We start from the raw sequence: 50,873 nt of genomic DNA on the forward strand, positions 1-50,873 counted from the left end.
AGCCTTGGCGAGCTAAATACATAGCGTTTATTCCCAATACAGGATATTTACCATCCCCAAACACACAAGCGTGATAACCTCTTTATCATATAATATCATTCTTTAATTCTGTGCTTGAAAATCGCTTTCCCTCTCTCACAAACATTGCAAGTTTTCCTGGAATGCGCGCATTAATATTTATTACGTCACAGGGTAAGTGATGTGTCAGTCGGACAGTGACATAAGCCAATATAGTTCAAACTAAAATCGGTTTCTTATACAGTGGCGAAGCAACATATACGCAAAACAACAATTGTTTTTAATTGCCTTTCGCGGCAATCCATCGGTCTGTCCGCTAGAGTAACTGCCCTTTGTCAAAGGGAAGCTACTCTAACCCTAGTCTATGAGACGTCACGGCCACGTTCTGACTTTGTTGACGGCCTGTCCTTCCATTACGTTAAGAAGTGCAATCAGATGTACACACGGCGACAAAACGAAACAAGGTAATAATTCAAACATATTTCGGCCAAATCCAACTATTTTAATTTGTGGAAAAGGTGTCAAGCCGCAGAGGTCTACAAGCACAGTTATGGCTGCTGATTCCGCTTGGCTAGGCCTAGTGCCCTCGCAAAATTGTTTCGAAATTTATATCTCCAAAGTTGCCAAAACTTATAAAATGCCTTAGCTACGTCACAGTTAGACACTGATTTTCAGTATATTAGACTGTTCTTTTGATAATGATAACAATTATCCCTGTAGTTTATCCAGATTACCGGTGGTTAATTCTGACTCGATTGCCGAATGACGAGGGCGACGCCATGTTTGTTTATAAACACTGGAAGTAGTCCCTACTTGACCTTTGATATTTGCTTCTCTATCTGCATATGACCCCAACGGATATCGTTTTTATCCGTTGGCTTTATCCTGCTGAGAAACCTACCCATTATATGATAAATGTTGATGCGGGATATTTCAATATTTCCAGTTTGCCGAAAATGTTCAGGGGTGTATTATTTGAAAACATCGCTAGAGAAACAACGTAGACGCATGGTCCTGTGCCGTCATAGACGTTCCCCTGGGTGACGTTGATTATGAAGTTCATCCATGTTACTTGTGCATGTCTTCACAATTAACATCCCCCGGTACTGCAGGTGGCAGGTGCTGAATCTGGTTGTGTGGACAGACACTTAAACCACTCGTTGTACACCTGACAAAGCCCACAGTCCTATAACAACAGTTACTGGCATGCTGCGTGAAAGTATTCGAGAGTTAGGTACTGAAGGACATATTATGCAAACGATGAAACACGTCCGTAGTTCTCCTGACATGTAAGACCGCAGCGGAGGGATGAAAGGGCGTAATCACCGATGTTTTATTCTGGGGATCTCCCTCAAAATATTTATCACCTTTGAAAACAGAGATGTATCTGGTACTCATAACTTGAATGCTAAAATTTCAAACATTCATCATAATATAATAATTATGTGCTTCAATGCAATGAATGATACAAATACATATACATTACGCTCCTTGGTATCTTAGGAATGGCGTTTACACATATCATTGTTAGATTGGGCATTGACATGGAAGAAACCAATTATATCCAAGCGGGTTAAACAACAGGTAATAAAGGAGGGACTGCAGATGCTATACTTATTGATTTTACAAAAACATTTTACACTATTCCCAGAAAAAAGTTGTCTATTTTAGATCTCTTGCTTATTGTGTAAAGGAGGCAACTTTTATTGCATGTAAATGTATTTGTGCTCGAGATAACAGTACTCTTTCGAATTCTTTTGATTGTAATGTTGGTGTTCCCAAGGATGCGTTTTAAACCCTTTCGTTTTCCCTGAATGAGTTAGCAGAACAACTTCAACATATCCCACACCACGAGGTCTGAATTCGTTGTGGTTCAGGGAAATTTGACAGCAAATCGCTACATGAATCAAATGCTTCAACTTCACCCTCTTCCAATCATTGACCGCCAGAGGGGCTGTTTCAACAGGACAACGCTCGACCGCACACAGCACGTGTCACTGTAAACTACCTCCATAATGCCTACATCAACGATTTGCCCTGGCCGTCGAGATCTACAGATCTCAACCCAATCGAACACCTATAGGATGAACTCAGAACACGCAGCAGACACTCCCACAACTGGCCAACGCGTTACAAGCAGAATGGCGCAGAATTCCCAGGACAGAATTCGGACACTTATCCAGTCAGTGCCGAGGAGATGCAGAGCCGTGATTGCTGCCTGGAGTTGTCACACGAGATGCTGAGTTCAGCGCCACTTTGTGGCCTTATGTGACATGACAATGAACAGTTTTCAACGCCTTTGTACAACGACAACATGGGACTATCGAGCTCCAATATTTCATATTTGTATCTATGATATTAAATTAAATATATCGACTTTATTAGGTACAATATATTTACTTAAAATATACCCGTGCGTTTCTATTTTTGAAGAGTGTATCTTTGTACATTTTTCACGCCATTAATTTGAGGACATCGATGCAGTGTTGACATACCCTAATAATCATGTAACATGTATAATGATTGATTGAATACATGTAGGTTGAACACAACCCTGACCCAGCTCGGTCTATCCACGGAGTGTGTCCCTGTGTCTGATTGATTGAATACATGTAGGTTGAACACAACCCTGACCTAGGTCGGTCTATCCACGGAGTGTGTTCCTGTGTCTGATTGATTGAATACATGTAGGTTGAACACAACCCTGACTCAGCTCGGTCTATCCACGGAGTGTGTCCCTGTGTCTGATTGATTGATTGAATACATGTAGGTTGAACACAACCCTGACCCAGCTCGGTCTATCCACGGAGTGTGTCCCTGTATCTGATTGATTGATTGAATACATGTAGGTTGAACACAACCCTGACCCAGCTCGGTCTATCCACGGAGTGTGTCCCTGTGTCTGATTGATTGATTGAATACATGTCGGTTGAACACAACCCTGACCCAGCTCGGTCTATCCACGGAGTGTGTCCCTGTATCTGATTGATTGATTGAATACATGTAGGTTGAACACAACCCTGACCCAGCTCGGTCTATCCACGGAGTGTGTCCCTGTATCTGATTGATTGATTGAATACATGTAGGTTGAACACAACCCTGACCCAGCTCGGTCTATCCACGGAGTGTGTCCCTGTATCTGATTGATTGATTGAATACATGTAGGTTGAACACAACCCTGACCCAGCTCGGTCTATCCACGGAGTGTGTCCCTGTGTCTGATTGATTGATTGAATACATGTAGGTTGAACACAACCCTGACCCAGCTCGGTCTATCCACGGAGTGTGTCCCTGTATCTGATTGATTGATTGAATACATGTAGGTTGAACACAACCCTGACCCAGCTCGGTCTATCCACGGAGTGTGTCCCTGTATCTGATTGATTGATTGAATACATGTAGGTTGAACACAACCCTGACCCAGCTCGGTCTATCCACGGAGTGTGTCCCTGTGTCTGATTGATTGATTGAATACATGTAGGTTGAACACAACCCTGACCCAGCTCGGTCTATCCACGGAGTGTGTCCCTGTATCTGATTGATTGATTGAATACATGTAGGTTGAACACAACCCTGACCCAGCTCGGTCTATCAACGGAGTGTGTCCCTGTGTCTGATTGATTGAATACATGTAGGTTGAACACAACCCTGACCCAGCTCGGTCTATCCGCGGAGTGTGTCCCTGTGTCTGATTGATTGAATACATGTAGGTTGAACACAACCCTGACCCAGCTCGGTCTATCCACGGAGTGTGTCCCTGTATCTGATTGATTGATTGAATACATGTAGGTTGAACACAACCCTGACCCAGCTCGGTCTATCCACGGAGTGTGTCCCTGTGTCTGATTGATTGATTGAATACATGTAGGTTGAACACAACCCTGACCCAGCTCGGTCTATCCACGGAGTGTGTCCCTGTGTCTGATTGATTGATTGAATACATGTAGGTTGAACACAACCCTGACCCAGCTCGGTCTATCCGCGGAGTGTGTCCCTGTGTCTGATTGATTGAATACATGTAGGTTGAACACAACCCTGACCCAGCTCGGTCTATCCGCGGAGTGTGTCCCTGTGTCTGATTGATTGAATACATGTAGGTTGAACACAACCCTGACTCAGCTCGGTCTATCCGCGGAGTGTGTCCCTGTGTCTGATTGATTGAATACATGTAGGTTGAACACAACCCTGACCCAGCTCGGTCTATCCGCGGAGTGTGTCCCTGTGTCTGATTGATTGATTGAATACATTTAGGTTGAACACAACCCTGACCCAGCTCGGTCTATCCGCGGAGTGTGTCCCTGTGTCTGATTGATTGAATACATGTAGGTTGAACACAACCCTGACTCAGCTCGGTCTATCCACGGAGTGTGTCGCTGTGTCTGATTGATTGAATACATGTAGGTTGAACACAACCCTGACCCAGCTCGGTCTATCCACGGAATGTGTCCCTGTGTCTGATTGATTGAATACATGTAGGTTGAACACAACCCTGACCCAGCTCGGTCTATCCACGGAGTGTGTCCCTGTATCTGATTGATTGAATACATGTAGGTTGAACACAACCCTGACCCAGCTCGGTCTATCCACGGAGTGTGTCCCTGTGTCTGATTGATTGATTGAATACATTTAGGTTGAACACAACCCTGACCCAGCTCGGTCTATCCGCGGAGTGTGTCCCTGTGTCTGATTGATTGAATACATGTAGGTTGAACACAACCCTGACTCAGCTCGGTCTATCCACGGAGTGTGTCGCTGTGTCTGATTGATTGAATACATGTAGGTTGAACACAACCCTGACCCAGCTCGGTCTATCCACGGAATGTGTCCCTGTGTCTGATTGATTGAATACATAGGTTGAACACAACCCTGACCCAGCTCGGTCTATCCACGGAGTGTGTCCCTGTATCTGATTGATTGAATACATGTAGGTTGAACACAACCCTGACCCAGCTCGGTCTATCCACGGAGTGTGTCCCTGTGTCTGATTGATTGAATACATGTAGGTTGAACACAACCCTGACCCAGCTCGGTCTATCCGCGGAATGTGTCCCTGTGTCTGATTGATTGAATACATAGGTTGAACACAACCCTGACCCAGCTCGGTCTATCCACGGAGTGTGTCCCTGTGTCTGATTGATTGAATACATAGGTTGAACACAACCCTGACCCAGCTCGGTCTATCCGCGGAGTGTGTCCCTGTGTCTGATTGATTGAATACATAGGTTGAACACAACCCTGACCCAGCTCGGTCTATCCGCGGAATGTGTCCCTGTGTCTGATTGATTGAATACATAGGTTGAACACAACCCTGACTCAGCTCGGTCTATCCACGGAGTGTGTCCCTGTGTCTGATTGATTGAATACATGTAGGTTGAACACAACCCTGACCCAGCTCGGTCTATCCGCGGAATGTGTCCCTGTGTCTGATTGATTGAATACATAGGTTGAACACAACCCTGACCCAGCTCGGTCTATCCACGGAGTGTGTCCCTGTGTCTGATTGATTGAATACATGTAGGTTGAACACAACCCTGACCCAGCTCGGTCTATCCGCGGAATGTGTCCCTGTGTCTGATTGATTGAATACATAGGTTGAACACAACCCTGACCCAGCTCGGTCTATCCACGGAGTGTGTCCCTGTGTCTGATTGATTGAATACATGTAGGTTGAACACAACCCTGACCCAGCTCGGTCTATCCGCGGAATGTGTCCCTGTGTCTGATTGATTGAATACATAGGTTGAACACAACCCTGACCCAGCTCGGTCTATCCGCGGAGTGTGTCCCTGTGTCTGATTGATTGATTGAATACATGTAGGTTGAACACAACCCTGACCCAGCTCGGTCTATCCACGGAGTGTGTCCCTTTGTCTGATTGATTGAATACATGTAGGTTGAACACAACCCTGACCTAGGTCGGTCTATCCACGGAGTGTGTTCCTGTGTCTGATTGATTGAATACATGTAGGTTGAACACAACCCTGACTCAGCTCGGTCTATTCACGGAGTGTGTCCCTGTGTCTGATTGATTGATTGAATACATGTAGGTTGAACACAACCCTGACCCAGCTCGGTCTATCCACGGAGTGTGTCCCTGTATCTGATTGATTGATTGAATACATGTAGGTTGAACACAACCCTGACCCAGCTCGGTCTATCCACGGAGTGTGTCCCTGTGTCTGATTGATTGAATACATGTAGGTTGAACACAACCCTGACCCAGCTCGGTCTATCCACGGAGTGTGTCCCTGTGTCTGATTGATTGAATACATGTAGGTTGAACACAACCCTGACCCAGCTCGGTCTATCCACGGAGTGTGTCCCTGTGTCTGATTGATTGAATACATGTAGGTTGAACACAACCCTGACCTAGGTCGGTCTATCCGCGGAGTGTGTCCCTGTATCTGGACTGAGATGACCAAGAGATTCAGGACCCTGTGAATACTTCACATGAACCAATCAGGAGATAACCGCATGGTGTTTTCCATTAAGAGCTGGGTCACTTAGCAGTGAATGTGGAACCGAACGCGAATCGTCATGCTTGAAATATTTCATTTAAGCGCAGTTAAATCTACAGGTAAACTCGCTCTAAATGAAGACAGTGCGTTAATCTCTTTCTACCATGACAAAAAATACACACGAAGTCTTTGAAGTTAGAAACGATAAAAGCGAAGCGGCACGTGCTTAGTCCATTTGTGTTGTGTTGTGATTTCAAATCAGGAATCATGGATAATAGCCTTAAAACAACTAATGGCGCTTCATGGGTTTGAACAGTATCATATTAAATCAATATGCTCTCTCCGCATATATGGTATGGCATAGAAAGTACGTAGCAAAGCTACTTCGTTAGCCAGTCAGTGGGCACCCCCAAACGATAGTAAACACGCCTTGCATGGTTCAGTTACACACTATTATTACTATCATGACGTCACATCACCCATTGTAAAGCAATAAATTTGACGCCACGGTCGGCTTTAGAAAAGGACAAATCCCTCAAAACTTGATATTCACTCTCTCGGTCGATTTCTATAATGTTTATTACACAAAATATAAGAATATCGTAGTCACCGCAATATGTGCATTTTGTTACCTGTTATTGTTCAGAGTGACGTCGTTAAAGATAATTTTCTATTAATATCATCTTCCGCGGAGTTGCGGTCGTCAACTCGGCAATCAGAGGTGTAATTGTGATTTGATCCAATCAGAATCACGTTTTTTGTCCACAATACACATATTTTGCTGTTCAGACAAGAATGTATATTGCATAAAAGGCCATTTGCCCAAATACAGGCTCACACGATATCATCTGAGACTTTTATTTCAATTTCTAAGTAACATCGAGACAAACACATTGATGCGGGTTAAATACTTTATAAAGTTTATATGTGAAGTTACATGCTATGCGTTTTTGCACTACAGAAAAATAACATCGGATTATGTTCCTCTTCATACGATTGAGTCGACATTAGGCATGAAGACTGACACAGTGGTAAAGGTGATTTATTTTAAGGGTATATATGCGATCTACAAACAGTCCAATGACAACAGTACAAGGAGTAGTTTCCGCGGCAGTGTTAGCCGGGCGATCTGTCGCTGAGAAAGCACTGGTCGGTGGGGTCACATCTCTGCAGTATAAACACAAATGTCGGGATATATAGCCAGGATGTACCGGCCGATGTATAGTTAGTCAGATTACACATGTTAATAAGCAGATGCATCGGTCAGGTGAAGGTTACCCCTACCAAACGTTAATCAAATTGTGTCTCCAGTAACTCTACATCGATTGTACAGATTGAAGATAGCATTATAGCATTGTGTCTAACACTTAGATGGCTGTATGAACACTATGTGACTCTAGCTCTGCTAGGGACTGTCAACACCTGTCTGAGAAAATACGAATTTTTAAATGCTTTGAAATTAGAATGTATGTTTTGCTTCAACAATTGAGAACTACATAACTTGAGAACTACTTCATTGATTCTTTTACATTTAAGAACCCTATAAATACTTATTGGAGAGGTGCAGTGCAAAGTTTGATTTAAAAAAGTGGATGATTGCTTTTTTCACGTTTTGAACTTAGAAATATGTTGGAGTCGACGTCGGGGTATTGGTGAGCTCTGCTGACTTTTGACTTGTTTATGTGTAACATAACCTGCCGTATTTCAGACAAAATACGTCACGAAGCCGACTGAAGCATGTGCATCAATAATGTATTCAGATACAAAAATAATAGTTACAAGCAATGAAATTGTATGTACCTTTAAGACCTATCTTGTTGACTGTGGTCGGTGTTAAACAACAAACAGCTTGTGTTACCCACGTCTGACCCAGCGTGACCTTAAATGACCGGACGTGGCCTTGATGTGGAATCGCAACATTCACGTTGTTCTCGGCCAGCACTCGTCCCCGCTATACTGACCTCCAAGTTAGCGCTGTGACCACACGAGGAGCCAACGTTAACACTCGTCCCCGCTATACTGACCTCCAAGATAGCACGGTGACCACACGAGGAGCCAGCACTCGTCCCCGCTATACTGACCTCCAAGGTAGCACAGTGACCACACGAGGAGCCAACACTCGTCCCCGCTATACTGACCTCCAAGGTAGCACGGTGACCACACGAGGAGCCAACATTCGTCCCCGCTATACTGACCTCCAAGGTAGCACGGTGACCACACGAGGAGCCAACACTCGTCCCCGCTATACTGACCTCCAAGTTAGCTCAGTGACCACACGAGGAGCCAGCACTCGTCCCCGCTATACTGACCTCCAAGTTAGCTCAGTGACCACACGAGGAGCCAGCACTCGTCCCCGCTATACTGACCTCCAAGGTAGCACGGTGACCACACGAGGAGCCAGCACTCTTCCCCGCTATACTGACCTCCAAGGTAGCACGGTGACCACACGAGGAGCCAGCACTCGTCCCCGCTATACTGACATCCAAGGTAGGACGGTGACCACACGAGGAGCCAGCACTCGTCCCCGCTATACTGACCTCCAAGGTAGCACGGTGACCACACGAGGAGCCAGCACTCGTCCCCGCTATACTGACATCCAAGGTAGCACGGTGACCACACGAGGAGCCAGCACTCGTCCCCGCTATACTGACCTCCAAGTTAGCTCAGTGACCACACGAGGAGCCAGCACTCGTCCCCGCTATACTGACCTCCAAGTTAGCTCAGTGACCACACGAGGAGCCAGCACTCGTCCCCGCTATACTGACCTCCAAGGTAGCACGGTGACCACACGAGGAGCCAGCACTCGTCCCCGCTATACTGACCTCCAAGGTAGCACGGTGACCACACGAGGAGCCAGCACTCGTCCCCGCTATACTGACCTCCAAGGTAGCACAGTGACCACACGAGGAGCCAGCACTCGTCCCCGCTATACTGACCTCCAAGTTAGCTCAGTGACCACACGAGGAGCCAGCACTCGTCCCCGCTATACTGACCTCCAAGTTAGCTCAGTGACCACACGAGGAGCCAGCACTCGTCCCCGCTATACTGACCTCCAAGGTAGCACAGTGACTACACGAGGAGCCAACGTTAACACTCGTCCCCGCCATATTGAACTCCAAGGTTGCACGGTGACCACACGAGGAGCCAGCACTCGTTCCCGCTATACTGACCTCCAAGTTAGCTCAGTGACCACACGAGGAGCCAGCACTCGTCCCCGCTATACTGACCTCCAAGGTAGCACAGTGACCACGCGAGGAACAAGAACTCGTCCCCGCTATACTGACCTCTAAGGTAGCACAGTGACCACACGAGGAGCCAACGTTAACACTCGTCCCCGCCATATTGACCTCCAAGGTTGCACAGTGACCACACGAGGAGCCAGCACTCGTCCCCGCCATATTGAACTCCAAGGTTGCACGGTGACCACACGAGGAGCCAGCACTCGTCCCCGCTATACTGACCTCCAAGGTAGCACAGTGACCACACGAGGAGCCAGCACTCGTCCCCGCTATACTGACCTCCAAGGTAGCACAGTGACCACACGAGGAGCCAGCACTCGTCCCCGCTATACTGACCTCCAAGGTAGCACAGTGACCACACGAGGAGCCAGCACTCGTCCCCGCTATACTGACCTCCAAGGTAGCACAGTGACCACCCGAGGAGCCAGCACTCGTCCCCGCTATACTGACCTCTATGGTAGCACTGTGACCACACGAGGAGCCAGCACTCGTCCCCGCTATACTGACCTCCAAGGTAGCACAGTGACCACACGAGGAGCCAGCACTCGTCCCCGCTATACTGACCTCCAAGGTAGCACAGTGACCACCCGAGGAGCCAGCACTCGTCCCCGCTATACTGACCTCTATGGTAGCACTGTGACCACTGAGGAACAGTGAGTGAGTGAGTGAGTATGGTTATACGCCGCTTTTACCAATATTCCAGCAATATCACGGCGGGGGACACCCATGTCGGGAATCGAACCCGGGTCGTCGGCGTGACGAGCGAACGCTTTAACCATCAGGCTACCCGACCGCCCCACTGAGGAACAGAGAATATCAACGTTTCGAGGCAAAAGTCCGCGACAGAACCCCCGGGAATGTTATCTACTAATACAGAGGCCAAAGTCTTCTTTCTCTTTTTTTGTTTTGTTTGTTGTTTATCGCCTCACTCAGCAATATCTCAGCTATAATATGGAGGCCTGGACTAGACAATCCAGTGATTGAAATCATGAGCGTCGATCTACACAATTTCGATAAGTATATGTGCAATTAGAATGAAATTATAACTTCATAATCACCATAAATAACTTGGAACATTTTAACGTCACAATATCTGTACATATCTTTCCATTTTTTATCCGTTAAACGCCTCTCCGCAAAGAACTGCGTGTACATGTACAAGTATCTCATACCACCACGTAAAGTCGTTGTTTTGGCTAACTAATTAAACAGGTACTAGTCACATTGCCTCGTATGTTTATCTTTCATTATGTGGTAAGACACACCTGCTATTCTTTAAACACGCGGACCGCATTCAACACATCCTTTCCAGCTGGTGTGCTGCGACAAAGCTTTGTTTGTGTTGGGACCTCGGACTGTATGTGTACTTAAGTTGTCTTGTAGAACGGGTCTCGTGCACGTGCCGCATACCTTCGCGAGTCGGGTGCACGAAGTTGTTACATTCACGTTAGAATATAAAAGACTGTTAGCATTTCTTCTGTTCTTGATGTAGGGTTGAAGCTACATAACTGAGGCTTAACCAGATTCTGTTTTTTCACACTCGTCCACACAAAATGGACGACAACAGTGGCCGTATACTCTTCCGTATATTGGAATGTTTGAGAAATAATGAGGCTAGTTAAAACATTCTGGTTTCTCATTATTTTGGTAGGGTGAATGATTGAATTAAAATTAACGCCGCATCGGCATTATTTCAGCCATGAAACGACGAGACCAAATTGATATATACACAATTTATTCATGAATACAAAGTTATATTTAAAAAGAATTTTTCAAACATATTTGGGCATAACAATATGATTTATACAGTTTTAGACACTGGCTATAAGCCACCAGTAACCAACGCTAGGCCACCTCGCTGGGGATCATGGGGGCCTCTGCCTCCTGCACGATACCCCAGCAGGACTTACGTCACTACTTTAGCCACTCTAGCCAATATTAAAATATATTCAACAATGAGTTGACTGGTTGATGATAGGATGAAGATATCGTTTGAAAGTTATTTCCTTGGTAGGTTACAAATTTACAAAAGTTTGTTTTTTTGCAACGCAACCCGCGGCCCGAGGTAAGTACCGATGCCATGGTGAAGTTTCACACAATGAGTGACATGGGCAGGGCAGAAAAATTAATGTTTTTGTTTTTTTTAAAGTAGGTTTACAAAATCGTTTCCTGCTGGGAAACCCGGAGACTGTGTTTCTCGACACCTGCCGGCACCCGGTTATTCTGATTGCCAGAAGCACCGACTTTTCAGTGATACAACTTACTTAATCGGCTGGATTCTTCAATCAGATATATAGAGAATACTACACTCATTCTCGTTAGATACCATTTTTACGAAACGAGTGGACCTTCTATGGTATCTGCTCGGTCAGATACCATAGAAAGTTCACGAGTTTCGTAAAAATGGTATCTAACGAGAATGTGTGTGGTATTTTGTTTATTACCCACGTTAAATATATATTTAAGTGTAAATACATAACAACTTTCGTTCGTTGACAGACCAAACTGAAACCGGTTGCCAAATCTGGTTGCGCATGAATATTGATATATGCCCAAATATGGGCATTGTTGACATTTCTATGCATAAGTATTAACAACATACGCCTGCAGTTGTGTTTGCAAACAAAACAGCACCGACGCTCAAGATCCTTTTGAAAGAAATTCTTCAACTTATGGTAATTCAAGCGCCATGTTGTTAGTACGAAGGACACCTATATGAAAATTTGAAAAGTCACATTCGCGCCGCGCTTTGAATATCGGACTGACAGTCGGTCACTCGCACTGCCGGTGTCCCGTCTGTGCAATCAAAATGGTTCAGTTTCCTTGATCTATCAGCTGAATTTATATCATGTTCGTACCATTTTGGAAGAGGGAAATCAGAGTGTTTGCCAAAGACATTCATGTTAACTGTACCACCCTATACTGAAGACGTGAAAATCAATAAACTCAAGTCTGCTTGCATGTCAGTGACAGCTTCGAACGATCGAAACAAGGTCACCACCTGAATCAGAAAAGACAACCGTGATCTAGGCCTACTCACAGCGTTTTACGCTAGAGATAGGGAATGTTATTGTTAACATTTGGGATGTTTGGGACCACAAAATCAGAAGTCAGGCACACTTCCACGGGGTTTTCGAATGATTTGTATCAGAACTGTTCACTTTTAGTGATCTGGTCGTGCAGTCGTGTACTTTCATTCATGAACAACGCCTCCCGAAACAGCGCCACAAAATACGCTTTGAAGGGGACACTGATGGCACAAACGGATCATCCCAAGCAAGTCTAAATATCTGTCCAGATAGTTTAAACAGACTTCATTTCACCACGCTTATCATTTTACGTTAAATCAAATTGAAAGTTGCGAAAGTGGTCGGGTGCGTCACGCTCATGGGGAACCTCGCTCTATTGTTCGGTAGTCGTACATTGTAAATAGATATAGATATATTATTATATAATGTCTGTAGAAGCTCTATGCATAATTTATATATAATGCAAACCGAATTTGATGCGTGTGACTATTTTGTTTGGGTTAATAAAGTGTTTGTAAATATGTCTCGTTCTCATTAATTTCTTCAGTTCTGTCTTGTAGTTGCAAAATGACTGACGTCTCGCGATTTTTTATGAATGAAAAAAGTAGTCCCAGTGTGACAGAGGTCACGGTTATCCAATCAAAACGAATAAAACAAGGTCAACCTTGTACGACACACGTGTGACGTACGGATTTAGTATCTTACCACCTGTATCTTCACCACGTGGGTAATAATGTAGAATGTTAGAAATTACCGTTACTTACGACAGATAAACGGAGGCGGTTTTTGGCATCAGCGCAACATGCACAGGTCTATATGAAATATGACTAAACACCACAATATGCTGAAGTTTGAATAGATCGAGCCAAAACCTGGACTTAGAGAGAAATTCTAAACTGGTAAATAAACATACTTCCAGTAGTTGATCATGCTAGTATTCCCACAAAGTCGTTTGGGCAGAAATGTGAAGTTCACTGGTTCATGTATCTGTATTCGGTCTATGGCTCATAGACCCATGGACATACACGTTCAGATTCATCTTGCAGTGACAGGTGGGCACGTACATTTTACATGTGGACAAGAAGCAAGAGCTTCTCTCATAAACTTTGTCCACATTCTTCTTGTTACAAGAAAATAACCTTTTGTATTTATTCCAATAACAATGATCCTAAGGCAGTGAAATGTGGGCATACCAATATGAAGTGGTACTCTTCAAGTATTCCCAGAATACACTGAGTCGATTACGACGATCAATAACTCATCGCCTTCCAAGCTTTCTCATCAGTCGCCTGTATTCACGAACCGTGCATGTACATAAACGATAAACAACTGCTAGAAGTGACATATATTCTTGATGCAGAAATGGTCTACTTGATTTACAAATTTTTGAATCACAGTCTCTTAATGTTTGTACAAAGTTATTTAAAAATATAATATCATCACCAACTGCTTGTGTGACCCGTGCAAGGTCATACCTGTATGTGAACAATAATACTTTTACATTTGAAACCAACGTTACACGATTGCATTGAACTAAACATCGACATAATTGATACCATTGCTTTGGATATCTGTTATAAGAAACTGGCAACAATTTCAACCCATGTTGAAGGCATTCCTTGTGATAGTCAACAAATAAGCGGTATCTCCCCAATTCACCAAGTACAGCACCGTGTGAGGCGTGGTTATCACCCCTATTGCACACTTTCAAACTGTTATAGGAAATATAACTGCCTCCTTCAGGATTGATCTATAAATATTCGTCTAAATGTGTGTACGATTTAAATATGTTAAAAATTAATAATAACGTACTCCTCGAATGACTACGAGGATAACGTGCCAATCATGTCGTGATTCATAGAACTTCGAGTTAGTTGCGAAACTCTTGGGTCACATGAAGCTTGAAGATGTTCAAAGAAAACCCACTGATGCCAAAATCGTATTAAAAAGTTTAGATCTAATCAGTAACTATATTAGGGGACATGTTTTTTTATGGAATTTAATACTTGCAACAAATGGTAACAACTTGGTCCAGAAAAGTAACCCTTTGGAACTGAAACCAACGACCCCTCAACGGGATTTCCGATATTTTCACATCCGATTCCACTACGAAGATTACAAACCTATATATTTTTGCATCATGAGCATTTATTTATCAACTGAAAGATAAAGATAGTAGTAGGTCCTTATTACGTGACGGGTGTGGTAATTACATTCCTGAAACTCATTGCCAAACTGTTACATAAACAATGGCATTAATGTATTCAATTATCACCCAAATATAGTACTGTTGTTTTATAATTTATGCACGTTTTCTCTCATTCGTGCATCATCATCATTCATTCGGCTGTCGTTCCCCCTTGTTGTGTTTATTAGTCTCATACAATTGTTCTGTCGTTCCCCCTTGTTGTGTTTATTAGTCTCATACAACTGTTCTGTCGTTCCCCCTTGTTGTGTTTATTAGTCTCATACAACTGTTCTGTCGTTCCCCCTTGTTGTGTTTATTAGTCTCATACAACTGTTCTGTCGTCCCCCCTTGTTGTGTTTATTAGTCTCATACAACTGTTCTGTCGTTCCCCCTTGTTGTGTTTATTAGTCTCATACAACTGTTCTGTCGTTCCCCCTTGTTGTGTTTATTAGTCTCATACAACTGTTCTGTCGTTCCCCCTTGTTGTGTTTATTAGTCTCATACAACTGTTCTGTCGTTCCCCCTTGTTGTGTTTTTTAGTCGCATACAACTGTTCTGTCGTTCCCCCTTGTTGTGTTTATTAGTCTCATACAACTGTTCTGTCGTTCCCCCTTGTTGTGTTTATTAGTCTCATACAACTGTTCTGTCGTTCCCCCTTGTTGTGTTTATTAGTCTCATACAACTGTTCTGTCGTTCCCCCTTGTTGTGTTTATTAGTCTCATACAACTGTTCTGTCGTTCCCCCGTGTAGTGTTTATTAGTCTCATACAATTTTTCTGTCGTTAGTGACGTCCTACAAGGGTCAAAACCATTTCCATATAACACGTGTTTATGAATCACTATCAAATAGTGATGATACCAGGAGTACGCAAAAAAGGTGAGCGTATCCTGTGCCACCGGTGGCATCCGTCGCAAACACATGCAACGGCAAGACAAATGTTCACCAGATAAAACACGGGAAAAAGAATCAAAAGAGGTAATTGCAAATGACCTTTACTCTAAAGATATTTATTGAAATGTCCTCCACATGTCTACCATAAAACTTTTTGAAAGTTCTACTGAGGCCTTGAATGACAGCCAACCCCGCTTCCCTCGCACACTCCTGCCCGATCCCTGCAACACCACATGAAATATATACCGAGTTCAGCGAGGGTAACACACCCTAATACCGTGTATTCAATCAGCTATATTTTCGGTTTCAGTCTTATAAACAGGTAACGTCATAAAATCAGCTAAGCTCGATAATTAAGAACTGACGCCACTATTTTTTTTTCAATTGAGACCCTAACTCTACGACTAATAAGTAGCTGTTAACATGCTAATTTAATTACCAAAGGAATTTTTCTATTTTCCTTCAACAGCCTTTTATACTTAAACGTGTGATGAAGGATGAACAGCTTAAATCCCGTGAGATTTAATGTCTGAAGGCATTATGCTACCACACAATAGGCGACACATTGACTAGCCAGGGAAATAACAGGCCAGTCTTTGATGTGTGTCAAAGAACGCAGGCACAATGACGTCATGGCACGTGCAGGTATCTTGTTGCGCGTGACTGGTGTACGTACTGATGGTTACGGTCAAGGCTACGGGATAGAACATCAGCATTTCTTACTTCGCCTGTTATAGCTGTGTTATAATAACGTGCATGTATTTTGAAGTATAACAGACATTGTGGAATAACATTCATTTTTTGTGTTTCATTAAATATATTTCATGAGCGATTTACAAATAAATCCTACCGTTGAAAATCCGGGTTAGAATTGATCTTCAGGAAATCCAGGTTTGTTGTAAGCTGCATCTAACGGGATCAGCTGATTTGGTTGATCCATGTCATCGTATCTCCATTGCGTAGATTGATGCTCATAGTATCGTCCTCGTGTCCCCCGCCGTGATATTGCGGGAATATTGCTAAAAGCGGCGTAAAACCATACTCACTCACTCACTCACTCATAGTATCGATCACTGGATTGTCTGGTCCAGACTCGATAATGTACAGATCGCCGTCATATAGCTGGAATATTGCTGAGTATGTCGTTAAAATCAAACAAAAGAAATGTTTCATGTGTTACTGATATTAATTTGCGGGTATTTCTTTGATACATTTTAGTTTCTTCCCATAAGGTAAGAGTGAATAAACAGGTATTTTAATTTCATGTGCATATAAATATCTATCCTCAAATATGCATTTACAGTTTGTCCATTTATTTTCAGCAACAAACAGTTTCTTCCTGTATTCCTAGATTCAGGATTACACACTCACAAATAATGATCTTTTTATTCAATACACATTCACACAACATTTACGTTTTTTTGTCACTGACCCTGAAACAATAACACTCGAACACTACAGTTCCCTGCAGCTTGGGTTTAAGGACATTCCCCAGGGCAACTTTAGCTGACCTGTAAATACTGTGAGTGAAAACAGGAAAAGGTCAAGTACGAACACACACACACACACACACACACACACTACACACACATTGCCGCCACCCCACAGCGTTCAGCGTACAGTGTGTACTTCCCCTGCAACAAGCTAGCCTGTATGCATGTGCTTAGCAAGGATAGTGTCAATATTGACGAGTATGGCACTGGGCTGTCATTCTTCTTGCAAATCAGGTCCCGGATCTCCCTTTCATCTGGTTTCCTTATTGTTGGAGGGAAATCCTGGTCGTGACAGAATACACTAACAGCTAATTGAATCAAATAGATGTGCCAGAACGTGCACTCGATGTCCTTGAGAGAGACCCGTGCATTTACACTGACAGGTAACGCCATGCCTATCTATACATCCTGCTTCGTCAAGATTGTTTTTACTTCACCGCCGAACTCTTCATTTCCTCCAAACTGACTGGGTAGTTGAGTGAGTGAGTGAGAGTGAGTTTAACGCTGCTTTTTACAGTATTACAGCCATATTACGGCGTGTCAGCTTAATGTGAGAGGAAAGCCCGAAGCGATGCAGGTCTCAGACGTTTACAACTAGGGTGAAACCCACGCGCAAAAGGCATGGTGCTGACAAACCTAGGAACATAATCGGGGCGAACCGGGGTTCGAACTCACAATCACAGGCCCCTGGCGTGACCAAGAGACGCAACTCTGCACAACACAATGAGGCGTCTTACACGATTGGGCTCCCCGTGCCCACGAGATCGTACGGGGAGTATGTGTTCTTATTCACTTCTTTAGTGGGCTTCATAGTTATAAACGTGAAGTGGATTATAATATACTGCGTTAAATCATTTTGCCACTCCCGAAAAAGTGAGCAAAAAGTTGAAATCGGGTGCAAAGACGACAGGTGGGATGAAACATTTGTTTCTTACATTATGAGCTTTGTCACTTCAGGGGCGGTCTGGTCATAAGAAACAAGAATGTATTTTAATAAGTCTTAGAATAACAAACATCGTTTCGCATGTGTATGTTTCTCTCTGCCGGGGTTGGGTGTAAAAGTTGACAAATATAACATGTTAAGCGGTGACACCCGTCCTTGATGACCTGCCGTGTATAATGCCCGAAGATTGTCCGCGGGCGTCAATAGTCGGGCTGAATGGTTCTCAGTGATTCAACAGGCGATTGGGAAGACAGACAGTAGGCTGAAGTATCGTCGCTCCCGACAGGCGCGGGCTCGATTCCCTTACATTGTAATATTCTGGGCAGCTCTTCCTTTACATTTCCCCCAGTATATTTCTGTATTACTCATACACCCCAAGGAACACACTCGCACACATGGAACTGGTTGATCATGATGCGTAATTCCACGTATTACGCTTGGTTTATTTCTTGTGTTGCTACCGCCTCACTCAGCAATATTTAAGCTATATGATGAAGGTCTGTAAATAATCGAGTATGGGCTAGACAATCCAGTGATAGACATCAAGAGCATCAATCTACGTAATTGGGATACGACATGCGTCAACCAAGTCAGCGAGCCTGACCACCCGGTCCCGGTAGTCGCCTCTTACGACAAGCATAGTCTCCTCTTACGACAAGCATGGGTTGCTAAAGTTTGTTTGTTTGTTTGTTGTTTAACGACAAGCATAGTCGCCTTTTACGTTTTCTTTTATGCCCTCGAATTCGAAAAGGTTTGGATCGCTTTGTAGGGACAATAGTCAGTCACTTTTCGTATTGTTGGAAAGACAAAAGAAAAAAAAGAAATTCGGACCAGATACCTGACATGTACAATTCTGAAAGTAATAACCAACACCATAATGAATATTAAGCCGCCCCAAGTGATACAACAGTACCTTAAAGTCGCACTGAAGCAGTAGTCGCGGCAAGCCGTAGACCACCAGTATCACTGTGGCTGCTTCAAACGCGTCATATTCCCTTTACTTCAGCTGACAGACAGGAACAGCCTCTGGTCTCCAGTAACCGGTGCTTGTTGGTACTCGGTACTGAGTGGATCACGTGGTCAGGTTCGGTGATCAGTGATCGTACCTCGACGCCGAGGGGCATTGCGCATAATATCGGTCACTGGTTTGTCTGCACCGTGATATAGTGGCACTGATACTGACTGAGACGTAAAACAAAACACATACTAAACAAAGCTATTACTCTTGGTGTACTTCTTAATTATACATTTGGATACTTTTTCATGGTTGCTAACGATTGTGATAACGGTTTTATAAGATATATGACACCGTTTTACACATTCAACAGGTCGGGAGATAAGTGTGACTTTAAACACGGTGGATAGATACCGACCAAGTAAGCATAATTTACATTAACTGATGTGTAAAATACATGACGAACACGTGCCAAACTCCAATACAAACAACTCCGCATCGAGGCAGTGAGAACAGCGCAATGAGTCATCAGAGAAGATTATTGTTCACAAGATGCCCCGTCATCGGACGCAAACAAGGGCATCAAGCGGGATGATATCAGGGTTATTTGCTGTTCCTTTGTCGAGCACTGAATAAATTATCTGGGTGGACTTTGAGAAAAAACACCGTGTCTTACCTTGACTCAATCAGCGCCTGTTTGCATTAACATCCCATCGCTGGATATAAAAGTGGGGAGCTCCGGCCATCCCCGCAGGTAGTGACAGAAGCGGCCACAAGCAAGGGGCTTTCTTGGTAGATGTAGACTTGTCTCAACTTCATATAACTTTGGTGAGTACTATACCTATATATGTGTGTGTATTCCAGCATAGAGTTATATTTTGTATGTTCACCGCCATTCACGAATACTTCCGACCGCACAAACATATCCTCAACAACATAAACTTGGCGGCAAAAGAAAGTATAGATCGAGATCCATGATCTATAAAAAAAAATAACAAGAAGAGGTTTTGTTGTTAATTATAATATAATCTAGGGAGGGGGTAACAAATGATGGATCAACCACAGTTTTAATGAAATTGTGCAATCACAGGTAATGTAAGCTCAAGGTAAACAATTGTGGGGTAAGAAATTTAATTTTCAAAAGTTGTCTGAAATGTCACCAAAAACTTGTCAGACGCACTACAAGTTCATTGTCGACACAGTTGCCTTCAATAGCGTGTATGACCTCCAGCTGCCTCAATGCATGCTGTGATACGCCGCCTCATCGATGACGTCAGTCTTCTGATGACGTGGACTAAAATCCGTTGCCACTAGTCTCTCAGGGCCTGCTTTAATTCTTGTCTGTTGACGGGAGGCTGATGGCGTGCTCTCATCTGTCTGTCAAGATGGTCCCACAGATGTTCAATAGGATTCATATCGGGTGAGTGGGTATGCGAGGGCAAAACGTCAACGTTCTGCTGGTTTAGAAAGTTCCGAGTCAGTCTTGCAGTATGGGGCCTGGCATTGTCGTGTTGAAACAATGTCCCCTGCTGTTGGTTTTGTAAGAACGGAAGCACAACTGGCTGCAACACTCTGCGTTCAGGTTTCTCTGTATAATCACCAAATCAGTCTTCTTATCTCCATAAATACCGCCCCACACCATGACACCTCTCCCGCCGAAAGGATGGACCTCTCGAATACACGCCGGAGCCAAACGTCCCCCACTGCGTCGATATACTCGTTCTCTGCGTCATTTTGAAACAAGTTAAACTTTCATCAGTAAACAGCACTCGACGCCAATTTCGAACTCGAACCTGCCTCGCCCATCGCAGTCTCAGGCGTCGATGTTGAGCAGTCAGTACCATTCCTCGGCCATACCCATGACTCTCTCTCTCTCTGCTCCTGTGACAGTCGTGTGCTTTCATCACGTGTGGTTATACCCTGCAGACGAACGCATTTATACAGCTAACATGCACGTGCAGTTTATGCCATAGGCGGGAAAATTGTTTCACCATTTTTTTGTCACCGCACAAGTGCCGTCAAAGGTGGCGCGTTCGGGTGAGGTATTTTTTTGTACCTGTTCCTGGGAAGTCATATTCCCAGTACCCACTTTCCACTAGTTATCGCTGTTTTTAGGAAAATTACAAATTGCCAACCTATACTTTCTTTTGCCGCTTAGTTTATTATTCTATTAAATCAAAAACGTTGTTGTACAGGGGCCACAATCCCATATACTTAAGAACGATAAACAATCAAGTGTGTTTTAACAGACAATACGTACGTCATATCTGTTGGGAAACAGCTTAAATTTAACAAAAAGCGGGGTGATTGCACAGAAGTAATTTACATTGCAAGTAATTATCTTTAATAATTATACAATAGGAATACAACAAATTATGAGATGGATAACACCGAAATATGTTTACGTACATAGTCCCTACATAGTCATAAACATGACTTCCAGACAAGAAAGACACTTCGACACTTTAGAAAACACGTTCGAAATATTCGTTCTTTGGATACTGTCTCCCTTTGTTAATCACCGAATAATTCAAACCGAGTTTAAGCGAATACAATATGCTGACTATTACTATAAGAGGTTAATTAACACCAACAATATATACCGATTCAATGAACTTTACTAAGAAACGGTTCATATCTAGAACTCGCCATAAGCTATGAAATATGTAGATAACAATACCGTATTTTTATCTGATATATATTGGTTTCACACAAATTTTAAACTGAGCAGATTGAACAATGTCGTTTTATCGTAATTATTTTTACTATCAGGTACATAGATTTCTAAACTGCTTTTTCCTTCTCTGCAATTAGCACGGAGTCACATTAATTTAGCATGCTGGAACTACACTGTGTTTGTAGTACAATGTAGTTTAAGAAACACTTTCAGATCTTGATAAATGTAAGGTTAACAGTTATAGTAAAGAAGAAATTGAAGTGCTCAAAATGTTTTCTACAGCTGTTGTTCCGAGCAGCGTGTAATGTGTGTTTATTTCCTTAGATCCTGAAATGTAATCAAAACCGTCAATGAATTAACGTGCATGTGTTGATCCAAGACTACGGATGTAGGCTCCATCAGTTTACCCTAGACACATCATGCTTATTGTTTATCAATGTCCTGAATTGGTCCATGTTTTCATAATAGACGTCAAACAAATTTAACATGTCGGACCTCGAATGCGAAGTGGACCCGGAACATCTTCTTTCTTGAAAACAGCATAATCTGATATTCCAGCGAGATATCTCTAAATTGCCTTTCTATTCTGTTTCCAGTGTCAAAAACAACTTGAGGCACGTTTGAATTACATGCAAAAGCTGAGGCAGCTCCAACTACACCCACACTCACATCCACGCCAATACTCACACCCACATCCACACTCACATCCACACCCACATCCACACTCACATCCACTCCCACACTCACACTCACATTCACTTCCACACCCACACCCGCACTCACACCTGCATCCGCACTCACACCCAAACCCGCACCCACACTCACACCCGCACCCGCACCCGCACTCACACTCACAGTCACATTCACTTCCACACCCACACCCACACCCAAACCCGCACTCACACCTGCACCCGCACCCACACCCACACCCGCAGTCACATCCACACCCGCACCCGCACTCACATCCACACCCGCACTCCCATACGCACCCGCACCCGCACTCACATCCACATCCACACCCGCACCCGTACCCGCACCCGCACTCACATCAACAATCGCACCCGCACTCACATCCACAACCGCACTCCCATCCACACCCGCACCCGTACCCGCACCCGCACCCGCACCCGCATTCACATCCACATCCGCACCCGCACCCGCACTCACATCCACACCCGCACTCACATACGCACCCGCACCCGCACTCACATCCACACCCGCACACGTACCCGCACCCACACTCACATCCACAATCGCACCCGCACTCACATCCTCAACCGCACTCCCATCCACACCCGCACCCGTACCCGCACCCGCACCCGCATCCGCACTCACATCCACACCCGCACCCGCACTCTCACCTCTTCGTGAATGTCCCAAAATATTTCCACCTGAAACACACAATGAACTCATTTCACTTTACCCAATCAGCGGAGACCTGACCTACTCAGTATATTTCCATATTCATGTCTGCGTGACTGAGTTGGGTTCAGGCGCCTTTAGTAATATCTTGGCATTATCGCGGCAGGAACACCAGATATAGACTTCTCACTTTGTATCCATGCTGGGTATCGAACATGCGCCATCGGCGTGACGAGCGAACGCGTTAACCACTAGGCTACCCTACTGCTCCTATCCATCTTTGAATCCTAATGTTGTCTTATGTAGTACAACTTAGTCCAGTCACTTCAGCTAGGATTAGACGAAGCACTTCCGTTTGAATGACATCACTTCAGATTCAGGAACATTCGTACCAAATTTAGTACAACTTTGAAACAGGCAGTTCCATGCCTGTTGCGATACAAAAAGAAGAAGATATTAGCAATGACGGTTTGATGCTACTACTGCTATTTTACGGCACGTGCCCAGTAAAGTACATCTTTGAAACAGAAAACCGCTTCTAGCTCCCCTAACAAAGCCATAAGCACTTCTAGTCCAATGCCTTTGACCTTCAATCTCTGACAGGGGCTGTCAGAACATCTGTCAGGGAATTTGTCGTAAGAACCGAATATAACTGGAACCTACCCAGTACCGCAATTACATGCATCATCCGTGGCTCAGGATTTACTGTCTTACGTTGACGGATTACTGTGAACTATACATTCAATAAGCGCTCAAGTTTGTTTGTGAACATGAGTTAATCAAACCATGATTTCTCCTTCCACAGCATATCACCATGGGCTATCCGACAATGCTAACACTGGCTATGGCGGCGATCCTGGTCTCCTTGCTGCCGACACACGTACATGGCCATGGCTATATGCTCATACCCCCTGGTCGATCCTCAGCCTGGAGATACAACGGCACTGACTACTTCCACATCAACTACAACGACAACGAAAACTACTGCGGAGGATTTGGCGTACGTACTGGTATATGGCCAACCAGAACGTTGTTTAACAACACACTATGCTAACAGACGAAGAGAATAAATACTAACAATTGCACGTGTTCGAGGGGTACAGAACGTGCATTTTGGCGCCCCACTATCATAGTTAGGATGCAAACTGCCGTCAAGTCTAATTTTTATTGCGAGACCGACTATTATATTTTATGAATTATGTTAGCACAAAAGAAACAAATGCGCAGCCTTAGCTAAAAAAACATCAAACGAATATCTGTTGTCAAAATGAAAAACAGTCAAATACAACAGTTTCGAAATTTCAGTTGGAACTGAATAACGGTTCTGACGAATCATCATGGTCTTAGTAATGGTTGTGTCGATGTTTGAAACAACCAGGATCGACAATGCAAGCTTGTTTAACCGTTATTTCAGGTCCAGTTCAATGAGAACGACGGCAAATGTGGAGTCTGCGGCGACGACTACGCTCAAGCCAGACCACGTGACAACGAAAGAGGGGGGTATTTTTCCACTGGGAACATCGTCGCTCAATACGCTAGTGGTGACGTCATCGACGTAGCTGTTGTGTTGACAGCAAATCACTTTGGTTCATTCTTCTTTGACGTATGCCAGTCAGATAATCCGAAGGCACTCGAAACTGAAGACTGCTTCCAGCCCTTGCTCAACGCAGACAATGGCAAGGAATACTTCCAACTGCCCAACTGGAATGCCGACACGTTCCGGGTTCGACTCCAGATCCCAAACTGGATGACTTGCTACAACTGCGTGCTTCGATGGAAATATGTGACAGGTACTGCTACGTTACATACACATGTATATTGAAGTCCATTGGGGGAGCGGGAATAATGTCCGAGCGAGGGTGAAGCGTTGTCACAGCTCGTAGCGTAGTCTAGTAACATCACGACAGAATGGGCTGCACATATCGTTCCAATGTCTGGCATGAACCCAGGTTTCCGTCATTGCCAGCACATTAAACGCTCTAAATATAATACTATTATTACATTATTATACCTTACAAACCCTTCATTGGGTAATGGTGGTGGGTGGTGTTATCGGGTGGTAGTGGCGGGTGATGGTCGTGGTGATGGTGATGGTCATGGTGGTGGCTGGAGTTGGTGGGTGGTAGTGGTGGGTGATGGTGGTGGGTGATTTTGGTGGGTGGTAGTGGGGGATGGTGTTGGAGAGTGGTAGTGGTGGGTGATGGTGGTGGTGGTGGATGGTGTCGAAAGGGTTATGATCGTGGTGATGGTGGTGGTCGTTGTGGTGGGTGGTAGTGGTGGGTGGTGTTGATGGTAGTGGTTGGTGATGGTGGTGGTCGTTGTGGTGGGTGGTAGTGGTGGGTGGTGTTGGTGGACGTTGTGGTAGGTGGTAGTGGTGGGTGGTGTTTGTGGACGTTGTGGTAGGTGGTAGTGGTGGGTGGTGTTTGTGGGCGATGGTCGTGGTAGTGGGTGGTAGTGGTGGGTGGTGTTGGTGGACGTTGTGGTAGGTGGTAGTGGTGGGTGGTGTTTGTGGGCGATGGTCGTGGTGGTGGGTGGTAGTGGTGGGTGGTGTTGATGGTAGTGGTTGGTGATGGTGATGGTCCTGGTGGAGGGTGGGGATCCCATTGATATCATACCCTATCCTATGCTAGTCGTGGGTCAACCTGATGATATGCTGGGACGGACGGGGTTGACGGTGTTTTACTTGAAAGAAACGACTTGTCTTGAGAAGGGATTGTAAGGCTGATATTGAGATCCTAAAACACCACGTGACAATATCTGTTTGCAATTCCAGGAAACAGCTGGGGCTGTGAAACAAGCGTACTAGGAAAGGAGAAGTGTTGTACCGGATGTGGGTCAATCCAGGAGCACTTCTTCTCATGCGCAGACATTATGATAACAAGAAGCGGAAACGAGCGGATTCCGAAATGGAAAAAAATCAACAAGAACTCGGCAACGACACAGAAAACCACACCAACTACTACTACTACTACTCGACGACCACGCACAACCACACGAAGGCCTCGACGAACGACAACACGTCGTCCCCGCCGCACCACAACAACAGTTGCAACAACAACAACTACAGAGAACCATTTCTGCAGCGAGATCTGCGACGACCTCTGCAAGCCCAACCTTCAGATGTTCTGCTTTGACCACTTGTGCGGCGAATGCCAGTCTTACAGGACCTTGAAAAGAATGTACAATAAAGGATAACTTGAGACATTGATACATGTTGTGGTTTTGTTAATGCGTCATTCAGCGAGTGAATAAGGTCTGACCTAAACATATAAAAATAATATCCCAACAGTGATAAAACATCACAAATCAATGAGCCAAATGTATACACCCCGTTATCGTTCCTGATAAATCGTCCGGATTTTAATTTGATGTTCCCAACAGTAATCATCCGGCAGGCGAGGTGTCCGGATAGGCGGGTTCCGAGCTAACGAGGTTCACTGTAGGGCATCATATCCAGCTAAAAGGAGTACACATATAATTTGTGAAAAACTAAGGTTTTTGTTTCTATCGCGTAAGAAAACCCCACCCCGCCCCACATTTAAGACCAATTCACCATGCGTGAATCCACCAGGGCACAGCTCTCAGCATCAATTGTCGTGACGTGTTTGTGGTAACATGAGAGGGAGTTTAACGTTGCGTTCAAGATTATTGCTCCTTTTTGTGATGTGCATGCACGTGAGTGTGCGGCTGCGTGTACTATTCCGGACTTAAGTCGGATTAATAATGTCTGATTATTGCGATACCATGCCGAAGTTTAACATGAAACCTCATTGAAATACTTTATACTGATTCCGAACCGACCAAGCCTTGCTTAGTTTCCCCTCAATCCCCAGCTCCAGGAACGGTAACAACAAGTGTCATCTTTCAACGGAAATGCTAGTCCGGGTGACGACGCATGCCATCCTTAACGGCCTTGAGTGTGACGCGTCCAGGGGATGTAGATGTTGCATAAGCAACAAGCGCTACATGTATACTGAACGAAACATTTATTGTTCAATTATTTGAATGGCATCAGCAAAGTCTTTTTCACTGAATTAAGTGAATAACTATTTTTAAGTTTACATTTTGAACGCACACCGAGTTTGTTGCGATAGTTTTTGCGCTGTTAATGTGGTGGCTATTCGGTTGTGCAAATATGGAAATGGGTAGAATCATTTTAATATTTCTATAGTCGTCATTAAGTTTATTGTCGTCAACTTCTTCAAAGTGAATGACGACAGCTGGAAGCCCTTGTTTAACTTGGAATGTATATAACCGAATGTATATAACCGAATGTATATAACCGAATGTATATAACCGAATGTATATAACGGAATGTATATAACCGAATGTATATAACCGAATGTATATAACCGAATGTATATAACCATTCTGGAAACACGGTGTGCCTGGCCCCACTGTGTCATCGGGCTATCGCCCAAACACTCCAGCCGCCGTATTGAGAAACCTCTTGCAACGATTCGGGATCTTTATCCAAACATCCTATGTTGTATCAGTGCAGCAACATCATATATATGCGTTAACCTTGTTTATGAACGAGATAAAACAAAGATAGGCATAACGTTGCAGGTTTGTCCCAGTGACACACAATCAACTTTCTGTTTTATGAAATACGATATCAGTTTGTTTGTTGGTTGGTTGGTTGGTTGTTGGGTACACCGTACAACGGAACCTTGAAGTAATTGTATTTACATGCATGTACTATACGTACATATATATCCGACGCTAGTGACGGAAACACATTAAACCAGGGCTACTTAGACCCGTTAATCCGATCAACTCGCACTCCGGCTCCGACACATCTTATATGCAACGAAGTACCGAAGTCACTCAATCTGTCTCGTTAGTCCGACACGGTGATCAGCGTACTACCAGGTCATCATCCCACGAGTAGGGGGCACGGGTGCCCCAGTGGTCTAAGGCGCCTCGAATCGCTGTGCAGAATTGCATCCCTTGGGTACGCCAGAAACCTATTATTGTGGGTTCGAATCCCGGTTCGCCCCGATGATGTTTCTAGGTTTGTCAGCACCATAGTGGTAAACGTCTGAGACCTGCATCACTTCGCGCTTTCCTCCCACACGGAGCTGACACGCCGTTAAACCCAACTCACTCACTCACTCATCACGCGAATACACAGCTCTGTGTTTTCATACGAGGCGAGTCGGCTGCATATTATAATGGCTGCGGAGATAAACCTGTTTAACAATAAACAATTAATGCAGGATTGATCCCATGTTTAGTTTACCTCAAACTCATTAAAATAAGATACAAGTGCTCGCTATCGCCGAGGACACCCCATTACAGGTCACATCCAAACGACCTTTCGCGAACTTTGACGGACCAGTGTTATGACAAGCAGGAAAACGACATTTAGCCAATAAGAAATCAGCTTTCGGCACTAGGTGACGACTTCCGTTCCAGACTACAATTTCGAAAGTATTCTGAATCCGTCATACAGCCCGTAACAGTAGTTCGGAATACCCTGTGTAAAGCTTCAGCGGTTGCATGATTAGAAAACAATAACAATATAACATAATTTGAATATTTCGGTTTTCATCATTTTATTACAAACTATATATAGCGTAAGATATCGTGTAGTTGTCCGATTTTCGATCATGAACGTTGATGCGACTTAATTACGCTTATCCGACATACTCGTTAATCCGACATAAACATATGCAACCATCCATGTCGGATAAACGGGACTTGACTGTATTTTGTGCCATCAGTGTAAAACATTACGTTTTGTTTGTTTGTTTGTTTCTTTGTTTTACTACCGCAATAATCAAATGAACCAGTGGTCGATATAAGGATGTTTTGATGATGCAGTCACACAACAAAGTCACCGAACCTGCCCATTGATCAATGTTCCAAGCTTCGTAGCACACACATATACTTGTTGGTTCCTGCCCATTGATCCATGTTCCCAGCTTCGTAGCATACACACATATACTTGTTGGTTCCTGTCCATTGAGCCATGTTCCCAGCTTCGTAGCACACACACACATATACTTGTTGGTTCCTGCCCATTGAGCCATGTTCCCAGCTTCGTAGCACACACATATACTTGTTGGTTCCTGCCCAGTGAGCCATGTTCCCAGCTTCGTAGCACACACATATACTTGTTGGTTCCTGCCCATTGTGCCATGTTCCCAGCTTCGTAGCACACACATATACTTGTTGGTTCCTACCCATTGATCCATGTTCCCAGCTTCGTAGCACACACATATACTTGTTGGTTCCTGCCCATTGATCCATGTTCCCAGCTTCGTAGCACACACATATACTTGTTGGTTCCTGCCCATTGAGCCATGTTCCCAGCTTCGTAGCACACACATATACTTGTTGGTTCCTGCCCATTGAGCCATGTTCCCAGCTTCGTAGCACACACACATATACTTGTTGGTTCCTGCCCATTGAGCCATGTTCCCAGCTTCGTAGCACACACATATACTTGTTGGTTCCTACCCATTGATCCATGTTCCCAGCTTCGTAGCACACACATATACTTGTTGGTTCCTGCCCATTGATCCATGTTCCCAGCTTCGTAGCACACACATATACTTGTTGGTTCCTGCCCATTGATCCATGTTCCCAGCTTCGTAGCACACACATATACTTGTTGGTTCCTGCCCATTGAGCCATGTTCCCAGCTTCGTAGCACACACACATATACTTGTTGGTTCCTGCCCTTTGAGCCATGTTCCCAGCTTCGTTGCACACACATATACTTGTTGGTTACTGCCCATTGTGCCATGTTCCCAGCTTCGTAGCACACACATATACTTGTTGGTTCCTGCCCATTGAGCCATGTTCCCAGCTTCGTAGCAAACACATATACTTGTTGGTTCCTGCCCATTGAGCCATGTTCCCAGCTTCGTAGCACACACATGTACTTGTTGGTCCCCGGGGACAGACTACAGCCAGTAGCTCCTGCTGGAGTGATGACGAAACAACGGCACTTCTTGGTCTATGGGCTGAGTGAAATAGTGAAGGTGACCGTGAGGTCATTAAACCCAATCAACTTTTTATCTATTGACACTTGAAACCATCGAGAGTTGACCTGGGTTACGACAGGACAGTTAAATACTGTAAAACGCTAGAAGAAGAGTCACAGTGTAAAAGGGTCGAAATATAGTTATTTCAAAGACATGTTGGGATCAACACCAACGACGTTACCTATGAAGGACAATCATGACACAGGTGACACTGACAGTAATTTTTGCGCTGTTCTTAATCTGTAAGACGGAACATAGTCTGATATAGAGTCGACTCTGAACAAAAGCATAGAAACATCCGGTCAAACTGTTAAAATAACTGGTGACAATCAAGATAACGATGAATGGCAACGACCCCGGCAAAGGGCCTGACACAGAATTGGATGAAGGTAAAGGAGAAAGAGCCCCTAGAAAATACACTTAGAAAAAATAATGGTATGATATATTTATTTCCATTCAGTACATTGTAATATACAGGGTAAACTTTGACCCATTGCATCAATAACCAACACATCGAGGTATTCAGAAATGGTTGCATGTGGTAAGGTAGCGAGTATAAGGTAGTCAGCCTTAGCAGAATAGACGGCGGGCCTCTAATATACACTTATAATCGCCGGGTCACCTGATCCGCCGGGCCTGACCACCTGATCCCCTGACCACCTGATCCGCCGGGCCTGACCACCTGATCCCCTGACCACCTGATCCGCCGGGCCTGACCACCTGATCCGCCGGCCCTGACCACCTGATCCGCCGGGCCTGACCACCTGATCCGCCGGCCCTGACCACCTGATCCGCTGACCACCTGATCCGCCGGGCCTGACCACCTGATCCCCTGACCATCTGATCCGCCGGGCCTGACCACCTGATCCCCTGACCACCTGATCCGCCGGGCCTGACCACCTGATCCGCTGACCACCTGATCCGCCGGGCCTGACCACCTGATCCGCCGGGCCTGACCACCTGATCCCCTGAGCCCACTCTTACCACAAGCACCCAAAACGAGAAAAATGCATTAAAACAATTTTAAAAATGAAAACTTTTCTCACATCACTGAGGCTGACCCCAATCGTTTCTGCTTCTTAACTCTAAACTGTACAGAAGTCTCTCACCATTTTAAAAATACATAAGACATGTTGCCAGGCTAGTAGTTGTGTGCTGGTACTGGCCGCATCGTCAGCAGAGGGGAGTTACGAAGATAATATCATCTATTGGTATCTGTTTCCTCCATTTCACTTCTCTCTTCTTCTCGTCTCGTACAAGAGTAAGACCTCTGAGTAAGAGAAGAAGCATACATGGATTTCGGTACCAGGGTTCATGTCCAGATCAGCGAAAACCTCACAGGCCAAGTTATCCTCTTGGCTAGGATTCCCCGTGATGTCAATGTCAATGTCAATCTAATCTGTACAAATGTACTGTTCATACCTAGCATTGATATTGTATTTGTTTAAATTTAGTAATTGTTTAAAAAAATGAAATTCAGTACAACTGATTCGCCGACACTTCATAACAATTTGCAGTTCAAAATGACAACAAAGGCAGCCACTGAACACAAGTTGTCGACAAGACATAAGGGAACTAAAGTACTGAATGCAGCTATTGTTGAGGTGTACATTTGAACGCAACATCTAATCAGAATAAAATTTCACCACGTGCGCACAGAAGTCAACTTGTTGGCCCCTTTCACAAATGCAATTGAGCTATTTAAGCACATGTTTGAAATGCCTATGAGACGGTATTTCTATGAATAGATAAAATGTGGATTTGTGGGTACGATAGAGGGGGGAAGTCAATATCCCAATTTGGCCGAATGTTTGGCAAATAAAAAATGTATTTTCTCGTCTGTGGGTGGGTTTGCAATGAGACCAGGACGTGGAAAGCATAAAAGTGACACCAAGATAAGATCATCTCACTACACTAATTGCACTATGCAATAGATTCAAATCTACTCCTGTTGTCAATAGACAGTTCAGTTGAATAACAGGAAGTGAATTTTAACATCTACCGTTAAAAACGCAAAGCGCAACAGCGAACCATAGGCGGCAAAGATTGGGGTGGGCTGGGCAACACCGGGGACGGGCTGTGCGTCAATGGCATGACACCATCATACAGACGAAATAAGGTTTTGCCTCCGATTCACAGATGGCAGAAAACGCTGTTGGCGACGTAGCGGCGTGTGGTATGCCACGGCAGCAATTCTTGACCATGATCGGTATAAGAGCGGTAGCGTTATGGGTGAGTGAGTATGGTTTTACGCCGCTTTTAGCAATATTCCAGCAACATCACGGAGGGGGACACTAGAAATGGGCTTTACACATTGTACCCATGTCGGGATTCGAACCCGGGTCTTCGGCATGACGAGCGAGCGCTTTAACCACAGGGCTACCTGACCGCCCCTGATAGCATTATGGTGTGGAGTGGTATCACACATGACAGGCTACTGATTTGGTTATTGTGAAATTTGACTAGCCAGTGACATGCTGACATGACTTTGCGTCCTGTCTTACTGCATTTGCTCGATTTATCGGCAGAAATTTGGAACTGCAACATGACAATGCCAGATCACAACGTGCCCAGGTCGTCACCGATTAACCCCGACTGGAAGATATACGGATAGTGGACTGGCCTGCTAAGTCCCCTGACATGTCGCCAATAGAGCATCTGTGAGGTGAGTGTACGCAAGGCGTAGTGCCGGGCAGTACCAAGGGCAACCATATGCAAGTTAATCAACATCAAGGTGTATGTATCGCCAAGTATGGTGGAGACACTAGATATTGATCTCCACGCCTGAAATATTTTTACAGACATTTATAATAACATTAACAAACACAGGACAACTGACAAACTATTCATTAGAATTACAGTATACCATTGCACATGCATACAAGAGTTTCATTCACGTTTGATGTTAATACTAACTACCACTATAACTATAAAAATGAAACCTGCGTTTAAACATCAACCTTAACAAGACATTATATTACATGTCCAAGCATTGGGAGCAACTACCCGCATATAGTGCCGCATGTACAGTGAGTAAGCATCATCGGAGTGAGAAGCTGCTTGACCGAGCATCAGTCATTACTGACCCCAGCATGCAGAAATAATTGCTTTATTAACTAAAAATAACCCAAACATGAAGTAGATGGTTATGAAAAAATTACAATGAACAAACATTGAGAACAAATGCTGTTATTCCAGCGTGCACAAATAGTGACTTACAGTGTATCTGCTAACATACACATGACTCTCCACTCGGCATGCAACACATGACATTTTGAGCGTGAGCTATAGTATGAGTGGCTGTTAAACTGTTCATGATCCAGTCTGGTTGTGGTAAGTGTGGACTTCAGGCTATTAACAAATACAAGTTTAGAAAAAGCTGTACCTTCCAGCATGACAAACAATGTGTCTTGAGGATGAGCTTCACTCTCTATTCGTTGTGATATATGACCACGCATTGCACAATAGGGCAACAAGCACATATGTTTTACTGTATGTACAGTGAGGGTCACACCCCTCCGGTAGTTGTCTGATGTTGAGGTTTTGAGTGTTTGTTCGAACTTGGTGTAGTCAACCGCAAATTGAACAGACGCATCAGACAGATTCACTCTAGGATCAAACTGATTGTATGTCAACTCCCTACGACGTACAATGGCACAGAAAGCTGTACAAAAGGCTGCTTTGAGTATGATGTCCATGTATAGCGAAAACATGCCATTGTTCAAGGTCAGTACTAATTTTTGTAACACCATAATTGTTACTGGAAGGCGTATTTTGTTTGGTTTTTTTTGCGCTAGATATCTTCTTTACAGACCGCATGATAGTCTCTAAACACAAGGTTGAGCCTTTGAAGCTAGCTAACGGAACTTCTGTATCTGTAAACGGTACAACGCATCTGCTGTAAGGTGGTCTCGACCTGGCACATGTACATTAAACAGATGCTGCTCGAAATCCACAGGTGACCCCACGATGATGATGCCATGACAATGGGGTACAGTTCCAATAAAGCCATTGACATGTCCCCTCCTGTTAGGTTGAACAGCTGTTGTGGCCACCTGTCTGCACACCATTTCCCTTGAAAGTGGGCACAACAGCCGACAGAGGCAACAGCATCAGTGAACAGCTGAAACTGAAGAGCAGATATCCTGTCTTTCAAGAAAAAGGATTTTCAATTCCATTGGCTGCGGAAAGTTCTCCATGTTTAGGTCAACACGATATTTCTTGGTCAGAGAGATATGATGATGTAGTTCGGGCACAGAATGGGCTGGTTTGAGAAGGTAGCTGACAAAGGAGCGTCTTGGACGAATGATTTGCATTGCAAAGTTTAGGTGTCCCAGAACACTGAGAAGCTTTTGTTTGGTGATATTCTTTGGTGATATTCTGTAAAGGTTTGTGTCCACCTTACTCCAATCCACTGCCCAGTTCTGTTGCTCAAGCAGGACTACTGCCTTAGCGGAAAACCTGCGATGATACTCCTAGTTGCAGTTGGTTGCCATACTGGGCATGCATCTCCGGGATGCAACTGACAATGGCGATGATGCGAGATTAGTCGTAAATATCTTCTCGGCTGAACAAAGCATACAGGATGGCGAACAACATTACTGCTGCGCATGAGCGGAAGTAGCGAATGTCTATATATGTAACTAAAAGAAGGCTTGATTCACAAACGGAAGTAGCATGTGTTGCGCATGCGCGGAAGTACCAAATGTAAACACACGTAACTCAGTATAAGCTTTAAATGGAAATACCACGTTTAGAACATAAATGAGTTGGATATCAAATGATAGAATGTTGCTTAACTATGCTATATGAGGTTACTTTAATATAGAAGCTGTATTGCTACTGCGTGTGACGCAGCACTAGTGCTGAAGTTGTGATTACCTTGGACCAGCGTACTTGCATGTGACAAGCATACCAAGCATACCAAGCACACCAAGCACACCAAGCGTCACTAATACAGATGCGAACAGGCAGTTTTGTGTTATTATAAACAAAGAAAATTACATTGACGATCATTTATAACCTTCACCACTATCTCATCAGTTCCCTTATTTTATGTTGGTAGTATTTAAAGGAGTAAACACTTAATTCTTACAACTTGGACAATATATGATGTCATCACAGGGAGAAATAAACATGAACAAGTTGAGTACACTGGCATTTTCAGACACAACCAAGTATGCAATTTGAAAGAAACAATGGTCAAAACAATTGTAAAAATATCAAATATTGCAAACAAAAGAAAAAATGTGTTGAATCCCATAATAAGAACTATGACATTTCTTTTTGTTCTGTAATAAATGGCCCAAATAGTCATAAGATTTTTCAAGTGTCAGTATGGCCAAAGTCAAGCATCAAATCATGGTTAAACTTTCAAATACCGCGTAAATCTACTTACTACACATCGACCAAATTGTTTTTTGAACAAACAAAGTTTGAACAAAGTTATGACCGTGTCGAACATCTTTGGTGTGAACAAACAAGTGAAGTTTACAGGAAATACATTTTAAGACAAAATCAACATATCTAAAAAAACTGAACATATGTGTTGATCCCAACCACTCACGAATCAAATGTCATTTTTTGAACATTTCTGAGTAATAAACAGTTTCTGCTTTCAGTATGGTCAAGGTCCAATCTAACAAATTCTGCAAACTGGGTTGGAATTACTGGTAGGAGCAAACATCTCAAGTTGCAGTTTTATTCGTCTGATTGATTCTAAGAACAAACTGTTTACCGCGGAAGACGGACAAAAGGATTGAGTAAAGGTCTCTTCAATTTTTGTCAGGTGAGCTAAAGATATACACAACTAAACTGAATATCCATCTTTCATCAATTTGAATTTAGTTGAAATAAAGTTTTTTGTAAATGAAAAACTGTTCTAAATATCATTGCGTAAATGATTGAAAAAAGGCAAGAGTCAATAGCGTGACATCTGATCATCTCCACAGTGTTCATAACCCAGGGTTGATGCATGTCAGCGTATCCCAATTTAGTAGATCGATGCCCGTGATGTCTATCACTGGATTGTCTGGTCCAGACTCGATTACTAGTATTTACGGACCTTCGTCATATAGCTGGACTATTGCTGAGCGCGATCAACAAACATAGTTGAGGGTGAATACCTACACAAATGTGACGCCTGAAAACACTTACCTTTGATTATGATTTCTGAAGTAGGCAGACCCCGCAATAACAAAGAGTCTCTCGCAATTCACACCACGCATGACTATCTGCGTCAGGACAGTGGGCTTCTGAGACAGCTCCATTGTGGTGAACTGGGACTTTTTGCATCCGAACATGATAGGATTGTGGTTTGCTGTACAACAGAAATATGGATTTAGGTCATCTATCGGGACATGGGACTCGCGGTAGAGTAGGATCCGAACACTCTATTGAGCGTCATTAGAGGCGACCAGTTTGCTGTTTGGAATGTTTTTTGTTAATTCAACTCACAGTCCACACAGCTGCCTTTGTGACTTCAAAATACATTTCAGAAGAAATGTGTTTTACATTTTCTCAGTTTCCACTAAATGAACAGTCCATGTTTATCCATGTATACTTTCTTTTGATCTTTAAAGCATTAATAATGTCTAGCGGTTATTTATCTTATCAGTCCTCCAGGTACAGTCGTTCACTTGATCATCTGAAGGATCCGCGTTATATATAATTAGCAATTGTAATACAGCATGTGGCAACATAAGTGTGAGTATAGGGTTATAGGTGTAAACCATATACTGCTTAGAGGAACGGGGAAGGCGGCTTAATACCTATAAACACACGGAACGTGATGGGGAGGGATGTTCATGTAGTTATATCAGAAAACGTAGATGCAGCGGGAGTAAGTTAGAGGAAGACATTGTACTTAATGACTAATACAAACATTGGATTAAAAACCATTGGCAATATCAAATACGTTATCGTCGTAGAGATAAAACTGTTAACTGTAAACGTTGTAAGTTACTTGCTCAGGTCATCTTGTGCACAAGCCAACAGACCCATTGTGTCATGGTACCAGGAGGTTCAATACACGTGTATACATACAGGTACTCTACATGCCTGTGGCAGTTTTTTTACTTTGTACACACCTCTGAAGTCGATGGCAAAATGAACTATACGGATCTTCATGAAAGACTTCTTTCCACTTCCATCGTAGTTGATCCTATGTAGATGTACGTCTCCCCAGTAGAGGTGCCTGAACATGGAAAATGTCACGATAACATGAGATAGACTCTTCGTGGGTGATGTTTATATACGTGATTATATATGTGATATTTATGAGAGCTTTCATAAAATGGGGGCGTTTTAATTTGTGAGGTGAGGTGAGGTGAAATGGAGTTTAACGTCGCGTCCAAGATTATTGCACTTATATAGCGACGTGCATGTACGTGTGTGTGTTTGTGTGGCTACTTGTACTAGTCCGGACTGATGTCGATTTATAGTGCTAGCTCACTGAGATACCATGCCGCAGTTTAACATGAATACCCCACTCAGACACAGTATACTGACTCCGAGCCGACCAGTCCTTGTTTTAGCCCCTTAATGCCGAGCGCCAGACAGGGTAACAACAAGTACCATCTTTTAACGTCTTTTGGTATGACGCGGTCGGGGATCGAACCCCGGACCTTCCGCTCTTTGTGCGGACGCTCTACCACTAGACCACGGAGGCGGTCTTATTTTGTGCCAGAATTGAACATTTATCGGGTGTTGAATTAATTCACGTCAATCGCATCGTATTTCCTTTTGAAAAAATGGATTCTGCGTTTTACAATCCTTCTTTATCAACCAGGTGCCGACACGGTGTCGACAATTCGGAACTCTCTAACTCTATGAGAAAGCAAATGAGGCTGCGTCACATTCTAACGGCAAACAGGCATCAGTATAATTATGATTTTAATATAGAAGTTTGGAAGTTCTACAGCAACATCATCAAAACAGTTTTACATTTTAGACAGTAGCTTTCAGCATGTTAATAAGCACCCTTACTCATATAAAAAGAAAGGGAAGGTGAAGTTAGTTGGATGCATGCGCAAAATGCACTGTTGTTTGATACATGCAACTCGTCCAAAAGTAACATATTTTTTTAAAGCTGTACTATTGAATCAAATCTAATCCCTTTTAAACGTAAGACCACTCCTGACGATGTGAAGGTTTAAGATAACTGATCTCACATTTGAGAAGTACTGAAATGGTCATTTGGCAGTGAACACAAACTGTGGACAAGGCACCAGTTCAGCAATTGCCTGAAGTAAACACAACATGGTATAAAAAGAATGTTGAACTTTGAGCTGTGTTCCGGAAGCGAGCCCTACCTGTAGATTTTAAGAACAAGATCTCAAATTTTAAAAATGATAAATATCATTGTGCAGAGGTTAACAGTTCATATGGAACAACTAAGACTTATGCTCCAAAAATAAACCATACCCTCATTTCCACAAACCCGGTGTCTTGCCTTGGTAATGTAAACATTATACAACAGAATACATAGCAAAAGCTACAACACTGTCCTAACATGTAGACAGAGTTTCACAATAGTGTCAGCACATACTTATGTACACTGAGGAGATGACTCCACATCATTTACATGTCAACAATATATGATTCAAACCGTCATGGTCGGAGAATACCCGCTCGCTTATCGGACGAAAAAAAATCCATTCGGGGTAAAAAGCAAAACAGCGGTGAAAATTATTTGAATGAATCACTGAAAGTCAGTGATAACAACAGACCAGCCATTATAGGTGTCTTTAAAACAGACTTCATATTTTTCATAAATAGTCTCCATTTATATAACCCATTTCATGTTAACCCAAAAAGATATAGACACACTTTGACCATAGTGATGTATATATTTCACGTTCAAATACCCATACGTCATATGCTCTAATGACCATAGCTTCATTCCTATGATGTCCATGAGCGAAGTTCTTTATACACATATTTATGTGCTGCATCCATAAGCGGCACGTGGTCTGTATACCGTTACCACATGTCTCGGCTCTGTGTAACATATAAACACGATGCAGTCAGCGAGTACTGCGCTTCAACGTCATTAAGAGCAAGACTAAGACACCAATTGTGGTAATCTGATGTGTCTATATACACAGATGGTCATTATGTAGAAGTATGGGGGTAGGGATTATGTTCGCAGATCGGGGTGTATTAGTACTTCTGGTAACACACTGGTTATCAACTACCCAGTATACCGCCTGGTGGTATTCAAGTAGGTCTGAGACTAATATTCTTCAACTCTGTGCTATTATTGACTGAATGTGATAGTGAATCCAACCCTGACCTCCCACTTCATAGCGAGTCAGTTGACAGTTACAAATGCCGTCATGCAGGAAAGGCATGCTTTCGTAAATATCTTACTTAGAATCAATGCCATCGCAGCAACCACGTCTTCAGAACAGGCCTGTTTTCAAACAGCAAAAGCTGATGTTTCCTTGTATAAAGATAACACCAGCATCAATCATGACGCTAGAAAACAATTATCGGGCATTATAGGATCTAACGGAGGTTTAGAAACGATGAAATTCAGCAATCGTTGTACATCAAGCTTGGAATATGGTCATGACGGGACTGATGACGGGACATGGATTATTATCAATACATGATGACAACAAACCTGAAATAAAGGAATGTCGAAAAGGCTAGAAAACTGATTTTTGCCTGTTAAAAAAGGATGCAATTTTTCACAGACTGTTGTTATTGAAATATCGAGTAAATACCGATCGACCTACCTGTGGTTTGAAGTATTTCAGTCACAAGGAGTCCTATCGACAAGTTTACAGGAGACAAATTCGAATGAAAACAAGAAGTTCTGAGTCCAATGATGGCAGTCTGAATCGGACTATAGAAATATGCGCACGTGACTCCGTTATAATCGAATCAACATACAAAATCATTTTGAGAAAATTCTACATGTGCTTCTTCTAAAATGACAAAATGACGCTGCGTTTGTTTTGTTAACATTGCTCCCATGATGCATGTTACATTACACTTGCAAATCCATAGACGGTACACGACATGGAGTCTCTACTAGGAAATGTATACAAGTTCTATACACATTAGAGGGAAACCATTTATTAATTTAGATAGGGTGAATTACAGAACTGCCCAAGCTATGGGGTTTTCATCCTAATAATTTACCTTGGTGAATCATTCCACTGACTACATGTGGCTATCGGCAGATGGACAAAAAGCACCCATGGTACCATCAGGTAAAGGTAATTGTATCATTGCTTTGCACGCCGCAACCCATGATATGGGGCTTATTGATGGATGTGCGCTTGGTTGCGAGGCGAAAAAGAAAACTGGTGATTTTCATGAGGAAATTATAGGAGGTGATGTGTTCATAGACTGGATGGAACTTCAGCTATTGCCCATTTCAAACAACGTCAGTGTCATTGTCATTGATACCGCTAGTTATTATAACGTCCGGGAATTAGATACTGTCGCCCAAACCATGAGTAGTCTGAAGGCGACCTACATGAATATATATATGACATTGTCGACTTTAGACCATATGAAACGAATGTTCAACTCATGGAGCAAATTCGGCTGAATAAGAAACCAGTCAAGTCTGTGCTGGCGGCACAACACGGTCACGTTGTCTTACGTACGCCAGTCAGACATTGTCGGCTCAACCCTGCTGTGCCTATCTTGGCTAAGTGTAAAGGGTTCGTAGCAAGACATAACACAACAATAAAAAATACAGATGCATGTACGTCATTAGCGGAGATAAATACTACCTCAAGAAACCATCTGTAGAACAACAAATACTTCTTGATTCCAAAACCGCAACCTTCCAATACTCATCCCGTTTTATTGCTCTTAACTATTCCATCATGTTTCCAAGCAAATATAATGCAGTACATATCCTAAATTGTTACCCCATCAACGTACATGTCAATGAAGTACAATAACAGCAATATTTTGAGACCACCCCCAACTTGGTGACATTTGCACCTGGGAGAATGCACGGGAGGGTGTGAGGTCATCACCTCGGAACAGGTGTTAGGTAATTACCTCAGGTTATAGGCCATTTCATACATGCATGACAATACACGAATATTTTCTAATTTTATCATCATTTTACCTGTAAAAGTACATTTTAAGGGTAATCACAGTGTCAGTTAGGACAGGCTAGATTAGGTCAGTTTGCGTTATTTTGATATATGCTCTTTTTATAGTCCTATGACTCGTATTTATTAAATGAAGTCAGAAAAGCAGTGTTCTAGCATTTCCCACAGTACTTTAGTTGCTTTATAAAAACTCTGTGTGTGGAATCAGCGATAATTTTAAATGGCATGTTTAAATTACGTATATATAACGAATTTGCGAAACGATTGTCAACCATGGCAGATATTCTTGGTTACCCGTCCAGACTGTTTGAGAGAATGCATTTCGACCAGAGTGATTCTATTTTGTGTTTGTCATCTTTGTCCGTCGGCCGTCATAAAGGTCTTTTCACACAAAGAACTCTGAACCAATGAAGGGGACATTTTGACATATTGTTTCGGTCAATGTTCACCATCCAATTCATTTATGAGACAATCATCACGGAAAAGCTATGAATGGCCATTAATCAGCCATTTCTTTCAAACTGTAATGACATTTGGCGTATGCGTAGCTAGAAGCGGGACTCAACCCATCTATTCCCAATTTCGATATATGTTTAATATTGACTTTCGCACATTGACCATGCTCATAGATAGACTTAATACATTTCCTCGCACTGTACATATTGATTCCTCGGAAACCACTTGGCCAAAAAGCTTTAACTTCACATGCTTGTTTCAACCAATGATGGCACCTTAATTTGTACAAGAGAAACAAAACCGACAGCACTATTGAACAATCTATCTAAGCCATTAATCGGCCATTGTTGTGCTCATTTAATGCAATGGGATGCAACAAAGCATTCATTTTCCAATTGTGAAACTGTGTAAACGTGTTCACTTGTGAAATTGCCAGACTGAAGAAGATGAACTTTGTCATGAATGTTTCTCCTTACTATGAAGATATTTTGTTTTCAAATCATTACATTTTAATGTGATGTTTGTGGATTATTTCGCAGTTCAAATTTGGGCACAACATTAAACCATCCCCATTTTCATGAGCTGCTTTAACAGCAGCATCGTGTCTTTACTATATGTATTTAATATTTAATTGTAGAACGGATCTTGCTGCTTTTAAAAGTGTCATGTTGTATAAGTAAAACAGAAAGGTTTAATTAGAAATTAGAAAACAAATAGAAAAGGAATCACAGTACCTTTTTTGCTTGTCTGCTGTACTACGTTCATGCTTTTTCTTAGATGACCCGAGAAGAGATACCTTCCCAAATTTCTGTCGCTTCCAACTGATCCTGTATATCTTGCACCTCCTGGTAAAGTCTGATGCAAATATTGCTCCAAAGGAAGAGTCCACGACAAACCAACGCAAAGTAAGTTGACCTGAGATGTACATATAGGAAGATATATCTAGAACATCGTCGTTTTTACGTGTGGAGATATGAACACACTTTGTTGAATGCCATCTGCTAACAAACACATGCAATGGCACTGTTGCTCAATATGTCCAACTTGTCCAATCTTCTATAGCAACAAATTTATCTATACACATGGAAATTAATCAAGCAACACCTAATTCATAGACCTATAATTCAGTGAATTAAGAAAACAGCATTTTACTGATTGATCATTGTGACATATCGCATCTTGCTGTACAGCAGGACTTTGTGTGGAGACATGTAATGCACGTCTAACGACGAGCAATGCACGGGCAATGTCAAACCGACAACATTGTTGAAATCAAGTTTGGAATCATGACATGTCACACTCTTTCCTTTCAGTTTGTATTCTGTATTCAGTAACCTAAATGTCATGGCACTTCTACAAGGTGCAAATTATTGGCATGAGAAATGCAGGAATGTCCCTCAGACAAATCGGACGTCAACTTGGGCGCAATCCTTCTATCATTTCAAAAAAGTATGTCAATCAGCGTAAGGCAATGGTTTAGCCTCTAACAGTTCTCAATATTGACTCTCATTATATTGTTCGCCATGTTCGCCATGACGTTCATGATCAGAATGTCTTTCTCGCATATATTAAAGCGTGAGGCAGTTTTACTAGTTTATAAATATTTAGGTACTTAACAAACCTTTATTATGGGCAAGGTGTAAATTAAATGGGCATAGTTGCCCGAACACCTATAAAACTTTAAATGATCAATCAATCAATTCCGTCATGGCAAGACTCTTGAACAAACACAATGTGAAAGATCGTCCAAGACCTTGCAGATCCCGTAGGAACAATAAGGGAGGATAGAGCATTGTTGAGACTTGTTAGGCTCCGTCCATGGGACTCATGCAAATCTTTAAAGCAACAGTCGTTACCAGGGAGAGCCTTTTCCTTCAGGACAGTCAGAAATCGGCTGAAAGCAGCAGGATACAGTGTCAGAAGACCAAACATACGTATTAAACTGTTTCCTCCAGATGAGAGTCGGTTCTTATTTGCATGTGGTGGATGTCGTACAGCCATGGTTCCCAGCAATATCCAGGAGACGGTTCCCTTCGGGGGGAAGGTCAGTCATGGTGCATTTCCTTGGGTTGCAAGACCTCATCACCATTCGTGGTAGCCTTAATGGGCCTCGTTATCAACAGGAGATGCTTGAGAGAGCTGTTGTCCCCCATTTTGATAATCATCATCTAGCCACAAGACCCATCTTAATGGATGACAATGCCAGGCCTCTCAGAGCACGTGCTGTCACTCGGAGTTTGCAACAGAATGCTGTTGAGACCGTTCCATGGCCATCCATGAGTTCAGATTTCAATCCCATTGAGCATCTGTCGGACATTATAGGCCGTCGTGTTCGACAAAGAGACCCACTGTCCATACACTCAATGAACTGACTGCTGCTTTGCATGAGGAATGAAACAGAATTCCTCAGAATCAAATCCAGAGATTGATCCAAAGAATTAGGGGGCGTCTTGAAGCAGTTGTTCGGGTTCAGGGAGGTTACACAAGACACTGATGGAAAGTTAATATTTGGTCTTGCAAGACATTATTGTTACATTCCGTGAACCAGATGTGTGCATGATACTGACAGTAAAGTCTGTGCAACAAAAGTGACATTCGCACATTTTTTGATGAAATTAAGTCATTTTCCAAATCTATAACATCTCCCCCCAAAAGCACATTATTTCATGGTAATCTTGACTATGTTTCTTCTCAACCCTTTCTTTTCACTAAATAATTTATTTGGTACCTAAATCCTTTACACATTTCATGCACCTGTTCACTAAAGTTGCTCAGTCTGAGAATATGCGGGTGTTTCTTAACTAATTTCAACGTGTATATATATAGAAACCATTTTCTACTGTAATTATTTAGTATGGCTAAACTTATTCAAAAAACATATTTTACAAAAAGTTCACTAATTATTATCTCAAGAACCACATGTACTTCGTGAGTGATATTGGCCAGAAGACAATTCAAGGGTATTCAAGGAATGACGAATGTCACTTAACTTTGCTGCCTCAGACGTTACAAAATGAGTTCATTTTTTTTTCAAAGCATCGATTGTACCACAAGATCTTAATTTTGGTATTTATCACCCTAATTAAGTTGAAGCGTAACACAATGATGTCTTCATACCTCAGGGGAACTACAGAGTCTTGTGACTCTAAAAAACCCAAATGAAAACAAACTTTTTTTCAACATTTGTCATAAATACATCCAAATAAAACATGCAAATGTAGTTTTAGGTCTCATATAGCCTGTAAATAAGTGAACAATCAACGTACAGCCACACAATCAAATGTAGTTTTAGGTCTCATATAGCCTGTAAATAATTGAACAATCAACGTACAGCCACACAATCAAATGTAGTTTTTAGGTCTCATATAGCCTGTAAATAAGTGAACAATCAACGTACAGCCACACAATCAAATGTAGTTTGAGGTCTCATATAGCTTGTAAATAATTGAACAATCAACGTACACCCAAAAACAAATGTAGTTTTAGGTCTCATAAAGCCTGTAAATAATTGAACAATCAACGTACAGCCATACAATCAAATGTAGTTTGAGGTCTCATAAAACCTGTAAATAATTGAACAATCAACGTACAGCCACACAATCAAATGTAGTTTGAGGTCTCATATAGCCTGTAAATGATTGAACAATCAACGTACAGCCACACAATCAAATGAAAGCAATGTATTAAAGGTAATTGAGTTATTCCCTCTTTCCGTATTGTTTTTAACATAGGAAACACGTCAGTGACGCGTAAAGTTTACCATTGGTGACATTCCCAATTATTACCTGGTGTTGGTACCGTCTTCTGGTAAACAATTCTATTTGAAATCAGTTTCCCTACACCCATGTCTCCCTCGTCGCACATCCAGTATACCAGCTTCCTGTCATACTCTGTTGACCAGTAGTTACAATGCGGTCTCCAGTAAAACTTTCTCACTCTGTGATTGTTCGGATTCAGGCGATAACCCTTCCCGCTTTGGTCAGCGACCAGGAGATAATCTGCAAACAAGAACATGTGTGAACATGTGAGCAATATGTGGCAGACATTTGAGGAGTTGTTCTTACCCTTAATATAATATTGTATTCCGTTGGTCACAAAGACAACGAAGTACGTACAGTAACTGAATGTTTAGGCACCAAGGAGGACTATTGCTGATTGTTCGAGTGTCATGTTGACACTATCAACCTTTGTATTAGCAAATATGATCTATCACAAAGGCTTTGGGAAACGGACCATTACCTGGGTACATTACCTGGGTACATTACCTGGGTACGTTACCTGGGTACATTACCTAGGTACATTACCTGGGTATTGTGTTTTGACCTTTGCTGAAGTGTGGCCTGTTGCCCGAACTGTTTGCACAGGACCTGGTGTTGTCAACGATGTTTTGTATTCTGCAAGACATACATTGGAAATCGTCAAAGATATATCATAGTGATTGCGGTCAAAGTTTATGTTTGCCAATATTAGTGTCAATATTGATGTCATATCACAGAAAGCGCTGTGGAATTTCTTGAAACCTTACTTGTTTCGTGAAATAAATTGGATACACACAGTAATGTAGCAATCTTATACTTATCCTCTAGTGATGATAAACTCCAATGAGAAAGTGTCTTCTATACTGACATCAGTTGTGGACATGACTGAGTTTGACGATGGTCCATATCCCACAATATCTGCTGATAAATAGCATGTACAACTAACCAAAATGACTGTAGATCAGGTCAATAGAACTTATTGACTGTGTAGAACCTCGTCTTTACTATAGAGAAAGACATTTATGTTAAAAGTAAAAAACACATTGGTTCAACAGATGCAAAGAAAAAGGGGAACCTGAAGTTGAAATGCTGTCATGGTGCCTTGACCCTTTTGCATACTCATTGACATGCATCAAAATGTCTAAACTTCTAAGCCTTCTGGTTCTTGCTTTTTAAAATATGTTTAACAACAAAACTGATAATAAATACATGATCATAGAAACATACACAAATTTCAGTTTCAGAGTAGGACACTTTTACAGAGCCCCAAACGCATGTTTATGAAAGTAGGGTTCACAGTATCAGACAGAAATAGGATACCTGCTTGCTAGTATAGTAAGGGAAATCAAAAGTTCCGTAAATGATATTTGTGAGTGAGAGTTGACGCTGGTTAACTCTGCAGTCAGCAATATTCCGGGTTTTTTGCGACGGCATGAAACTATCTGAGTCTGAAACAGATAAACCATCTTTCTTACACACCTTCACCTACAGTCGAATTCACCTACGTCTGTACATATGTTGAACGTTAGGGTTTAAGAGGGTTACCCCCCTCCACAACAGCCCACCTTTATCTTCTTATTTTGGTTACATTGGAAAACATAACACACATGTACATAACAGCAGGTAGATTGTCAGATTGGTTCTGATTACTTACACGGTACACTTATGTCTCAATCAACGAAACTCCTCCTCTGAAATCCCGCGTACTGTTGTCAGTGAACGGTCGGTCAGCGGTAGTGATACGGAAGGAGACATTGTTGTACATTTTTGGTAATTTCATTGAGGTGAAGATGATGAACTCGGCATCGAAGGGAACATGGAAATGAAGATGCCGTCTCGTGATTGTGTGCAATTAGACATACTTCAGTAAAAACGACATGAATGATTATTAATGAACTCCAATATAAATCAATAAAATTAAATTAACCCTGGTCACAAGATGTACGACCTGGTCACATGGATCTCCATCACGTTTATAAGTAAGATGCAGCTTTGCTGACTGTCGGGAACACCAACAAATCTTACTTGACCTACATCCATTTCATAACTGTGTATGTCGAAGCTACATATCAGGTAGCAAATAACTGACGAGCTTTTGTTGCAGCGTTAGATAACTGACATAGATTACCTGTTTGTGCTTTAATCTTTGACGAACTATGGCCAACTTCTTTAGTTGTAGAGGCTAGGTCAACAGGAGATGTGACTGACGACCTTCTCTTGTTTGTTGCATGCATTTTTTCATATGCTAAAAAAAGATATTATTAACGTCTTACCTTACTTTTGAACACCTTATATTTACATTGAAGTGATTCGCTGCATCAGTTCTGCATTGGGGGCAAGGGAAGTGTTGTGAAGGACGTTTAGATAATTGTATACGCTAGTATGTCAAAACATTCAGAAAATCCACAGCATCCAAACAGATTAAAGTTCCTTCCCTCCGGCTGTCGTAGAGCAGAACCCAAGTGTTTTCTTCCCATAATAATGACTTCCACTTATTACTTCTTGTCTAATTAAAAACACATACCCAATGCAGTACAAGGTTAAACCCGAACCTTCCCGTCCAGCTACCTTCATAAAGGTATATGCACTTCCGATTGGTGCAAACATATGTCTAACGCAGGACAACTTTCACGACAGATAATCTAAAGAGTCTAACTACCTTATTATGAAAGTTATTTGCAAGTCCGGTCCAGTAACCCTGACCTTCAATGTCAGTCAGTGACATGGGTGGTTGATGTTACAATCCCGTCATATCGGGAGGAGGTTGATTCAATCAGTGACATGGGTGGTTGATGTTACAATCCCGTCATACCGGGAGGAGGTTGATTCAGTCAGTGACATGGGTGGTTGATGTTACAATCCCGTCATATCGGGAGGAGGTTGATTCAGTCAGTGACATGGGTGGTTGATGTTACAATCCCGTCATATCGGGAGGAGGTTGATTCAGTCAGTGACATGGGTGGTTGATGTTACAATCCCGTCATATCGGGAGGAGATTGATTCAGTCAGTGACATGGGTGGTTGATGCTACAATCCCGTCATATCGGGAGGAGGTTGATTCAGTCACTTACATGGGTGGTTGATGTTACAATCCCGTCATATCGGGAGGAGGTTGATTCAGTCAGTGACATCGGTGGTTGATGTTACAATCCCGTCATATCGGGAGGAGGTTGATTCAGTCAGTGACATGGGTGGTTGATGTTACAATCCCGTCATATCGGGAGGAGGTTGATTCAGTCAGTGACATGGGTGGTTGATGTTATAATCCCGTCATATCGGGAGGAGATTGATTCAGTCAGTGACATGGGTGGTTGATGTTACAATCCCGTCATATCGGGAGGAGGTTGATTCAGTCAGTGACATGGGTGGTTGATGTTACAATCCCGTCATATCGGGAGGAGATTGATTCAGTCAGTGACATGGGTGGTTGATGCTACAATCCCGTCATATCGGGAGGAGGTTGATTCAGTCACTTACATGGGTGGTTGATGTTACAATCCCGTCATATCGGGAGGAGGTTGATTCAGTCAGTGACATCGGTGGTTGATGTTACAATCCCGTCATATCGGGAGGAGGTTGATTCAGTCAGTGACATGGGTGGTTGATGTTACAATCCCGTCATATCGGGAGGAGGTTGATTCAGTCAGTGACATGGGTGGTTGATGTTACAATCCCGTCATATCGGGAGGAGGTTGATTCAGTCAGTGACATGGGTGGTTGATGTTACAATCCCGTCATATCGGGAGGAGGTTGATTCAGTCAGTGACATGGGTGGTTGATGTTACAATCCCGTCATATCGGGAGGAGGTTGATTCAATCAGTGACATGGGTGGTTGATGTTACAATCCCGTCATATCGGGAGGAGGTTGATTCAGTCAGTGACATGGGTGGTTGATGTTACAATCCCATCATATCGGGAGGAGGTTGATTCAGTCAGTGACATGGGTGGTTGATGTTACAATCCCGTCATATCGGGAGGAGGTTGATTCAGTCAGTGACATGGGTGGTTGATGTTACAATCCCGTCATATCGGGAGGAGGTTGATTCAGTCAGTGACATGGGTGGTTGATGTTACAATCCCGTCATATCGGGAGGAGGTTGATTCAGTCAGTGACATGGGTGGTTGATGTTACAATCCCGTCATATCGGGAGGAGGTTGATTCAGTCAGTGACATGGGTGGTTGATGTTACAATCCCGTCATATCGGGAGGAGGTTGATTCAGTCAGTGACATGGGTGGTTGATGTTACAATCCCGTCATATCGGGAGGAGGTTGATTCAGTCAGTGACATGGATGGTTGATGTTACAATCCCGTCATATCGGGAGGAGGTTGATTCAGTCAGTGACATGGGTGGTTGATGTTACAATCCCGTCATATCGGGAGGAGGTTGATTCAGTCAGTGACATGGGTGGTTGATGTTACAATCCCGTCATATCGGGAGGAGGTTGATTCAGTCAGTGACATGGGTGGTTGATGTTACAATCCCGTCATATCGGGAGGAGATTGATTCAGTCAGTGACATGGGTGGTTGATGTTACAATCCCGTCATATCGGGAGGAGATTGATTCAGTCAGTGACATGGGTGGTTGATGTTACAGTCCCGTCATATCGGGAGGAGATTGATTCAGTCAGTGACATGGGGGTTGATGTTATAATCCCGTCATATCGGGAGGAGGTTGATTCAGTCAGTGACATGGGTGGTTGATGTTATAATCCCGTCATATCGGGAGGAGATTGATTCAGTCAGTGACATGGGTGGTTGATGTTACAATCCCGTCATATCGGGAGGAGGTTGATTCAGTCAGTGACATGGGTGGTTGATGTTACAATCCCGTCATATCGGGAGGAGATTGATTCAGTCAGTGACATGGGTGGTTGATGCTACAATCCCGTCATATCGGGAGGAGGTTGATTCAGTCACTTACATGGGTGGTTGATGTTACAATCCCGTCATATCGGGAGGAGGTTCATTCAGTCAGTGACATGGGTGGTTGATGTTACAATCCCGTCATATCGGGAGGAGGTTGATTCAGTCAGTGACATGGGTGGTTGATGTTACAATCCCGTCATATCGGGAGGAGGTTGATTCAGTCAGTGACATGGGTGGTTGATGTTACAATCCCGTCATATCGGGAGGAGGTTGATTCAGTCAGTGACATGGGTGGTTGATGTTACAATCCCGTCATATCGGGAGGAGGTTGATTCAGTCAGTGACATGGGTGGTTGATGTTACAATCCCATCATATCGGGAGGAGATTGATTCAGTCAGTGACATGGGTGGTTGATGTTACAATCCCATCATATCGGGAGGAGGTTGATT

General features: G+C 43.0%; 2 protein-coding genes across 2 annotated transcripts; one reads left to right on the forward strand and one right to left on the reverse strand.

Moving 5' to 3' along the window:
* The first annotated feature begins 19,924 nt into the window (after positions 1–19,924).
* LOC124152582 lies at positions 19,925–26,461 on the forward strand. Its single transcript, XM_046525547.2, has 4 exons — positions 19,925–20,042; positions 24,059–24,253; positions 24,668–25,043; positions 26,027–26,461. Exons 2-4 carry the CDS (start codon positions 24,068–24,070, stop codon positions 26,446–26,448), a joined length of 984 nt encoding a protein of 327 aa, XP_046381503.1. The 5' UTR covers positions 19,925–20,042; positions 24,059–24,067; the 3' UTR covers positions 26,449–26,461.
* Positions 26,462–31,375: 4,914 nt separating this feature from the next.
* Positions 31,376–46,467, reverse strand: LOC124152576. The gene is made up of 6 exons (XM_048395080.1): positions 46,099–46,467; positions 45,580–45,792; positions 42,529–42,709; positions 37,340–37,446; positions 36,408–36,570; positions 31,376–31,521 (listed from the first exon to the last, which is right to left on the reverse strand). Exons 1-6 carry the CDS (start codon positions 46,280–46,282, stop codon positions 31,425–31,427), a joined length of 945 nt encoding a protein of 314 aa, XP_048251037.1. The 5' UTR covers positions 46,283–46,467; the 3' UTR covers positions 31,376–31,424.
* Between the last annotated feature and the right edge of the window lie 4,406 nt (positions 46,468–50,873).

This window comes from Haliotis rufescens, unplaced genomic scaffold (genome assembly GCF_023055435.1).
Source record: "Haliotis rufescens isolate VD_foot unplaced genomic scaffold, xgHalRufe1.0.p SCAF_14, whole genome shotgun sequence".
Lineage (NCBI taxonomy): Eukaryota > Metazoa > Mollusca > Gastropoda > Lepetellida > Haliotidae > Haliotis > Haliotis rufescens.

Bases quoted from the DNA above. Each gene is read 5' to 3' on its own strand.
- LOC124152582 (XM_046525547.2), top strand. From the start codon at position 24,068: ATGGGCTATCCGACAATGCTAACACTGGCTATGGCGGCGATCCTGGTC. The intron at 24,254-24,667 runs GTACGTACTGGT...CCGTTATTTCAG, and splicing joins ACTACTGCGGAGGATTTGGC to GTCCAGTTCAATGAGAACGA. The intron at 25,044-26,026 runs GTACTGCTACGT...TTGCAATTCCAG, and splicing joins TCGATGGAAATATGTGACAG to GAAACAGCTGGGGCTGTGAA.
- LOC124152576 (XM_048395080.1), bottom strand. From the start codon at position 46,282: ATGACATCAATATTGACACTAATATTGGCAAACATAAACTTTGACCGC. The intron at 45,793-46,098 runs GTAATGTACCTA...TCTTGTTTGCAG, and splicing joins GGTCAAAACACAATACCCAG to ATTATCTCCTGGTCGCTGAC. The intron at 42,710-45,579 runs GTAATAATTGGG...TGTACATCTCAG, and splicing joins GAAGACGGTACCAACACCAG to GTCAACTTACTTTGCGTTGG.